Source organism: Betta splendens, chromosome 14, assembly GCF_900634795.4.
Source record: "Betta splendens chromosome 14, fBetSpl5.4, whole genome shotgun sequence".
In the NCBI taxonomy this organism is placed as follows: Eukaryota; Metazoa; Chordata; class Actinopteri; order Anabantiformes; family Osphronemidae; genus Betta; species Betta splendens.
In genome coordinates, this window is record NC_040894.2 from 16,180,162 (window position 1) to 16,252,250 (window position 72,089).

The 72,089-nt window shown below is 43.1% G+C and overlaps 1 protein-coding gene and 1 long non-coding RNA gene across 15 annotated transcripts; one reads left to right on the forward strand and one right to left on the reverse strand.

Moving 5' to 3' along the window:
- The first annotated feature begins 12,664 nt into the window (after positions 1-12,664).
- LOC129605110 (uncharacterized) lies at positions 12,665-14,137 on the forward strand. The gene is made up of 3 exons (XR_008696636.1): positions 12,665-13,679; positions 13,782-13,833; positions 13,999-14,137. It is a non-coding gene; the product is annotated as an uncharacterized LOC129605110 (long non-coding RNA).
- A 2,460-nt stretch (positions 14,138-16,597) lies between these two features.
- Positions 16,598-52,352, reverse strand: LOC114868954 (HMG box transcription factor BBX). 14 transcript variants are annotated; one of them, XM_055514540.1, is made up of 18 exons: positions 52,200-52,325; positions 52,037-52,114; positions 50,800-50,877; positions 49,142-49,276; positions 39,875-40,046; positions 39,526-39,783; positions 37,052-37,253; positions 36,908-36,975; positions 36,712-36,786; positions 36,010-36,090; positions 34,746-34,808; positions 33,690-34,521; positions 33,473-33,611; positions 30,586-30,737; positions 30,326-30,415; positions 29,922-30,119; positions 21,803-21,995; positions 16,598-20,196 (listed from the first exon to the last, which is right to left on the reverse strand). In XM_055514540.1, the coding sequence occupies exons 4-18, from the start codon at positions 49,183-49,185 to the stop codon at positions 20,118-20,120; spliced, it is 2,646 nt and encodes an 881-aa protein (XP_055370515.1). In that variant the 5' UTR covers positions 49,186-49,276; positions 50,800-50,877; positions 52,037-52,114; positions 52,200-52,325; the 3' UTR covers positions 16,598-20,117. The 14 variants fall into 14 exon arrangements, with proteins under 14 accessions (XP_055370515.1, XP_029028472.1, XP_029028473.1 ...); XM_029172639.3 differs by lacking the exon at positions 52,037-52,114 and having other exon boundaries at positions 36,718-36,786; positions 52,200-52,352; XM_029172640.3 differs by lacking the exon at positions 52,037-52,114 and having other exon boundaries at positions 30,341-30,415; positions 52,200-52,352.
- Between the last annotated feature and the right edge of the window lie 19,737 nt (positions 52,353-72,089).

Sequence of the window (72,089 nt, forward strand, 5' to 3'; positions counted from 1 at the left end):
GGTTCGAGTCTGAGTGGAAGCAGTTTTTTTATTTTAATTATTGGAAAAACAGCATCTCATCATCATCATGTGATCACGAGATGACAACGTTGTATTACTTAGTGCATGTATCGCCAAGACCATGAACCGCTGGTCGCGTTATAGTATGAAGTTATGAACGTAAGTAAATTATGGCAAATTATGGCAGTTTAAAACCGAAAATAAGAAGCTGAACGGTGCGCCCTCCCGCGTGCAGCGTTCGATTTGTGGCAGACAAGCTACTGTAACCCTGATTTCTTGCTGTTGGTACGGGCAATTTTCCTTACGTGGTAGTCTTCTTTAATGCACCACACGGCAAGACAGTACGGCACATGTACACTTTTTTCTTTACGCCGCTCTCACCCAACGCGCGTCACCTTTTTCCTGTCCCCCGTCAACAAGGACAGGTAGGAACTAATGTTGATGACAAATAAAATCACAGTAGCTGAAATGTCACGTTTCCCAAACATAAAATAAAATAAATAAAAAGGAATACTAACTAAGGTTACACTACTACAATTTAAAAAAGTGAATAAGGATGATCTAGACCAGAGGTCTGCCACCAGTAACACCCATGTTTTAAATGAAAAAAACAAACACTGGGTGCCGCGGAGGGCGGCAATATTATATTATTTGAGAACATTCAACATTTGTTTTTTAATCCAAAGAAGACATAAAAGTCGGGGCTCAGAGATCTAGCCGATGATAAAACATTGTCAAGGCATCGACAAGGACAGCTAACTCGCTTTTCCCTGCTTCAAACAGCTGTTTTAACTGAGAGCAACCCGTGCGGCATCACCGGTCAATCTGTAAACGTATTAATTTTTTTTTGTAAATAAAAGTAATGTTTGCCCTGTTCAAACCTGCATGGGGAATAAAAAAGATTCTGATTCTGAAAGCGGCTGATCAACTTCACAGGAACTCATTTCATATGGTACAGGTGAAAGGGAGACTAACAACCCAACGCAGCCGAGGCTGTAGCAGCAGAGAAACGCAGATCTTTGTCCTGCGTGTTGATGTGTGTTTCCCCTTCCCCCAGTGTCCCTGCTCTGGGACGTGGAGGGCCCCGCCCACTTTCATTCACCAGACGGACATGAAAGAGGGAATCACGAAATAAACAGCTGGTTAACTTTGTAGGAACATGGCTGTAGCTCTGCAATGACTTTATGTGGTACAGGTGAAAGGAGTAATAACGAAATAAGCTGGTTAACTTCGTAGGAACACCTTGTAGTAGGTACTGGTATATTTAGAAAACCCAGTACTAGTGTTAAGGTGTGTGAACTGGGGAGGAGACGGCAGCGGCGACTAAAGAGCGACTGAATAGAGTTGATGTCTTCCCCGCTGACAGGCGCATTTATCTGATAATGCACATAGCTTGGCTGACAGTTCAGTTGAAAAACACACTGAATCTTTATCAAACCGTCCCTGAATAACATCTATGAACTGCAGTTTCTTCCTTGATTATCCATGATTATTATGAAAGAAGTGCAAATCATCGCCAGTCCAAATTGTGCAATTAATACTGTGTTTACAATAAAGATAATAAATAATAATAATAGTATTTTCATTTTAAAATGCACTGCATATTTTAGACGAATGTCGAAGTGCTACAAATAACTTAGACCAGAAAGCTACGATAAATACATACGTTTATTTTTGCAGAGTAAACGTATGTAGAACAAACTACTTGCTGCATTAATGAGTCTTAGACCTGCAGCTGATCACGCCGCCCGATGCTGCCCAGTCTCCCACGGAGCTTTGTCCCGGAGCTGAAGTATTTCTCACATGCTGATCGAGTAGTAGCAACACATTAGCATGTCTATGCGGCTCTACGGGGGAGGGGAGGCATGAGAAGTTTGCCTTTGCGACTGTGAGCAAAAATGAGACAAACAAAAGCTCGGTCGAACTCAGATCCAAGTCATCTGAGTACGAAACACATCACATATCATTCGATCTCGTGTTTCATTGAGCGGCAGTCTGGAGCTCTCTGCTACGACTGCTGCCCCGCGACCCATCCACGGATGAGCTTCCATTAAAAATTAAAAGCAGAGGTTTTTTTGTTTTACGTTTTTCTCTAAACGAAAAAAACAGCTTAAAATTCAAGTCCGTGTTTTTGTTAAAAATATTTTTGTTCGGTTTATTGGTTTGTAATGCGGTGCTTTTATTCGATAGATGGACGGATGGGAAATCAAGGTTTTGAAACATACACGGGCCGAATAAGTCACATCAGCCACTCATTCAGTTACAATGAGACGCACAGTCAAAACAAATTCTCGCTACATCTAGTGCGCCACTCCCCCGTTCCTCTCGTAGCCCGCATTTGCACATCCATACATTTGTGTATTGGTCACTCTCTGTCTGGACACATGACTCCGAAACACGTCACGTGTTTGTGTAAGAGGTTGATGTCTCCACCAAATTATAAGCAGAGGTAACGAGAGAACGACTTTTTGTTTTCCGTTTGTCTCTAAACAATAAAAACATATTAACTCCAATTCCGTGTCTCTTTGTAAAAAAAAATATTTTTGCCTGTTTTATTGGTTTGAAGGCGGTGCTTTGATTAAAATCCGTTTGCCGCTCATCGAAAGAGAAACGAAAACGGCTGGATGGACGGATGTTCAATGAAAATGTTGAAACGTACACGGGTCGAATAAGTGATCTCAGCCACTCAGTTACAATGACACGCACAGTCAAAACAAGTCAAACTGCAGTTCTGCAGACACAGAGTAAACGCGTAGGAACAAACATGTTGCTGTAATGCGTCGCTGTAGATCTGCTGATTTCTGGCGTCCTGTCAAAATTACGACCGACAACTGCTGTAAAACAAATTCCTGTGATTATTACGGTTATTTACGTAAAATCTACGACAATTGAAAAACATTCATTAACAAGTTGTGGAAGTTTAAAACCTAAATAAGCGGCTGTAGTCGCAGATGGACTGCGCTCTACGTCTTTACTTGCGCATTCAAATTATATTAATTAAACCGCGACGCATAATCATGGTATTATGTGAAGTCAATGTGTTGTATCAGATGTTAGAGCAGTGGGTGTGTACATATTTTTAAGAGACGCCTTCTATTTAAAGACACGAAAAAGCTGAGGAGAATGAAACCAAGAATGTGTTGCTGCTGTGGCGCTGCCTGTTTTAAACCACACAGAACAATTATAACTTTGCAGTGAACAGAAAATAACTAAGCCATCAACAAGTTGTTGCCCTTCATACTCCCCATGTTTTAGCACACAACAGATACTTAATAGTAAAAACTAAATAGTAAAATAGGTCTGGTGTAATATATGTGTGTTACAGGTAGAAATGAACAGTCGGACCTCAGTTACGCTGTAGCGCTTTGGAGGCTTCTAATCAACGCTGCGCCACCTGGTGGTTAAAACGAACTTAGCGTCCTGATTTTTTTCAGCCGACTGCAGGATTGAAAATCTTTAGTCAGCGACGCACTCGCTGCACCGTGGCGACACGTCGGTACTGCAGTAAAACCCTAGTCACTTTGAACCGTTGCTAATGTACGATGAAGCGTTAAAAAGTAGATAGCCATCCAAAAAACGGGCGGAATAAAAAGAATTACTAGAAAAAGCATTTCCATAAGTAAATGCACAGTGAATGCTTCCATGCTGAATGTATTGCAAATGAATTGCTGAAAGTAGCTGATGAAGAAATGTAGAATTGAATATATATGAAAAGGTGGTTGAAACTTAGCTTAATGTACACAAAGGTAGCAGGAAGCATAGATGAATGTATGTGAAAAGATTTAGTAGTTGTTTACACAGAGTTGAATATTTGCAGAAGAAGCTTAAGTAGTTGCATTTCAAGGTGAGAAACTTGAAAGAGACTTGTTGAAATTGAAGAAATGCTGAAAATCAAGGAAGTGTATAAAAGTTTGCTGAACATGATAAAACATAGCTGAATGTATCAAAACAGCTAGACAGAGATTAAAGAGCTGAAAGAATAGTAGAAGAATAGAAACATTTAAAACATCTGAGAGTAGCTGCAGAGTAAGTAGTTGAATTTTAAATTGAAAAAAGGTTGGAGCACTGAAGGATGTGACAGTAGTTGCTAAACAATAAAAAAGGCTTAACCAACCAAAAGCAGAAAAAGTGCTATTTAGACTAAAGAGTTGAATTGGTGCTTTTATTTTGAAAGGATATGGAGGAAGTGTGTGCCTAATTATTAAACTGTAAAATAGTGTCATGAACTAGTCGTAATAAACCATTTGAAAGCAGAATAAAAAAATCGAATTGACTATTTGTAATTAATCAGTTGAAACATTACTTAAACTAGCTGATGAGTTGCAAAAAAAGCAAAAGCAGTTTGATTTAATTTTACAAAGTAACACACGCTGTTACAACAGTCCTTTAAATCACTCCTTAAACGTTTAAATCAGAATCAGAAATCTTTATTGCCAGGTTCTGTAGAGTGCACTTTAAAGAATGAGGAATTTGATTTGGTGTTGGCAAGTGGTGTATAAAAAAGTACAAACAGTACAACATACAACTTGACATGGTGACGGTACAACATACAACATGACATGGTGACAGTACAACATGACAAGGTGACTGAACAACATACAACATGACATGGCGACTGAACACCATGCAACAGGACATGGTGACAGTGCGACATACAACAGGACATGGGAACAGTACAACATACAAAAGGGCATGGTGACAGTGCGACATACAACAGTACAGCATACAACATGACATGATTTGAATAGTGCAATTAAGGATAAGTTAAAATTATGTTATCAAAACCCTACAGTATATACAGTGAAGTGGATGCGCAGGTGGACTGGGATGGTGGGGCCTGTAAGTGGCAGAGATAGTCCTTTGGTGGGGGGGGGGGGTCAACTGGTGGGAGTTGGGGCACTGTTCAACAGGCTGACTGCAGTTGGGAAGAAGCTGTTCTGGTGGCGCGAGGTCCTGGTCCTGATGAACCGGAGCCTTTTGCCAGAGAGGTTCGGCCGAAAGAGTTCATGTCCTGGGTGAGAGGGGTCGGCTACAATCCTGCCTGCCCATCTCCGGGTCCTGGAGATGTGCAGCTCCTGGAGAGACGGGAGGTGGCAGCCGATGACCTTCTCTGCAGAGTGGACGATGCGCTGCAGCTTGGCCTTGTCTCTAGCCGTGGCTGCAGCAAACAAGACTATGATAGAGGATGTGAGGATGGATTCAATGATGGCAGTGTAGAAGTTTACCAACATCTTTACAGGAAGGTGAAACTTCTTCAGCTGCCTCAGGAAGTACATCCTCTGCTGAGCCTTCTTGGTGATGGAGCTGATGTTCTGCTCCCACTTGAGGTCCTGGCTGATGATGGTGCCCAAGATTCGGAAGGACTCCACAGAGGTCACCGGGGTATTACAGAGGATGACAGGGGGAGGGGAGCTGGGTGCTTCCAGAAGTCCACTGTCATCTCCACTGTCTTCAGAGCATTGAGCTCCAGGTTGTTAGCGCTGCACCATGACACCAGACTGGCTATCTCACTTCTGTATCCTCAGGTGGACCCACCATCCGCAGGAGGAACCGTAGGGAACCGATGCATAGTGGATTGGGCAACAGTCGAAGGCGGGAGCCTAGGCTACCCAATCCCTGGATTACCAATCTGGCTATTGGGACATGGAATGTTTCATCACTGTGGAGAAGGAGCCTGAGCTTCTGCAGGGACCTTCTTCCACTCTTGCTCATAGCTCCCCAGATTAGCCGCCATTTGTTGGAGTTTTCCCCGGTGAATGAGAGGGTCGTTCCCCTGTGCCTTCGGGTGGGGGATAGGTCACTTACTGTTGTTTGTGCTTATGGGCCAAACGGTCGTGTGGAGTACCCGGCCTTCTTGGAGTCTCTGGAGGGAGTGTTGGAAAGCTCTCCAACTAGAGATCCCATCGTTCTGCTAAGAGATTTCAATGCCCACGTGGGCAACGACAGTGATACCTGGAGAGGCGTGATTGGGAGGAACGGCCTCCCTGATCTGAACCCGAATGGTGTTATGTTATTGGACTTCTGTGCTAGGCACAGTTTGGCCATAACAAACACCATATCTAACATAAGGGTGTCCACCGGTGCACATGGCACCAGAACACCCTAGGCCGGAGGTCGATGATAGACTTTGTAGTCGTTTCACCTGACCTTCAGCCATATGTTTTGGACACTCAGGTGAAGAGGGGCTGAGCTGTCAACTGATCACTGGTGAGTAGGATCTGCTGGCAGGAAAGGAGGCTGGAACGACTTGGCAGGCCCAAACGTATTGTAAGGGTCTGTTGGAAACGCCTGGCTGAACCCTCTGTCAGACGGACCTTTAACTCACACCTCCGGGAGAGCTTCGGTCAGATTCCGACGGAGGTTGGAGACATAGAGTCCGAGTGGACCATGTTTTCCGCCTCCATTGTCAACGCGGCCATTCGGAGCTGTGGATGCAGGGTCTCTGGTGCCTGTCGTGGTGGTAATCATCAAACCCGGTGGTGGACGCCGGAGGTAAGGGACGCCATCAAGCTGAAGAAAGAGTCCTATGACGTCTGGTTGACCTGTGGGACTCCTGAGGCAGCTGATGGCGACAAGCTAAGCGTGCTGCAGACCATGCCATTGCGGAGGCAAAAAATTGGGCCTGGGAGGAGTTCGGGGAGGCCATGGAGGAGGACTATCGCTCGACCTCAAAGTTAGGCAAACCGTTTGACGCCTCAGGAGGGGGAGGCAGTCCTTTACCAACTGTATTTTCAGTGGAGGTGGGGAGCTGTTGACCTCAACTGGGGATGTTATTGGACGGTGGAAGGAGTACTTTGAGGATCTCCTCAACCCCTTCGACATGCCTTCTGCTGAGGAAGCAGAGGCAGGGGACTCAGAGGTGGACTTGCCCATCACCCAGGCTGACGTCACCGAGGTAGTTTGTAAGCTCCTTGGTGGCAGGGCAGCGGGGGTGGATGAAATCCATCCTGAGTACCTCAAGTCTCTGGATGTTGTGGGGCTGCCTTGGGTGACACGCCTCTGCAACATCACATGGACGAGGGGGACACCGGGGTGTTTGTCCTTCTTCACAAAAAAGGAGACAGGCGCGTGTGTTCCAACTATAGGGGGATCACACTTCTAAGCCTCCCTGGGAAAGGGCCTATAGTCGAACCTTAGATACAGGAGAAAAAATGTGGTTTTCGGGCCTGGTCATAGAACACTGGAACAGCTTTATACCCTAAGCAGGGTGCTTAAGGGGTTTGTGGGAGTTTGCCCAACCAGTCTACATTTGTTTTGTGGATCTGGAGAAGGCATTTGGACGCGTCCCTCGTGACATCCTGTGGGGGGTGCTCCAGGAGTATGGAGTCCAAGGCTCTTTGCTAAGGGCTGTTCGGTCTCTGTACAACCGGAGCAGGAGCTTGGTTTGCATTGCCAGCAGTAAGTCAGACCTGTTCCTGGTGCATGTTGGACTTCGGCAGGGCTGCCCTTTGTCACCGGTTCTGTTCATTATTTTTATGGACAGAATTCTAGGCGCAGCCAGGAGCCAGAGGGGGTCTGGTTTGAGGACCACAGGATAGCATCTCTGCTTTTTGCAGATGATGTTGTCCTGTTGGCTTCATTGGGCCAGGACCTTCAGCGTGCGCTTGTGCGGTTTGCAGCTGAGTGTGAAGCGGCTGAGATGAGAATCAGTCCCTCCAAATCTGAGGCCATGGTTTTCGACCGGAAAAAGGTGGTTTGCTCTCTTCAGGTTGGAGGAGAGTTCTTTCCCCAAGTGGAGGAGTTTAAGTATCTTGGGCTCTTGTTCACGAGTGAGGAAAGGAAGGAGCGTGAGATTGACAGACGGATCGGTGCGGCGGCTGCAGCAATACAGTCGGTGTACCGGTCCACCGTGGTGAAGAGGGAGCTGAGCCAAAAGGCAAAGCACTCACTTTACCGGTCAATCTACATTCCTACCCTCACCTATGGTCATCGGGAACGTCTTGGGGTCCCACCGGAAGAGCTGGAGGAAGTGTCCAGGGAGAAGGAAGTCTGGAACTCTCTGCTTAGACTGCTGCCCCCGCAACCCAGCCCCGGATAAAGCGGATGAAATGCGGTTGGATGGATGGATGAATGGATGGATGGATGGATGGTGATACGTTATGATATACTGTAACTGATTATATGATATAACTATTTTTTTGGGGAAAAAGGTGCTGTTTTTGTATAAACATGTCTTAGACAGGAGTTGAACCCAGGTCTCCCACTCATAGGACATAGCTGAAGAGCTTTCTTCATATGCAGAGAAACTATTAATATTATTATTACAAATTTTAAAACATTGTAGCAGCCCAGGGGGGTTATTCCCGTACCCGAGGCTTATAGGTAAAGTAATCGTTCTTGTTTTTGTAGTGTTAAAGTTAAAGTTAGGATTTAAGTAATGTTATACCTTTGGTGAAATTTATTTAGCATTTTGTTCACGTGTATGTTGCTGTCAAATTGCTTGCTTTATGTGGGATCTGTTAGGTTTAGTTGTGTGAGGTCTTTGTAAAGTGCCTTAAGATAACTTTGTTGTGATTTGGCGCTATATAAATAAATTGAATTGAATTGTAAGTGTATTGTGTTCTTGTTTTTTGTATGCTGCACCCTGAGGGGGGAGAGTGTGCGTGTGAGTGACCCTCAGGGTGCAGTGATATATTAAATGTGTGAAAAATAAATGGGGTTTGCACTTTACTAAGGCAGTGTACAAAAAGAAATAATCTCTTCTTGTTTCTCCATATGCACAAAAATATCAGGGGCTGTGCAGTGTATGAGTCACAGATATTTCTACTTATAGATTAGCATAGAAGTTAGCTGTATAGTTAGTCAATTAGCCTATCTGATCTGTCGCTCCTTAGCCATGAGTGACGTGTCTAGAAGGGCTGTTATGATAGTTACTTTAACAACGACTTAAATGTTGTAACAGTCTCAAAGGTGTTAATTTAAGGCAAATGTGAATTTTTTTAATACAAAATCATATGTCAATTATTGTATCTACTGTATACATAAAAGGACAAAGCTGAAGAGACTTCTCTGATTAAAAGAATAATTTATCTAAACTCTTAATAATATTAAGATCCTTAAAATATTTTTGAACAAAAATTTGATATTTACAACAGATTTTAAGGTTCAATTCAATTGAATTTAATTTTATTTATATGGCGCCAAATCACAACAGGGTTACAGAAGGAGCGGTTTGTTTTCGCTGATTTTAGTCAACTGTCAGTGCCTTTTCCGGCGCTGATCACACACCATCATCACACCTCCATGAGCCGATTGTCAGCAGCCCCCCTCCTTGGTCTGTCTGGGGAAGGTGTTAAAAATGTTAATGAGGCCACCCCCTTTTTTAGCACCAAAGACGCAATTCCAGGGTAAAACCAAAAGATGGAGCTTTAGTATCTGACCTGTAGAGTTAGGGTCAGATACCAAGTATAGGCACAGTTCTGAGAACAGGTAATAGATTTGATAATGTCAGTTCTACACTGTTTGCTAGGGCAGACAGACAAACAGACAGTCAACTAAAAAGTTGAGAAAACTTGAAAAGTTGACTCCATGTCAGAGCTAAATGTTGTACTAACCTTTTTAATCATTGATAAGCATCGGCAGCTCATGAAATTCTTAAATTCTCATTCTATATATTTGGCAATATTCACTTGGATGTAGTGTGTGCCAGTCTGCCTGCTTCATGAGCTGTTTTAAATTTAAAAAAGAGCATTTGAATCTTCTAATTAAGCTTAGATGAACATAACAATAGTAAAAGATAAAAGATAAAAGTTAAAGAGGATAAGCTAAACATAAGACACACCGAGCACCAAACAGAGCAAGAGGGAGAGGAACAGGTGGGAGCCATAGTAGAAAAGTAAGCTAGGTGCTACTCTAGGAGGAAAAACACTAGATAACAGTGAAGATTAGCAGGACATTTAATGAAAAGGAAGGAGGCCTGAGTATTACAAGCTTGTTTTGCAAGCTTATATTCGGTAGCAGTTGCTAACAGATATAAGGCGATAATATTTAGAAAAGAGTGGAGAGTAACGCCGTACACACGTAGCCGCAGCAAACCTCAGTAACCGGAAGTGACGCGATACACTTACTGTCAGTCAGCCAGTCCCCATCCTACCAACCAAGGAACAAGGTGCACCTGTTATTTAAATATTAAAGATTTTAGACGTGCTTTCAACAAGCCTATGGTCATTTAGAAGAGTCTAATGCAAAGGTTTCCACGCTTTCATGCTGAATGTATTGCTGAAAATAGCTGAAACATTTAAAACATATCTGAAAGTAGCTTAAGCACACAAGTATAGATGAATGTATCTGAACAGAACTGGGAGTTGTATAAACAGAGCTGAATATTTTCAGAAAAAGCTGAAGCAGTTGAATTTAAGAAACGCTAAAATGAAGGAAGGAATGTAAAGGTTTGCTGAATTTGATGAAATATAGCTGAATGTATTAAAATTGGTAAATAAAGCTCAAAAGCTGAAATAATACTTAAAAGTTGTGGAAACATTTAAAACAGCTGCAGCTTTAAATTTGGAAAAGTTGGAGCATTGGAGGAAGCATGTGCAGGTTATTGCTAAACAGTAATATAGTCTCATTAACTAATCAAAATTAACAAGTCAAAAGCAGACAAATGTGCTATTTAGTCTAAAGATTTTGCTTGGTGCTTTTATTTTAAAAGGATATGGAGGAATAAAAACGAATTACTAAACTGCGAAATAGTCATATACATGTAATAAAGACATAATAAACCAGTTGAAAGCAGAACTATTGCTATATAAAGCTGAAGATCTGAATTTGTGCTTTTATTTTCTTATTAGTCTTTGGTTAATTGCTTAAGTGTATAACAGTGTGAATGACTAGTCAGAGATGACCTTTTTATAATATAGCTGAAAGTTGCTGATATATTAAATATATAACTCAATTTATTTGAAGAAAATCAATGTAGTTATATTAAGAACTGAATGCATACCAATAGGTATTAAAACCAGATCTCCTACTCCCCAGTGAAGGACTTATACCATTGAGCCACAGGATATGAGTGGTGGATGAGGAAAAAGCTGAAGCAGTTGAACATTTTTCCACGAATGCTAATGATTTTGACTTGTGCTTTAATTCTGAAAAGATTTGGGGGATGTGTGTGCTTAACTAGTAAAGTTAAAACAGTGTCAGTAACTATCCAGTCAAAAGCAGAAAACATGCTAATAAGCAATTGGATTGCTATTACTGTGAAAAGAGTTTGAAGGGGGGAGTGTAGGTTTTTATTATACTGTAAAATATTCTAATTAACTCAATAATGAAACTACCTAATGAGTTAAATGTATAGCTGATCAGATCTGCAAAGAAAAAGTTGCAGAGCTGAATGTGCACAAATAAAACAAAAGCAGTTTGATTTCAATAAAAATTATACAATGTTTCACACATGACTACAGTCCTGTAAATTCTTCTTCTGAATCGAACCCAGATCCCCCACTCCAGAGTTAAGAACTTAAGCCATTGAGCCACAGGATATAATAGTTGAAAAACGACGTAACTGAAGAGCTCCATCAGATGGAAAGAAATGCTTAGTGACTTTAGACATTTATTTTATTAAACGAGGACTTGAATGTTGCAACAGTCTCAAAGGTGAGAATATTTTAATACAGAACCATGCATCAATCATGACCTGTTAGTCAAACTGTTCTGAGCTCAATTACTGATCTACTGTAGCTGCGCCGTTGTCATGGAGACGGTGCTCCAAAGGCCGTTGTAGTGAAATTGATTTCCACCCCTGCTTATTACAGCAAAACCATAATGGTTATATAACTTGAGGTTAAATAACTTCACTTTATTAATCCCAAGGCTTCAATGAGCATTTTATCATTATTTTAACATGTAGCAGCCCAGGGGGGTTGTTCCTGCCCCAAGGCCCTCGTGGAACAGCAATGCATTGGGTGTGTGAAAATAAATGGGGTTTGTACTCCCCTAAGGTAGCACCCAAAACAACTCTTCCTGTTTCTACACATGTACAGAAATATCTGGGGTTGTGCAGTGTATGAGACACAGACGTTCCCACCTATAGATTAGCATAGGAATTAGCGGTATAGTTAGTTATTTAGCCTACCTAACCTGTCGTTCCTCAGCTGTGTGCGACGTGTCTAGAAGGGCCGTTACCATATTTACTTTATTAAACAAAGACTTAAATGTTGCATCAGTCTCAAAGGTGTAAACCTAAGACAAATGTGAACTTTTTAACACAAAATCACATGACAATTACTGTATCTATAAGTAAAATGACAAAGCTGAAAAGCCTTCTCTGATTAAAATTGATTGATCTACACTAATATTAAGTTCCTTTAAAATATTTTTGAACAAAAACCTGATATTCACCACAGATTTTAACGTGCAACTCTGATTTAATTATTAAAGATTTAAAAAGTCTAATGAAAAAGTAAATCTCCAATCATTTCAAGGGTCGCTCCTATTTACATCAGTTTCTGTTATGGTGCATGAGGCAGTGCGCTTTAAATTTGCATATATATAATTTTCTCTTCATCATCAATATACTTAGAGCTGTTGTGGACACTGAGTATTAAGGAGTTAGACTTCTCATTCAAAGTGTTTCTACATTTTATGAATCCCAATGCCTCAATGAGCATTTTATTATTATTAGAACACGTTGTAGCAGCCCAGGGGCCCGTTTCAAGAAGGAGGTTTAACAAACTCTGAGTTTAAACTGAACTCTGAGTTGATTTACGCTGAGTTTGCAAATCTGGAGTTTTTGGTTTCAGAACAGCTGAAAAGAGTTGGTTTAAGCAACTCTGAGTTGTCTGACTCAGAGTTAAGCGCGTGCACCGCAACGATACAAAGCCCTGATCAATGGAGTGAAGATATTACGAGTCACCATGGCAACAGCACAACAAAAGAGGTCCGGAAATGGATATGATACGTCAAGCAAATAGCGACTACGAGTCTTTATTCCGTAGAAAAAGCAACACGGCTGCAGCGGCGAAAGAGAAAGAATTAGCTTGGAAGAAAATAGCCCCTCGAGTCAATGCGTAAGTTTACATTTTAATCATACAGTGTTCAGTGTAACTAAATACTAAATAAATTTAGTATTGTTGTTATATTTCACTCGTAAGGATTTTTAAAGTAATTGTTCACTCATCTAAGAAGTTTCTTCAGTAATTGCATAAATACCGATGTTTGTATGAATTAAAAGTGCAGTGTTATGTCTATGCATTTTTAAAATTCCTGTTGTGGTTGGAGAGCAATTATTACATTATTCTAATTAGGTTTTTAAAAGTCATCCAAAACACATGTAATAATATAAGAATTTAATTTCAATTTTTATGTAGGTGCATAGGCATAAAAAAACGTGGCTAAAAATGAAATGTAAAAACATAATTTAAACAGGTATAAGGCACAATCATGTGTGTAGACTACCTGACTTTACAACATTTGACATATTAAATAACTAAATAGCATGCAGAGTATAGCAGTGCAGCAGCATTTTCAACATGGCTGTAATGTTTTCACAAAGTTAAATCATTTGACTTCTACTCAGCCAACAGAAAGAAGGCAGAGGTTAGAACAACTGGTGGGGGACCTGCACCTCCACCACTGACTCATGCAGAGGAGATGGCCCTCAGCTTGAACACTGGAAAGCAGAGGCTGAAGGAATTCATCAGAACCAGTCACTCCCCAGGATACAAGTGCATTTGTAAAATGTAAGAGGCCTACCTATATATTTGATTTTTTACATACAGTAGGCTACTTTTGGTATATCCATTTCTTAGACTCTTGGTTGGGTTCTTTTTTGGTCTTAACAGATTCTGATGGTAATATGTGAATCTTACTGTCACAACAGAAGCCCAGGATGTTGTAAGTATACCATTAAATAAAGCTTAAATTATGATAAGCAGTATTATAAAGTGTATAAATACAGTTTATACACAGCACATGATTTCTGATGTTTGTGTTGCGTAGCCTAAAGGATCTAACTTGATCTCCAAGTATACTGACATTATGATCTCCCCTCTGCCCCAGAATGTGGAAGAACAGCAGGAGGAGGGTCCGTCACATTCTGCTGCACAGATGCACACAGTTCAGTGATGTTCAGTAAATGCCAGAGTTCAATTCTGTAAGAGTAATGAGGAATGATTTGCATTCATTCAGTTTCTTTTATTGGTGGTGGTGGTGATGGTTGATTAAGACATCACGACAAATCACATCTGACTGTCCATCCACTCTGCAGATTACCGTGATGGAAGGAGTCTCCTCAGGGTCTTGTATTTGTAGGGCAGGGTGTTGCTCCCCTCTAATAATTGCAATAATGTGGAGAACAACACATTCCACAATAATGTCACAGGCCTCTCAGATGTTACCCTGAGGTGACGTAGGCACTGAAGACGTGCTTTCAACAAGCCTATGGTCATTTCACCCGGGCTCTTGTTCTGCAGTGCCACATTAAAGCGCTGCTGGGGGCCTGCTTCAGGTTCTGGGTGAGGGGTCAGTAGTGTGGGCTGGCATGGGTGACCCCATCTCCAGCAGAAAGCCGTCAATCTCTCCAATAAGAAAGTTTACATTACTTTAGTGCTGCATATAAGTGCTCCTGTGAGTGTGAAGTGCATGCATTGAAATAAGTGTATAGGACATACATGTACTTACCACAGTGCAGCCTGTTACTTAGTCTTAGTGTTAGTGTTACTTAGATCTTGGTGGTGTAAACAATGATACATCAGTTACAGTATAGTGATGTAGTCCTTGACCATTACAAAGAGTAGTCAGTGCGCCTGTACATTTATTAGTTTATTTCAGGTCACATCAAGATGTTATTAACGGATCATCAGTTTTCAGATTAGCCTCACTGAAATGAATTAAATTCTACATACCTGCAATCCTGTGAAACTCCTCTTTAATGGCTTTAAGGAGTTTGTGTCGAGGAAAGCGCTTGAGGTCGAACGAAAACTACCGTTTGCAAAAAAAAAAAAACGTAACGCAACACAATCTGTTCGGATGTAAAAGCACGGCCACGATGGGTGACGTGTCTGATGAATGGGTGAATAAGATTATTAAAAAAAACAGTACCGCTAAAATAAATATGCACGGCCATATGACAGAAAAATAACTCGTGCCACCAAAATCCTCTCGCGGCGTAAATTCAATGCCGTGTGAATTAATACAGCGTCCTCATCTACAGGATCCTCTAGAAACGGACATTTTGGTCTCTGCGCGAAGGAAACAGGTGAAATCTATAAATGTACTGAAAGATTAAATGAGGTATTTAAGCACTGTACACTTTAAAAAGGGGCGGAGACCGAAGGAAACTCTGGGTTTCCCAAATAAAACCTGCTCCCAACCAGGTTAGGTTCACAGAGTAAGTTGCCATAGTAACTGACTCTGAGTTTCGATTACCTCGCTTCTTGAAACGGGTTTAAACTTACCCCGCTTTGCGGGTTTAAGTAGCCTCGCTTTCTGAAACCGAAAACTCTGAGTTTTCCTCATCTCGGGGTTAACAAACTCAGAGTTCCCACAAAACCTCCTTCTTGAAACGGGCCCCAGGGGGGGTATTCCCGCCTTGAGGCCCTCAGGGCACAGCGATGCATTGGGTGTGTGAAAATAAATGGGGTTTGTACTCTGCTAAGGGATCACCCAAAAAGAGACAATTGCTTCAAATGTTTCTCCAGATGCACAGAAATATCTGGGGTTGTGCACTGTATGCAACACAGATATTCCCACCTACAGATTAGCATAGGAAGCCAGAAGCCTGGCTCCGTCCCCCTCTCAGCCTGGTCGTTGCTGGAGCAGGTGCAGAGAAAACCAGAAAGTGCTAGTTGTAGTCTGTGGGCACACGGCAATCTGCCAGGGCAGTTTTACATCATCTTCAGCTGTCCTGGAGGATTGATACAAAGGAATAAATGATAGTTTATTACTTAATGCAGCATTTTTTTAAAATTAAAATGAGTAAAATACATCACTTACACTTGAATCCACAAAAAAAAAACTACTACAACATAACCCAGTTAAGAAATTATCCATGTCTGGTGTTGTAAGTCTCCTCCCAACCTCAGAGGGCGGCACTGAGCAGCTGTTTCCTTCCGGGAACATCATTAACTGGGGGACTCTTTAAGTGGCGGATGGAGACTCCTCCAGTTGTCAGTGTGTCATGGTGGACTCTCTGTTTGAATCTGGCTTCCTGTATGACAGTTGGTTTTGTTTAGTTTGGATTGTGAACTGCCCTGTTACTCCTAAATTTGGCTTCGTTTGTAGAGCGATGTAGAGCCTGACTCTAGTTTGCGAAAGCCTGGTTACTCTTAGTTATATTTTTGTCTACTCAGTGCAGCGACCTATTGCGTCCTGAATTTGTTTTGTCGTTACTTCAGTTTAGTGTTATTCCTCTGTTTAGTTTGTTTGGTCCTGCTTCGCAGTGCTCCTCAGTTTAGTTGGTGAACCTTTTGCCTACTCTGTAGTGACCCTCTGTTTTGTGTAGTGATAATAAATATCATTTCGTATCTGCCATCCTCGCCTGTGACCTTTTGTGGGTTCCGTCCTGTCTGGTCTTGGGGGTGTTTGTAACATCTGGTCTCTGGCAGCTGCATTACTGCTCAATGAAACTATGTCAATATAAACAACACAAACATTTGAACAGATGTAATAGATGTTATTTTAATAGTTGTTCAATAAGTAATAGTTGTGTCAGCGGAAAGTGTGAAAGGAATAATAGTTGCATCAGCAAACAGTGTTATGACATAGGAGTTTTGGGTAGGGTAGGGCAGCTGGAAGGGTGGCGGGATCCCTCACTAAGCAGGGCCTCCGGTAAGGCAAGGCTGCATTTAAAACTGAGCTGTAACAATAAAATAAACATATTTATCAACATAATTACTGGTAACATAAATAAGATTAAGCACATGTTGTACAAACTATCAGAAGAAAGAGCCTTGTAAGATCTGGCATAACCTCCTCTTTACAAAAAAACAAGAGAAAGCCATGATCTACATTCTAGTAAAGGATAGATAATCGTTTAGGTTCACGTTCATGTATAAATGGATGCATATTTAGTTGTGTTTTTTTCATTATTTTTTTTTTATTTGACTAAACCCCCAAAAAAGGAATAGTCTCTCTCTCTCTCTTTGTTGGTTGTAAGGTAATGATGCACCTAGAGAAAAGTATACCATACATACATACATACATACATACAGTACAATCAAGACTGAATAAGAAAAATACAGGTATAAAATGATTACATTCAAGACAGTACTTGCACAAAGGATATTGTAGTCTTATAGGAGACTAATACAGGAAATTCAATTTTATAGAAGCATTTTATAGATAGAAAACTAATCGAATAGAGAGATGAGAGTATTATGGCTAGTTTGTAGATGTGCAGATTTGTTTATTGAGTGAATTCTCATATATACTGTATTAATTAAAATGCATAACTTCCAGAGTGGGTAAAAATCATCTATTTTCTTTAAAGGCCATTTTAATTTTGGTTTGGGTCATAAGGTGCAAATATGGTTTAATAAACAGACATTGAATGATGCCATTTTGTTGCACTTCATTCCAACTCTGGGTCCCATAAGATACACAGGATTGTGCTGATATTGTTACCTGAAGTTTTACACACCTAGTGAAAGCAGTGCAACTGTTACGCTAGATTTCCTTTTTCAAAACACGATTTCCATTTGAATAGTCCTTTCCCTTTGGCAAATGACATTAAACTAAATTACAGGGAGGACAATTCCTTTCTCTTTGAAAAGATATTGACGCCTGACCAGTAACTAAATTATGTTCTCTCATATCTTGAAAACTATATTATATAATACACAATGTTTTATATTAAGATTTGCATAAAGCATTTTGTGGTTCCCATTAACGTAAGTGGTAAACATAAGCATTTGCAGTTACATAATTACATCTAAGGACAGATTTTGAGAGGATATATAAATTTGTTGCACATACTGCACTATTTGCAGACATAAGCACGCATTTAACAATTGATTTAGGAAAATAATTATTTTAAGATGCATGAGTTCCCAGAGCCATTCATTTCTTATTAGTCAGTTCTGTTGTAAAAAAAGTACTCCGAGTACATCCCAACACATCTGAAAAATAAGAACACAGACATAGTAAATACAGTCCAAAGATGAAAGACAAGCTCATTGACAATGGATCTATCTCAGTGCTCATCTGCTTAGCAGTTAAGCATAAAGCTATGAGCTGGACCTATATCTGACAGTCTTAATCCACTACACTTGACCTTAAGAAAAAACAATGAAGTTCCTAAACAAGAACTAAACGAGCATCATAAACATACACAAAACAGAAAGTAAAGTCCAAAATCTATCTATATAAAAAATCTAGAAAAGCAAAAAAAAAAAAAAAAAAAAAAAGATTCAGTCTACAACATGGGCACATTAAGTATTGGTCTACACAGAGGCTAGAATTACTGATATATAAGTATTTAATATGGCTGCTAAAAGCTTAATAGCTAAGTTAATGTCCACTAGCGTGTGGCAGCATTTCCAGGGAAGACAATAAATTGGCAGCTCACCTGCAACTTTTCCTCATTACAACTGCTGATCACTTGTAAACTCAAGGTAGGGCCCAAGATAGAAGCATGCAATTGGAATGATTCTGACAACTTCCAACACTGAAAACTGTCTCATGACCTCTGAGTAGACCATTACCTGGCAATAAAATCTCAAAAGACCGATAGGAAGCTAATTTAAATGCCTTGTCCTCATTAACTTAAAAAAGATCTTGGTGTGTTAACCTTGATAAATCAGAAAATTGTATTCTTATACTATTTATCCAGATTTCTCATTTTATGAGACATATCCAGTAACAAACTGGATCTTTTCCACTGGTGCTTGTGGATGGCTTTAGCCTGGTCCTGAGGACATTGAAGGAACAATATGCACACGTAACTATCTAACAACACTTTAACCAGTTGAGACAAGGCATTTTATTACCGTTCCAAAGTAAGAGCACACACACAGGCTTCTACTAGAAAATTAGTGCACTGTTTACTTAATCAAAAAATCCTATTAATGAATCAAGTTGCACACAAGGAATGAACTTCTCTACATGCTACACAAACTGCAGTAAGATCAAGTTTTGACAAAAAAACGAGACGATGACTTTAAAACTGATGGCATTGAGCAAGCCGTTGGTTGAGGGCATTGCAATGGTGTCTTGGAAAGAGTGGGTTAAGGCTAACATTATTTACTTTCACTAATTCTCCTTTAGACAAAAAAATATTTTCAAGATGTTAATCTACTAAAAAACCTGGAAGAAAGACTCTCAGCTATTGTCATCATCTACAGATGCAAAGGTATGCACAGGTGTGCTGTTACACATACAATGTAGCATGGCTATTTATAGCTACCACATTTTGTTTTACAATAGCATCATCTCAACATACATATGAAATACCCAAACAAGGTTTTTTATATAGTTTGAGTACATCAGATTAGTGTACCAGAGAAAAACACTAAGCAAGTAGTTTGGTAATGGAGGTCTTTATATCATAATTATTTACCCTGGTTAAAGACATTTTGGGTTGAAGCTGGAAGGGCCTTGAGCTTTAGAGATAGAGGTATTCTACCAGAGGTGAAGGAAAACGTTTCAGTTGGTGTATACTGTATGCGAGGTAAAAAGGTGATAAAAAAATCTGTGCGTTATTAAAAAAGCAAGAACAAATTTTTTTACTACCTAAAATGCTGAATTTAAATTGCCATACTTGACCTTAAAATGGTCTATATTTGACAAAACAGTGTTGCAATAAATCCATGACAATCATTTCTATAGGGAAACCCATGCACAGGGTACAGCATGATTATTCAACAGGCTCTAACAGCACATCTAGAGCAGCAGGAGGTTAGGAGTTCAGAAAGGCATCCTGCCACAAACAAAAGGAAGGCTTTGAGGGAAAAACTGAGATAGTGAGAAGCAGGGAGAAAAGAGAAAACGTTTTCTTTCTCCCCACTATCAAACTGCATTTAAGCAAATATATCACTAAAGGGAAGGTGGACTATCTCCAGAGCTCCAGAGCTTAATGATCAGGCCCCCTTCAGCACAGGGTTATCACTCGGGAAAGGAGCTCCTGCCAATGTCTGTCTGGTGCTCAGTAGCAGCCTTGTAGCAGCAGCAGTAGAAGAGGTTTACTGATCAGTGCAGGATATGAGGACTGGAGTCTGGGCAAGCGCTTTCTTTTGACTCTCAGTCAAAGCTCCTGGGCTCCTGAAATAAGACAACATTCACAATTTTGCAAACAGGTAGCGTCTTCTGCAAACAAATTGTTTTTAAAGGTACTGAGTGCTATTGTTTGAGACAGGTTAAAACAAGGTGTTTCCTTTTAGGTGAATTAATGATGCTACACCATTAATGTATTATCCTAAAACTCACTGGGGCATCACACATATGTTCTAGGACAGAGAGACAAAGAATGAGTGATTATTCATCTAAATGCATACTGCATGAGGCTCAAAGTAATTATATTCAAGTTTTGCACAATTTCCAGATTTGGGAAAGACAGATATATTTGTTTTTCTACAAATATATTTTAATATACCGTATTCTTCGGACTCTAAGGCACACTTGAAATCGACAGTGCATCTTATGATCTTATGATAATGATGCATTACTTTTGGTTGTGCTTACTGACCTCAAACCAATTTTGTGTGGTACACGACACTCAAACTGTCAAAATGTGTTAGTACAAGTTTGGTAAACTAGGAAGTTGTACTGCTTGATGAATTGTCGGAGCATTATGTCTTCCGTAGACAGGACCCTCGTAGAGTAATACAATACGTAAAGGTTTCCAGCCAGTGTCATCATCAAGGCTAACCCAAAGGGCTGGATGGATGAGGAGAATATGAATGAGTGGCTCAGAGAAGTTAACGTGAAAGGACTGGCTTTTTCCACAAATCTCCATCCCCACTGATCTGCAACTTAATGTGGCCCATTTTACCGATACTGTCAAATCCCAAGTGAAGCAAACTAATTTGGAGCTTGCCATCATTCTGGTGGATTAACCAAAGAACTCCAAATGCTAGATATTGGTTTCAACGAGTCATTCAAGGTTAAATTGCGAGCTGCATCACCAATCACCAAGACAGAGAGGCAATGCTAAGCGAGTTACGCCACTATCTTTCACTGGATTGTGGATGCCTGGGCTAAGGTATCAGTCTCAAATGTCATCCGAGCTTTCACAGAGGCTGGAATCATCACTGAACAGTTAAGTAACAGTATCAAGACTGACTATGATAATGAGGAGAGCGATCCAGGCATGCTTGATGCCAAAATCAACCAACTGGTAAACTCCGACACTGAAGATGATGAATTTGATGGATTTGTGGAAGAGCAATGAACTGAAAAAGCAAGTATATAGCTTTGACAATAACTCTCACCATACAACAAAATACAATGAGTTGAATAAAGTTTGACTTATCTGTTTTGTTTCACTTAACTTGCCTTATAATCCAGTGCACCTTATGTATGAAACTAGACTCATTCATTTGTATTGCGCCTTATATTCCGGTGCGACTTATGGTCCGAAAATACGGTAATTATCTTTGTGAAGCTGCTGAAACAGTCAGGATAGTGAAAACTATACAAATCTATTTTAGAATAATAAATACTTAAAAAATTCTAGTGTAACAACATTTAATTTAGGTAATTTAATCAAAAGAGAAGTGACAGTCCCTTACTTGGCTCAGTCTAGACACACACTTAACCCCTCTGAGTTATACTTCACCATAACCATTGATTTAAATAACATCATATCTTGTATTCATAATTATATTTATTGAGATGAATAGTGACAGCTGATAGGTCATTGGTCTACCTGTGACTGTTTTCCATGGCAGCTACTTCAGCAAGAGCTGCCAGGCTAAAGAAAGCAGGTAGCTCTTGGGATATAGTGCTCCTTGCTGCCCCCTCTGATGTAGCATTATTGAAGCACCCTTTTTCATTGCATAAATTCAATTGGGATAATGGCTTCTTATCCTGTTCCTGGTTCAGGTCCCTAGTTTTGTCCTCTGAAAAACAAAGCGAAATGCAACATCATTACAAGTGTTGTAGTCAGAGCAAGCAGGCCCATAACTAAATGTGCTGACACAAAAATGTTTGTAAATACTGTGTTTTATAAATACATAATGAATGTACGATGGTCAGGAATTACTTAACTTGTAGTACTACTACTACTACTACTACTACTACTATTACGTGTAGGTCCATTAATAGTTCAGTTTTTTTAAGCTCTAGCAAGTGAGCTGTAGTTATTTAATATAGAAGGAAAGAAAATACGAAACAAAAACATCACTGAATAAGTCTTTTTTTCCCACACAAAACATATATTTGTATAAGTAGTACACAAAGTCAACACTCATTTAAATTTAAGTACGTTAGCCCAACAATACTAGTGTAGAGTCGGGGCCAAAAGTTTTGAGAATGACAAAAATATTAGTTTTCACAAAGTTTGCTGCTAATCTGCTTTTAGATGTTTGTTTCAGTTGTTTCTGTGATGTACTGAAATATAATTACACTTCATATGTTTCAAAGGCTTTTATCAACAATTACATGACATTTATGCAAAGAGTCAGTATTTGCAGTGTTGGCCCTTCTTTTTCAGGACCTCTGCAATTCGACTGGGCTTGCTCTCAATCAACATCTGCCAAATTCTGACTGATACTGTAGCAACCCATTCTTTGATAATCACTTCTTGGAGTTTTTGTTCATCCACCCGCCTCTTGAGGATTGACCACAAGTTCTCAATGGGATTAAGATCTGGGGAGTTTCAGTTATCACTTTTGCCTTATGGCACGGAGCTCCATCGTGCTGAAAAATGCATTGTTCTTCACCGAACTGTTGAGTTGTTGGAAGAAGTTGCTGTTGGAGGATGTTTTGGTACCATTCTTTATTCACGGCTGTGTTTTGGGCAAAATTGTGAGTGAGCCCACTCCCTTGGATAAGAAGCTACTCCACACATGAATGGTCTCAGGACGCTTTACTGTTGGCATGACACAGGACTGATGGTAGCGCTCACCTTTTCTTCTCCGGGCAAGCCTCTTTTCAGATGCCCCAAACAATCAAAAATAGGCTTCATCGGAGAATATGACTTTGCCCCAGTTCTCAGTGATCCATTCACCATACTTTTCGCAGAAGATCAATCTATCCCTGATGTTTTGAGAGAAGTGGCTTCTTTGCTGCCCTTCTTAACACCAGGCCATCTTCCAACAGTCTTCGCCTCACTCTGCATGCAGATGCGCTCACACCTGCTTGCTGCCATTCCTGAGCAATCTCTGCACTGGTGGCACCCCGATTCCGCTGCTGAATCCTCTTCAGGAGACGATCCTGGTGCTTGCTGGATTTTCTTGGACGCCCTGAAGCCTTCCTAACAAGAAGTGAACCTCTTGCCTTGAAGTTCTTGATGATCCTATAAATTGTTGATTTAGGTACAATCTTAATTGTTCTTAGTTGCGTTTCTTTGCAAATCACCATGGTTAACAATGGGAGGACAATGATTTCAAGCATCACCCTCCTTTTAACATGTCAAGTCTGCCATTCTAACCTAATCAGCCTGACATAAGGATCTCCAGTCTTGTGCTTAACATTCTCACCTGAGTTAACATAATGATTACTGAAATTATCTCAGCAGGTCTTTTAATGGCTTTAATGAAAGTCAGTGGAAATTTGTTTTCGGAATAAAGTTAATTTTCATGGCAAAGAAGGACTATGCAAATTTATTTGATCACTCTTCATAACATTATGGAGTGTATGCAAATTGCTATTATAAAAACTTAAAGCAACTTTATGCATTAAGGCATGTAGACATGGTCCGAGCATCTCTGAATGCACAACATATCGAACAGTAAGGCAGATGTGCTACAGCAGCAGAAGACCACACCAGGTGCCACTCCTGTCACCTAAGAACGGGAAACTGAGGCTGCAATTCATACAGGCTCACTGAGATTGGACAATAGAAGATTTGAAAAATGCCGCCTAGTCTGATGAGTCTCAATTTCTGCTGCAACATTCGGATGGTAGGGTCAGACTTTGGCGTCAACAACATGAAAGCATGGATCCACCCTGCCTTGTGTCAACAGATCAGGCTGGTGGTGGTGATGTACAGAGGCAGCCGGTAAAAGTGTCTACCCCCACCGTGTTTGGGTTTCAAATCTGCCGCGTCAGTGCCGGGTTTGTACTGCGGGAGGAGTGTGTTACGTCCTTCTGGCCTGTAGGTGGCGATTGACTCCCACTTTTGGTCCTAAAACATCGTAGTTGCTTACGTCATATAGCCTCTTGTAGAACACCTAATGATCAGGTCTTGGGTGGCCTAGTGGTTAACGTGCATGGCCACAGCGTTTTTTTATTGTCCGGGGTTCGAGTCTGAGTGGAAGCAGTTTTTTTATTTTAATTATTGGAAAAACAGCGTCTCATCATCATCATGTGATCACGAGATGACAACGTTGTATTACTTAGTGCATGTATCGCCAAGACCATGAACCGCTGGTCGCGTTATAGTATGAAGTTATGAACGTAAGTAAATTATGGCAAATTATGGCAGTTTAAAACCGAAAATAAGAAGCTGAACGGTGCGCCCTCCCGCGTGCAGCGTTCGATTTATGGCAGACAAGCTACTGTAACCCTGATTTCTCGCTGTTGGTACGGGCAATTTTCTTTACGTGGAATGCTTCTTTAATGCACCACACGGCAAGACAGTACGGCACATGTACACTTTTTTCTTTACGCCGCTCTTATCCAACGCACGTCATCTTTTTCCTGTCCCCCGTCAACAAGGACAGGTAGGAACTAATGTTGATGACAAATAAAATCACAGTAGCTGAAATGTCACGTTTCCCAAACATAAAATAATAAAAAAAAGGAATACTAACTAAGGTTACACTACTACAATTTAAAAAAGTGAATAAGGATGATCTAGACCAGAGGTCGGCCACCGGTAACACCCACGTTTTAAATAAAAAAAAAAAACACTGGGAGCCGCGGAGGGCGGCAATATTATATTATTTGAGAACATTCAACATTTGTTTTTTAATCCAAAGAAGACATAAAAGTCGGGGCTCAGAGATCTAACCGATGATAAAACATTGTCAAGGCATCGACAAGGACAGCTAACTCGCTTTTCCCTGCTTCAAACAGCTGCTGTGACTGAGAGCAACCCGTGCGGCATCACCGGGCAATCTGTAAACGTATTAATTTTTTTTGTAAATAAAAATAATGTTTGCCCTGTTCAAACCTGCATGGGGAATAAAAAAAGATTCTGATTCTGAAAGCGGCTGAACAACTTCGTAGGAACACATTTCATATGGTACAGGTGAAAGGGAGACTAACAACACAACGCAGCCGAGGCTGTGGCAGCAGAGAAACGCAGATCTTTGTCCTGCGTGTTGATGAGCGTTTCCCCTTCCCCCAGTGTCACCGCTCTGGGACGTGGATGGCCACACCCACTTTCATTCACCAGACGGACATGAAAGAGGGAATAACGAAATAAACAGCTGGTTAACTTCGTAGGAACATGGCTGTAGCTCTGCAATGACTAAATGTGGTACAGGTGAAAGGAGTAATAACGAAATAAACAGCTGGTTAACTTCGTAGGAACACCTTGTAGTAGGAACTGGTATATTTAGAAAACCCAGTAGTCCTAGTGTTAAGCTGTGTGAACTGGGGAGGAGACGGCAGCAGCGACTGAAGAGCGACTGAATAGAATTGATGTCTTCCCCGCTGACAGGCGCATTCATTTGATAATGCACGTACCTTGGCTGACAGTTCAGTTGAAAACCACACTGAATCTTTATTAAACCGTCCCTGAATAACATCTATGAACTGCAGTTTCTTCCTTGATTATCCATGATTATTATGAAAGAAGCGCAAATCTTCGTCAGTCCAAATTGTGCAATTAATACTGTTTACAATAAAGGTAATAAATAATAATAATAGTATTTTCATTTTAAAATGCACTGCATATTTTAGACGAATGTCGAAGTGCTACAAATAACTTAGATCAAAAAGCTACGATAAATACATGTGTTTATTTTTGCAGAGTAAACGTATGTAGAACAAACTACTTGCTGCATTAATGAGTCCTAGACCTGCAGCTGATCGCGCTGCCCGATGCTCCCAGTCTCTCACAGAGCTTTGTCCCGGAGCTGAGGTATTTCTCACCTGCTGATCGAGTAGTAGCAACACATTAGCATGTCTATGCGGCTCTACGAAGGAGGGGGGAGGGGTGTGTAGATTTCCTTTGCGACTGTGAGCAAACATGAGACAAGCAAAAGCTTGGTCGAACTCAGATCCAAGTCATCTGAGTACGAAACACATCACATATCATTCGATCTCGTGTTTCATTGGAGCGGCAGTCTGGAGCTCTCTGCTACGACTGCTGCCCCGCGACCCATCCACGGATGAGCTTCGATTAAAAATTAAAAGCAGATGTTTTTTGTTTTTCGTTTTTCTCTAAACGAAAAAACAGCTTTAAATTCAAGTCCGTGTGTTTTTGTTAAAAATATTTTTGTTCGGTTTATTGGTTTGTAATGCGGTGCTTTTATTCAGGATAGATGGACGGATGTGAAATCAAAGTTTTGAAACATACACGGGCGAATAAGTCACATCAGCCACTCATTCAGTTACAATGACACGCACAGTCAAAACAAATTCTCGCTACATTTAGTGTGCCACTCCCCCGTTCCTCTCGTAGCTTGCATTTGCACATCCATACATTTGTGTATTGGTCACTCTCTGTCTGGACACATGACTCCGAAACACGTCACGTGTTTGTGTAAGAGATTGATGTCTCCACCAAATTATAAGCAGAGGTAACGAGAGAACGACTTTTTGTGTTTTCCGTTTGCCTCTAAACAATAAAAACATATTACCTCCAATTCCGTGTCTTTTTGTAAAAAACAAATAGTTTTGCCTGTTTTATTGGTTTGTAAGGCGGTGCTTTGAATAAAATCAGTTTGCAGCTCAACGAAAGAGAAACAAAAACGCAGGTGAAAGTGGCTGGATGGACGGATGGGAAATGAAAATGTTGAAACGTACACGGGTCGAATAAGTGATCTCAGCCTCAGTTACAATGACACGCACAGTCAAAACAAGTCAAACTGCAGTTCTGCAGACACAGAGTAGACACGTAGGAACAAACATGTTGCTGTAATGCGTCGCTGTAGATCTGCTGATTTCTGGCGTCCTGTCAAAATTACGATCGACAACTGCTGTAAAACAAATTCCTATGATTATTACGGTTATTTACGTAAAATCTACGACTATTGGAAAACATTCATTAACAAGTCGTGGAAGTTTAAAACCTAAATAAGCGGCTGTAGTCGCAGATGGACTGCGCTATACGTCTTTACTTGCGCATTCAAATTATATTAATTAAACTGCGACGCATAATCATGGTATTATGTGAAGTCAATGTGTTGTATCGGATGTTAGAGCGGTGGGTGTGTACATATTTTTAAGAGATGCCTTCTATTTAAAGACACGAATAAGCTGAGGAGAATAAAAACAAGAATGTGTTGCTGCTGTGGCGCTGCCTGTTTTAAACCACACAGAACAATTATAACTTCGCAGTGAACAGAAAACAGCTAAGCCATCAACAAGTTGGTGCCCTTCACACTCCCCATGTTTTAGCACACAACAGATACTTAATAGTAAAAACTTAATAGTAAAATAGGTCTGGTGTAATATATGTGTGTTACAGGTAGAAATGAACAGTCGGACCTCAGTTACGCTGTAGTGCTTTGGAGGCTTCTAATCAATGCTGCGCCACCTGGTGGTTAAAACAAGACTAGCGTCCTGATTTTTTCCAGCCGGCTGCAGGATTAAAAATCTTTAGTCAGCGACGCACTCGCTGCACCGTGGCGACGCGGCGGTACTGCAGTAAAAACCCTAGTCACTTTGAACCGCTGCCACTGTAATGGTGTAGGGGATATTTTCTTGGCACACTTTGGGCCCATTAGTACCAATTGGGCATTGTGTCAACACCACAGCCTACTTGAGTATTGTTGCTAACCATGTCCGTCCCTTTATGAACACAGTGTACCAATCTTCTGATGGCGGCTTCCAGCAGGATAATGCCATAATGCGCAAATCATCCGAGACTGGTTTCTTGAACATGACAATGAGTTCACTGTACTCAAATGGCCTCTGCATTTACCAGATATCAATATAATAGAGCACCTTTGGAATGTGGTGGAAAGGGGGAATCGCATCATGGATGTTAAGCAGACAAATCTGCAGAAACTGCATCATGCTATGATGTCAATATGGACCAAAATTCCAGTACCTTGTTGAATCTATGCCATAAAGGATTAAGGCAGTTTTGAAGGCAAATGGGGGTTCAACTTGGTACTAGTAAGGTGTACCTAATAAAGCCTCCCGTGATTGTATAATTTCTGTGTACTGTATAGTCTGTAACTGGGGAAATGTACTGAGGAGTCTGGGTCATGATGCATGTGGGTATAACAACTGAAGGGCATAACTTGGTGGATAATACATAGCTGAATAAAATCACAAACGCAACCTCAAGGCACACCACCAAAGAAAAATGTCACAAATGTATATATTTTTTATCTTACATTGTCAGACTAAGAGCTGTGTCTGTTTAGTAACGAAACACATCAGATGAATTACTTTATCTTTTTTTTCAGGATATTTAATTATCACTATTACCCTTGTCTCAAAATAAAGGCACACTTCAGTCAATTGATTGCTAAAATCACTGATTTATTAAAATATACTTCTAACAATGATTTTAAAGCATCAGCAATGTCAGAGAGTTCTTTTTCCTATCAGCATATCTTCGGGGCTTTGTATAGTTTTAGTGTTAGGATCAACTTCGCTTCCATTTATTTGTTGACTTCATTGACACCGCCCGATTTAATGGATCATGGACTACGTCACCAACAGACCAGAGTACTTCCGCCTGCAGAACTGTGTCTGACACGGTGGTCTGTAGCACAGGTGCTCCACAGTGGTCAGTCCTGTCTCTCTTCCTCTTCACCCTGTATACCTCCGTCTTTAGGTTTAACTCAGAGTCCTGCCTCCAGTAGTTCTTGGATAACTCTGCAGTTGTAGGATGTATACAGGGTGGTCACGTTACAGAGTACCAGGGAGTGGTGGAGAGTTTTACTGACTTATGTGGACTAAACCATCTACAACTCAACATCAGTAAAACAAAGAACCTCGTGATGGACTTCTGAGTCCTGTTACCCTCCTCACTAAAAAAGGGGAGGAGGACCGGAAATGACATAAGCTTCTCTTAAAGGTTTATATGACGATTAATCATCTTTTATTTAAATTGGAACAAAAACTGTAATTTTCTATAATGTTAATACCCTTCAATAATCGATAGAAAAGCCTTTGCTGGCTATTACAGCATCCACATGCTTTCTAACTCTTTCAGGTTAGAGGGTCTTAAATAAAAGATAATAATTTTTTTCACATGAAAATCATATTTGTATTTTTTCAGAGAAGCATGTGTCATTTCTGGTCAACAAATTGATTGGTTGAATAAAAGTAACTTAGTAACAAGAATTTGCCAGGGGTAAGTATATTTTTGGGCTTCGATTATAACCACCTGGTAAAATTAACGGAAGAGCAAATATTGGTCATCAAGTTCTTAGTGGAACAGAGAGCAGTTTATAGTTACCAAATCACCATTTTTTAAATTTTTTAATGAACTATTTTTATTCAACTATTTTTCATCTTTCTTGAAATTCTGTATATATACACTACGTTGTTTCTATGCAGTCTATTTTGTATTGTGTTGGTCGTTTTATTTATTTCTGTGATGTCTGTCAGTATTCAGCTATACTTAGTATCACTTTTCAACATTTAAATGTTTCAGCAATTCTTGAGAAATGGGTTCAGTATTACAGCATTGACAGTGCATTTTTTTCAGTAAGTGTTTTATCTACGGTAGTTAAATATCATTTACTTACCCACAGCTGGAGATACACCGCCATCTGCTGTGCGTACCAAGTGTGTAATCTTGGTTTTCCTAGCCTTTCTTTTCTGGCTACCAACTAGCATTTCCATACTAGCGGTGCCCTGGACATCTGGGCACATTATGGCAATGGGGGCCAATGATTTGGCCTTAGAGGGTGAATCCAGCAATGTGAAATCACTCTGTACCAATGCTGAAGAAAAAACATTCATCCAGTCAGCAAAGACAGTGCTACAAAGTACTGTACCCTTTGTGAAAGTTAATTTTACAGTTTAATTTTCACTTCAAAACAGTACAGCACTGAAACTGCTGTACCATACTATTGCATTGGGAACATTTTTGTCTTTTTGTCAAGTACTCTATTATTTCTGCATAAATAAGATTCTACAGTAGGTTCACCTGTGTCCACTGCACCTGGTTTCTCCTTTTTGTGTTTGTGCTTCCTAACAATCTTGTGGAATGACATCTTTTTCTGAGAGGGAGATAGTCCTGATTCAGAACAAAACAAAGGTAAACAAGAGCATATAAATGTTATGGCATATGAATGTTTTAATTCTGACTCTAAACACATGTAGATTGGGCCATGTATGAAATGCGCAGTCAAAAAAACATCATTATGTTTATTCTGTGGAAAAACATTGATGGTGTTATTATGATACCTTTTGCAACTTTACAGGTTTCTTCTTGGACAGTGGAACTGTTGAGCGTCTTTTTCTTTGTCACGGCAGTTCCCTTCTTATCAAATGTCATTGGGCTATACTGTGGAAGGCTGTTAAATTTCTTTTCAAACTCTTCTTCCAGTTTTCCAAGGCTGAAAATTCAGAATTTAAACTTTACAACTGAGCATATATATATGTAATAGAAAAACTATTAATATTACACTATTGCTTCCCAAGTTACTACATAAACACTAAAATGAATAGACAGCTTGTTCAATTATGTGGCTGGTGTATAAGCAATAACATCTAATTCATGCTTAAAGGAATACTTCACCAATTTTCAATGGGGTTGACCAAAAACATGTTGAGTAGTATTTAAGAAAAAAGGGACACTCATATTCCTCCATAAATTCCATGCAGAGAAATTATCATTTATTCCTCTGCATAAAGTCGCCAGGGTAGCTGCCTTGGCGACTTTTCATGTGTTCACGGACTACAACTAGTGCTTCCTGGTTTTCTCTTTCCAAGAAACAGTCCAGCTGAGAGAGGCGCGGAGCCACCATTTTTTTATCCTTGCATACATCAACAGCACTAATATTCAATGGCCGAAGGTCCTGCTCTGGATTATTTAGAAGACAGTGAGTTTTTTAGTGTGCTAGCACAGTCTGATAATCAGGGTTACTTGTATGCGCCAGAGTACAGTGCAAACGAGTTACAGACGAAGTGGAAGAAGCTGTCCCAGCCGAAAGGCACCTGCAATGAGCTGATAGCATGGAGATCTGACACTGGGGGAAAAGGACAGTGGGGCAGTGTGTAGTAGACAGCTTGTGGTCTGCACTGCTGATGGAAACAACTAAATACCCCTGTGCTGAATTTCACTGCTGCTGGCTGCTTTGCGAATTCTACTGCTGACAACGGATTATCAGTTTTGGGGCTACATGTGGACAGAGGGGCATTGGAAACTAGCTTCAGGATACCAAGAGGAAACTTAAAGATACAGCCAGGACAAAACAGTCAAATGAGCACTGAGCAAATAATATATTCAACCTTTTTTGTTAAGGTTGTGCTGTGACATTTGAGTAAAGTTATGAGCTGATGCAAGTTGTGTTTTGGACTGTCAGGAGTATCATTAGCTGGTAGGCAGTATCAGCTTTACCGCTGCCAGTTTCTCTTGGATGAAGTTGTGGAGTCTTCTACGATCTACGATAATCAGTTTTTCGCTACATGTAAAAAAAGCAGCACTCAAAACTAGCTTCAGGATGCCGAGAAGAAACCAGAAAAAAGAGCAGGGACAGAATGGAGGGAGCACGGAGTAAGTACTATATTCAACCTTTTTTTGTTTTAACTTGCTGTGAAACCTAATTAAAGTTACAAGCTGATGCCTTGTGTGCTTTGGACTGTCGAGTTCAGAGTTAGATATGTTGCTAAAGTTAGCTTGGCTGGCAGCGACTCTAATACTAAAAAAAAAATTAATTTTATTCTTTTGTAGGCAATATCGGCCAGCCGTGTATCAGAGAGACTCTTGGACAACTTTGTTTTTGCAGCCACTAACAACAGAGAAAAGACAAGGATTGCTTTGATTCAAAATAAAAAGCTCCTCAACGACATAGAAATTATGTCTTTATTGAAATACACTTTTAAAATATAACCTTTTGTTTAAAATGTAACGCAATGTCCCAACATTTGTCTGTAAACCGGAGGAGTAACGCCCTGCAGTCGGTGATTCATGTAGATCCAATCACTGCAGCTTAGGAGATTTGTCAGGGTGCAGTGCATTCAGTATATTGTAGGAAATTACAATTTTCAGCCACAACATATAATGCTGCCGCCAATAATATTGCTTTTCCCTGTTTTCTATGGACATAGACCATCAATGTTAAATGTTTTTGCACATTTTGCCTAATGAAATGTCCAATTTTTATAACACAACTTGCTTTTCAGATGTGAAGTATCCCTTTAAGGAGGCTTTTACTGTGGGGCTAAATCAGGGCCTTAAGTTCTGAAAATGAAAAAACGATTTGAAACTGAAAGCTTGGGTTGAAACTAAAATAATTCAAATATAAACTATTATTATTAGATTAAGATTGTATTTTTTCAAGTTACAAATCTCTTTTCAGGTTCAGACCTTTGGCACTTCTTGGTGGGAATGGGGGTGGGGTGGTGAACTAACATGGAGGACCTATCAACATAGTTGCCTGTACTGTGGGACCTAAGACAATTATGATTGCAAAATTTTAAACAACCACTAAACTTGTTTGCTTCAAACAAAATGGGCATCAAAGACAAGGAAATACTACTAGTATTTTTAAAACTCACATCACTAAAATGGTAATAATACATAGTGGTTTATGGTAATATTGTTTTGAACGTGGTACGTTTGAGTTTTTATAGTAATGTGAGTTTAAAAGATGCACAAAAAGGAACCATTTCGTTAAAAGCAAACCTTTTAGGTAGTTTAACATTTTGCAATATTTCTGCCAGTTCCCGCAATCCCTTAAAGCAACATGTCCATAAAATGTTTTGATAAGGTCCTCCATTTTAGTTATAGCCTCAAAAGCCAAGAAAGTCAAATGTCTGATACCCCCAAAAAATCTGAAATTGTAACTTGAAAAAAAAAATTGAAACTCAAAAACATAAAATCTGAAATTGAAAATAATACACTTTATATTTGAATTGAAAAAATGTTTATACATTTTATTATTTTTATTATTATTTTATTATTTTAAGTATTTCAATTTTTACTTTGAAATTGTTTTATTTCATTTTCGAAACTTAAAAAATTGGCCTGATACTACATAGTCTACCATTATCAATGCAGGGAAGTAATGAAGGATGTCTTTTTATATGCAACACACCATGGTAAAAAATACAAATTAGGTTTGTTTACCCCTGTAGAGATTCATCTTTGGACTTGGACTTTTTCAGTTTCTTGAAATTATTAGGTCCCATTTGAGGAAGTGTCCAGCTGTCATCGCTCCAGTTGGCATCATGCACATGATCAGAAGCACGGAGAGCCCCTCTTTTACCTGGAAATGTAAAAAGATCACGATCAACTTCATACGATATTTAGAATATACCATGATCATTTCTATTAAAATGAATACCTCTGTCAATATTGGCTCTCAGTGAAGTTAGCATTCCCTCAGAAACAAGTGTTTTATACAAGGCTCCTTTACAGGTTCTTTCTGATTTCCTGAAGCCACGGTTTTCTTCATTGGATTCAAAGTTCACTTCACTCTGCCTCTCTTCTTCCTTCTCTTCCTCTTTGGGCTTAGCAGAAGAGTGAGTGCAGTGGAAGTGATGAGGTTTAGCCATGCTGCCCTGGAGGTCTCCACTTGCTTCATCTGTTTCGGTTGTGGGGCTAACAGTAGTCACATCTTCCTTCATTTCCACTACAGGGGAAGTGTCCTGTCTGCTGTCGCTATCCATTGTCTTTTTTTGTCTGATAAATGAGATTGCTTTTGACTTACTCTTCTCTTTGGGTAAACTAAAATGTCCTTCAATGGGATTGCTCTGGATGGTTTTCTTGACCTTTTCACTGGAGTCACTGAAGGCTCCTTTGGCCACTGCCACAATTGTACTGAAAACACTGTCTATATGTGATTCTGCATCATTACACTTTTTAATAATCTTCTTTGTGGAGCATAGAAGATCACTATTATCACTTATCTTTGCTGCCTCTTTCTTCTTGCTCTTCTTTTTGACACAAGTATTTTGGCTACCAAGTTGTGAGAGAATGGCGTCAGTGGAGGTAGAAGTGACTGAGGATGGTAAAGGGGCTGAAGTGTGAAGGGTGGAAGCACAGTATTCCGTGTCTGATTTTTCCTCCTTAACCTCTTCCACAACTACAGTTTGCTGCAGAGAAACTGTAGATAAGCTGTCCTCTTGAGGAAGTATAACCGTGTCATTTTTTCCAGCTTCAGATGCCAAGCACATCTGATGAAACACAAAAAAAACAATATTTTATTTCATGACCAATTCGTGATCCTTAAAATACACCCCTTTTATTCTTTATAGTTTAGTTTGAAAACCATTTGTAGATTAATACAGTATGTGAATATTTCAGAATACTAACTTTTCATTGTCATAGGTTTCATAGTAATATACAGCCGCATTGTGTTAATAAAATGCACGCTGTATGAACACATCAAACACGTTACCTCAGCCAATTGGAATAAAGTCGACTGTCTGCATGGTTTCCCTTCATATGTGGCAGACTGTGACTGCAGACATACAGGAACATTTTTAGTTAGCTGCTGTGGTTTTTACATAGACATATTGCTTACACAGGGCATTTTACTGAAAATACTAATATTGTTTAAAAATAGTCACCATGAAAAAAACATACCTTATTTGGAAATTTTTAATACAGGTTCATAGTCTGTATTAGTCTGACTTGCTTACCTCCGCACAGCATAGCAGTCCATGCACAGAATACAACACACACTCACCAAGTACTTTATTGTGTATGTATGTACAATAAAAAGCAGTCAACTAAAGTAGCTAAAGAGGAGACCAAAACATAGATTGACCTCTAGTACAGTGTTCCCTAGCCACGTTGAGATATCACCAGATGTTCCCTGGAAAATTATCCAACTTCACCTGATTGCCTATCTAAGTAAGGAGGATGTAATGAAAGGCCGAACAATTACATACTCTTACACTTAAGGGCAGTATCGTTCTAATTACAAAAGTACATAGTCATGCTGGGAATCAGACAATGCTACAGGTATTAGTGATGGATAAATATATGAATAGAAAAAGTATTCAACATGACTTGTTTAGTTACTAAAAAGATGCAGGTTTTACACAAATAAATTGAGATTTTTGTGGCCTGGTAGCTCAGTTGGTAGAGCACAGCTTGGGAAGCAGTGTGTCACCGTATCGAAATCATTTCTAGCAACAGGTGTGACAGACACTTCACACTAGCTCCCCGGGCACCAGTCATGTGGCAGCTCACTGCTCCCCCAAGTGGCTGGGTCAAACTGCAGAGAAAGTTTCCCCACTTTGGGACTAAAAAAAATAAATTTTTCTTCGTTTTTGTGACATTTTTGTTTGGTGGTGTACCTTATTTAATCTCATTGCTCACAGAGGTTTGAACTTACACGCTGTTTAAACATATATAATAACTGATTGTAGAAGACTTTCTTCACTGGTACAGCATAGATTTAATTACGTCCTGTGCTGTCAATTATTGCAGGACCTTACCTTGAATATCAGGTTCATCAAAACAGAATGAAAGCCCTATCAACTTATCAGCAACATCTGTCTTTTTCTTGCTGTTTTGTATATCAACAAATGCTACTAGATTGGCTCTGCATACTAACAATATCATCATCATAACCATAAACATTGTAGAAACTCAAGAGTCATGATAATAGATTTTTATGAATTGACAAAAAAAAACAAAAAAACAAAACATACCTCCGGCAGTAGGGAAAGGCCAGACTTAACCCTGCTTTCAGTAATGTCAGGCACTCGGTTCGGTATTGTTCCAGACAACATCTGTAGATTCAATTAGGGATAGCACAAGAAACTAAGTTCTGCTATAAAGTGCTATAAATACCAGTGAGTGTTAAAAGTGGATCAGACTATTACCATTTAAGTGATCAGTACAGCATGCTAAGTGTATTATTAGAGTTTAATTGAATGCATTAATTATGGTACTGCAGTGTTAAAAATATATAGTCTTAAATCCGGCTGGTTAGGTTTATTATATATTACATGTTTCTTATATGTTCTTATGTTTTGTATTATAAATCTGAATCTGCAAGCTCAAGTAAATATTAAATATTAAAACTGATTAATTGATTAATAAAAAAGTAAATTGAGACTAGATACTTTTTGTTTAAATGTGTGTCATGGCTCAAAAAGGTTAGTAAACACTGCAATACTTCAGAGATGCCCTGGAGTACAAAGTATAAAGTAAGAGAAACTGGAAATAATGGAGTGCATTGTTAAAAATATATATAATATTTCATCTGAAGATATTGGGCATGTATGGAAATTTACTATACTATATACTATGTTGTCTGTAAATGTTACAGCAGGATTTTTCATTTTTTTAAACTAACTTCAAGAGCCCATAAATTGCTCTGTGATCGTAAAATATAATTTAAAACACACCTTTACCTTATCCCCTGGAAAGGAGTTTCCTTCGCTGGTTGTGTCAAGTAAACTAGGTTTAGTGCTGGATAGAATCTAGAAGAGTAAGCAATATTGGAATTATTTTAAAGTCATACTGTAAAAGTATGGCATTTTTCCATGCTACAGTTCAAATACACACCATAAATTACAATGATGTATCCATGTGGTGACCTACCTCCTTGTTTGTGAGGGCATGTTCCCCAGCCAACAGCAGCAAACTAAGGCCTCCCATTTTAGTAGGATCTAACAATATAAAACAGCAGTTGTAATAGCTGATCTACTGTAAACTTTGTTATTTTTTTGGAATGATCATACATACCTGCCATGGCAAAGTGCAGCTGTGGCATGCTATCAGTTTTGGGCACTTTTTTGGCAGTGGAGTCCTTGGATGAGTTGGAAGAGAAGGGCCAAACCTTTTTGCGAGGGTTGCTAACTGGCTGACAGGAAGAGCTTTTCACTGGTTTGCTGGTGGTGGGACACCACTTGTACCCTGGATTTGCCTTCATAAAGGCATCCTTATACTGAAAGAAAACCAAGATACTTTGGTTAAAATTAGTATTGGTAAATGCAGATTAATACAGTATATATATAGTATACACTGCATATTGACTTTCTACAATACTGTAATACTTCAACAAATAAAAATGTTGGGGTTAATTTTAATGACTAAATTATAACATTATTTAAAATAAAGAATTGATTTATTAACTAATAAAAAATATGCTTTAAAGACAAGGTCAACGTTGAAGCTCTGTAACTGCACATTTTGATGTTAGCAAGCAAAAAGACTCTCTCTTCATCTCTAATACAGGTTTTCTTCACTGGTGAAATATTATATTCTAACTAAACAATGAAACATATTATATTAAAGTGTATATTTCGGAGTTTAGAAGAAAGTGTTAGGAGTGTGTAGAAACTACCTCTTGTGTGCGACTATACCAAAATAGAAACATACCCTTGTAGTAATATAAGACTATTTACAGTCAGGTCCATAAATATTGGGACAGCGACACAATCCCCCAATTTTTGGCTCTATACACGACCAAAATAGATATGAAATCAAACGAACAAGATGTGTTTCAACTGCAGACTGTCAGCTTTAATTTCAGGTGTATCAGGTGAATGGTGTAAAAATTACAACAGTTTGAATATGTGCCCCCCAACTCGTTAAGGGACCAAAATTAATGGGCCAATTAGCTTCTCAGCTGTTCCATGGCCCGATGTGTCACGGAGCGGCAGATAAAGGGCCCACATGCACAGCACAGAGACCACAGTTAAACAGTTTAATCCAGTATTTGGTATCACAGACGGTCCGGGTCATACGCAGTAAATCGCGGGGCTTCGGTACAGGTGGGGCAGGCTGGCTCAGATCCAAAAACCGGCAGAGTTTCGGTAACGAGAGGACACAGATTACAGTACCGTATAGGAGCAGGCTGTCTTGTAGTCGGGCGGTCAGGTTCGGCGTTCTGGAAATCCTCAGGCAATCCTCCTAACCCTCAGTACGGGTTAGGAGCAGGTGAGAGTCAGGAGTCAGAAAACAAAACGGGATCAAAAACATGCAGGCAGGATAACTAGGTGCTGGAAAGTGAAGACTAGAATACGTACAACGATCTGGCGGGGAACTAAGGAACCAGGTGGTGGTTAAATACAAGAAGTGATTACTGATACGGAGCAGGTGCGACTAATGAGGACCGGAAGTAAAGCTGGGACCGAAAACCGAAACCGGGGGACTACCAAAATAAAGACAGGAAGTGGAAACTGGAACCCAAAACATGATGATATGACTGAAAAACAAAGTGCCTTCAAAATAAAACTGATAACAGAGCCAGAACCTGACACGATGTGTGTTATTCCCTCACTATTCCAATTACAATGAGCTGATAAAGGGTCCAGAGTTCATTTGAAGTATGCTGTATGAATTTGGAATCTGTTGCTGTCAACTCTCAAGAGGAGATCCAAAGAGCTGTCACTATCAGTGAAGCAAGCCATCATTAGGCTGAACAAAAAAAAGAAAACCATCAGAGAGATAGCAAAAATATTAGGCGTGGCCAAACCGACTGTTTGGAACATTCTTAAAAAATGGGAACGCACTGGTGAGCTCAGCGACACTAAACGACCTGGAAGACCACGGAAAACAACTGTGGTGGATGACCGAAGAATTCTGTCCCTGGTGAAGAAAAGACCCTTCACAACAGTTGGTCAGATCAAGAACACTCTCCAGGAGGTAGCTGTATGTGTGTCAAAGTCAATGCATACTGCAAAAGAAACCAAAGACTTTCTTAAGGGAAAGAAGTGGAATGTTATGCAATGGCCAAGTCAATCACCTGACCTGAATCCGATTGAGCATGCGTTTCACTCGCTGAAGACAAAACTGAAGGGAAAATGCCCTAAGAGCAAGCAGGAACAGAAGACAGTTGCATTGGAGGCCTAGGAGGGCATCACCAGGGATGAAACCCAGCGTCTGGTGATGTTAACGCGTTCCAGACTTCAGGCTGTAATTGACTGCAAAGGATTTGCAACCAAGTATTAAAGAAACGAAAGTTATGATTTTTATTCTTTCCCATTACTTTTGGTCCCTTAAAAAGTGGGAGGCACATATGCAAACTGTTGTTTGTTTCATTTCAAATCCATTGTGATGGTGTATAGAACTAAAAATGTTGGAATTGTGACGCTGTCCTAATATTTATGGACTTGACTGTAATAAATAAGAACCCAGGTCTAACTCTACTTAAAGAAATAATGTGTGGGATATGAACAAAAAAAACTTTATTATTAATCACAGAGCACTCTCACCTCCTTAGCCATGTCAGTGTATTTCTGCTTTTCTTTGGGCTCTAGCACTGCCCACCAGTCAGCAAGAATCTTGGTGGCGCCACGGTTGTCCAAGCGAGGGTGTTCCTGCCGCACCAGAGAACGATGGCGTTTGCAAAACAGAAGGAACGCATTCATTGGCCGGCGTGCTCGTTGCTCATTTGAGTCGTCCTCCACTTCTTTTGTTGTGCTTTCACAATGCATCTGAGACCTCTGGTCCTGACCATATACTATTGGTTGCTAAGAAAATGCATAATGCATATCAGATGATTTGACATATGTGTCAATGATAAATCTAATAAATTATCTACATGTCATCAGGAACACTCACCTTCTCCAGTTCATCTTCATCTTCCTCTTCCTCCTCCTCAGAGAAATCTAGAGCCTTTTTGGAGAGAAGTGGATGCCACTGCAGGCATTTGCGTTTAGGACGTTTGCCAGTGACCTCCCCTGCAACAGGTGGCTCCTTAACCCTTCCTCCACCCTTCATGGTACTACTGTACCTAACAAAAACAGATTGGACACCACATAATATCTCAGAATTAAATGTCACATTGATGGTAAGTAATAAGTATAAATTAGGGCAGGTTACGTTAAAGCAACACTTAACGCAGACAATGCGGCTGACGCAGTTTACTTTTATTATTAATATTTGGAATGTTCAATGCTCCTCACAGGAGGAGCGGGGCGTTGATCAGTTCTGGCCTTAGATATGCTTCTCATCAATCACAGCCTTTGGGGGTGGGACCTAAGACCACTGCAGCGCTCAATGAACTGGAACCGAATAGAGCTGGCGGGGGCACATAAATTGAGAAAGGTAAAAGTGTTTTATGCGGACATTATCAATTTAAATCTCCTTCAAATAGTGGAGTTTGTGGAAACAAGTCATTTGTAGCCACGGATAAGCTGAATCTGTTACAAATAAGGGACGAACGAGACTCGAAAAGCTCACCATGAGCGGGGACCAGGCCACAAAGGCCTACAAACTGCACGAGGAAGGAGGCCCCAAACGTAACGCCCCGAATCACTGTAGTACTTTGAGTCTGAAGTATCGTCTAAATGCAATACACACTGATGGGGGACCTCACATGCACTTACTGTTATTAACAGAATGATTATTAAAGTAACCTTGTCTCTTTCTTTCCGGTAGTTGTGCTTCTCCCTCTATCTCTCTCTCCCCTACTCTGTCTTCCTACAGGTAACATCAGACTCAGACAGACTATCTCACCCCAATCTGTCGCGGCAGATGGCCGCTCACATTTAGCCTGGTTCTGTTGGAGGTTTCTTCCTCATTAGAGAGGGAGTTTTCTCTCTCCAGTTTTTTTGTCAAATTGTAATAATTATAATTAAAGGCTTGCTGTATGTGGGATTTTTTGGGTTTAGTTGTGATCTTAACTTGTAGTGCCTTGAAATAACCATGTTGATTTGTCGCTATAAAAATAACAGAATTTGAATGTAATATGTCCTTTTTAATTCTACTGTTTATGTATCTCCGTGTTGTTTGTGGCTGCTCTGGCAATCAAATCTATCTGCTGCAGGATAAATAAAGTTCATCATATATTATTGTAAGAGGAGATTTGTTTTATCCAACATTAAGGTTGGTAAGTGAAGTACGTTTATCTGACTACTATTTGAGGCCATTAAAGTACCACCAGCACTCTTGCTACAGGCTGGATCGGAAAGTAAATACATGTCTTCATGCTCTTTTCTTTACCCACGTTCCTACAATTACTGTAATACACCTTGGAACCTACAACTACTCAGAGTTGAGTATTACACTGGTGGCAGCAGTGGTATTGAACCATATCTTCAACTACAGTTGAGGTTTTCATTGCAGATTAAAAATGCCAGCAAGCTATTTTCCGCCCTAGACAATGGATTGTGTTGCTCTCCAACACTTGTCTCACATATTGCCTGCTCTACTCAACTTCCTGTATCTTCTGCTACTCCTGGTGTATACTGTGTCACTGCAGATTACCTCAGGAACATGCAAAAGACACTTCAGATGCTTTCTGGCAAGGTCGACTTTTGGATACTACATTTGGACCTAAGTCAACAAGGGAGAGACACACATAATGGCTCGTCTGATTACAAAGACTATTACAGAAGCTATACTTCTACTCAAGCGGGATGAAGCCACACCCAGTATGACTCTTCATATAGAAACCCTTATAGAGACACTTCTTATGATCAATGCTCATCTTGAGACAGCTACTACAGAACACTAAGAAATGACAGAATGTTATGACAGACATGAGTCTCACACTCGTTCTGGATCACCTGAACGGGTGTAGCAATCCACGTCTGGACTGAGGTAACCTGACCTACATGTGAACTTAACTCCCTCATTGAAGAGCCTCTACATCCCTTCCAGTCCCCAGAGATAAAGGGACCCTGAATCCTTCTCCACCACAGGAGACTGGTTTCTATCACAACAGGCACCAATTGGCGCCAACATCTCAAATGTTCATATCAAAGAACCATGAGTCCACTTTGTTGATCTACCTGTAACTCTCACAGGATTCCACCTCTGCTTATCATTCCAAAAGGACAGGCTGTCACATTTATCACTGAGAAGCTGTCTCTCCCAGAACTGGGACCACACCAGCCATAAAATGTGGAATGTGCTCATCAAGAGAACAAGAGACTTTATTTGGACACAAGTTCTGGTTCAGATGCACCAGAACTTTCAACTTCCGTGAAACAGATGCCATTGTATTCTGTGGACAAAATGTTTTCATTTGATATTAGATTGGTTTCTGTGTGATGTTCAATGCCTGATCTACAGATTTGCCAGGAAATTCCTAAAGTTACAAAGGGACTCCAACTTATCACCATGCTTTCCTTTGTGTGAAGACACTAAGTTGAAATACAGATACTCACCTTCTTTACTGTACTTCTTTTAATCTGTGCAACATACACATAGACTATGTCCACCAGCTACAATTAGGTATCCTCATTATTGTATTACATTTTAAGTGTTACAATTGTTTAATTAGTAATATCCAGATTAGGTCATTTATAATTTGATTTTGCTGGCATTTATTATTCGTGTATGTTTAGTGTTTACTTGGTGTTACATACATTTAACGAAAAAAAAACGAAAAAATTCTTTTTGGGTTTTTGTCCTGCTACCAGTCACCAGGGAGTTATTTGCTTATATCTATAGGAGAAAAATCCAGGCGAGAGCTTAACAAAAAATTATTATGAAATTATTTTAGGATTGTGTTTCTTTTGTTTTTCTCCTGTATAACTAACAAATTATGTTTCTTTCTTTGCAAATGGGAGGAGTTTCTTTTCCAATGACACCAAGCTCAAAATTTTAGCCCTATACCATTGAGGAACTACAACTATTTTAATTGGAATATGCCAAATCTGATCCATCCATCCATCCATCCATTCATCCATTTTCAACCGCTTTATCCGTGGCCGGGTTGCGGGGGCAGCAGTCTGAGCAGGGAGTTCCAGACTTCCTTCTCGCTGGACACTTCCTCCAGCTCTTCCTGTGGGACCCCAAGGCGTTCCCAGGCGAGCCGAGAGACATAGTCTCTCCAGCGCGTCCTGGGTCTCTCTCGGGGGCCTCCTACCGGTGGCACATGCCGGGTACACCTCCCCAGGGAGGCGTCCAGGAGGCATCCAAATCCAGATACCTGAGCTACCTCAACTGGCTCCTCTCGATGTGGAGGAGCAGCGACTCTACTCAGAGCTCCTCCCGGGTGACAGCGCTCCTCACCTTCTCTCTAAGGGAGCGCCCAGCCACCCTGCGGAGGAAGCTCATTTCAGCTGCTTGTATCTATGACCTTGCCCTTTCGGTCATGACCCAAAGCTCATGACCATAGGTGAGGGTAGGAACGTAGATTGACCAGTAAATTGAGAGCTTTGCCTTTTGGCTCAGCTCCCTCTTCACCATGATGGACCGATACACCGACCGCATTACTGCAGCCGCCGCACCGATCTGTCTGTCAATCTCACGCTCCTTTCTTCCCTCACTTGTGAACAAGACCCCAAGATATTTGAACACCTCCACTCGACGCAGGAACTCTCCTTTAACCTGGAGAGAGCAAATCACCTATTTCCGGTCGAGAACCATGGCCCCAGATTTGGAGGAACGGATTCTCATTCCAGCTGCTTCACACTCAGCTGCAAACCGCACCAGCGCACGCTGGAGGTCCTGGCCTGATGAAGCCAACAGGACAACATCATCTGCAAAAAGCAGAGATGCTGTCCTGTGGTCCCCAAACCAGAACCCCTCCAGGCCCCTGGCTGCGCCTAGAAATTCTGTCCATAAAAATAATGAACAGAACCGGTGACAAAGGGCAGCCCTGCCGAAGTCCAACATGCACAGGGAACAGTTCTGACTTACTGCTTGCAATGCGAACCAAGCCCCTGCTCCGGTTGTACAGAGACCGAACAGCCCTTAGAAAAGAGCCTTGTACTCCATACTCCTGAAGCACCCCCCACAGGATGTCACAAAAAGACGCGGTTGAATGCCTTCTCCAGATCCACAAAATACATGTAGACTGGTTGGCAAACTCCCACAAACCCTCAAGCGCCCTGCTGAGGGTATAAAGCTGGTCCAGCGTTCCACGACCAGGCCGAAAACTACATAGTTCCTCCTGTATCCGAGGTTCGACTATCGGCCACATTCTCCTCTTCAGTACCCTGGCATAGACTTTCCCGGGGAGGCTGAGAAGTGTGATCCCCCTATAGTTGGAACACACTCTCCTGTCCCTTTTTTGTGAAGAGGAACAACCACCCCGGTTGTCCAGTCCAGAGGAACTGTCCCCCTCGTCCACGCGATGTTGCAGAGGCGTGTCACCCAAGACAGCCCAGCAACATCCAGAGACTTGAGGTACTCAGAACGGCGTTCATCCACCCCCGCTGCCCTGCCACCGAGGAGCTTACAAACTACCTCGGTGACCTCGGCCTGGGTTATGGGGGAGTCTACCTCTGAGTCCCCTGCTTCTGCTTCCTTAGCAGAAGGCATGTCAAAGGGGTTGAGGAGATCCTCAAAGTACTCCTTCCACCATCCAATAACATCCCCAGTTGCAGGTGCAGCTCTCCACCTCCACTGAAAACACAGTTGGTAAAAGGACTGCTTCCCCCTCCTAAGGCGCCGATCGGTTAGCCAGAATCTCTTTGAGGCCGAGCGATAGTCCTCCTCCATGGCCTCCCGGAACTCCTCAACCAGACCTGATAGGACTCCTTCAGCTTGATGGCGTCCCTTACCTCCGGCCTCCACCACCGGGTTCGGGGATTACCTCCACGACAGGCACCGGAGACCACAGCTCCGAACGGCCACGTTGACAGTGGAGGCGGACACCATTGTTCACTCAGACTCTATGTCTCCAACCTCCCTTGGAATCTGGCCGAAGCTCTCCCGGAGGTGTGAGTTAAAGTTCTGTCTGACAGAGGGTTTAGCCAGCAGATTCTACTCACCATCAGGTGGTGATAAGTTGACAGCTCAGCCCCTCTTCACCCGAGTGTCCAAAACATATGGCCGAAGGTCAGGTGAAACGACTACAAAGTCTATCATCGATCTCCGGCCTAGGGTGTCCTGGTGCCATGTGCACCGATGGACACCCTTATGTTAGATATGGTGTTTGTTATGGCCAAACTGTGCCTAGCACAGAAGTCCAATAACATAACATCATTCGGGTTCAGATCAGGGAGGCCGTTCCTCCCAATCACGCCTCTCCAGGTATCACTGTCGTTACCTACGTGGGCATTGAAATCTCCGAGAAAAACGATGGGGTCCCCAGTTGGAGCGCTTTACAACACTCCCTCCAGAAACCCCAAGAAGTACTCCACACTACCGTTTGGCCCGTAAGCACAAATGACAGTGAGTGACCTATCCCCCACCCGAAGGTGTAGGGAAGCAACCCTCTCGTCCACCGGGGAAAACTCCAACACATTGCGGCTAAGCTGGGTAGCTATGAGCAAGCCCACACCAGCCCGCCGCCTCTCACCGCAGGCAACTCCAGAGTAGAAGAGGGTCCAGCCCCTCTCAAGGAGTTGGTTTCCAGAACCCAGGCTGTGTGTGGAGGTGAGCCCGACTATTTCTAGCCGGTACCGCTCAACCTCCTGCACAAGCCAGGCACCTTCCCCCCCAGTGACGTGACATTCCATGTCCCAATAGCCAGATTGGTTATCCAGGCATTGGGTCGCCTAGGCTCTCGCCTTCGACTGCTGCCCAATCCACTTTGCAATGGCCCCCTACGGTTCCTCCTGCGGATGGTGAGTCCACCTGAGGACGGTCCCACGTGTCTCCTTCACAGCCCGGCCACCTGGGCCTGGCTCCAGGGTGGGGCCCCGGCTGCGCCATACCGGGCGACGTCTCGGTCATTGTTCATCTGCGTTTCAATCGGATCTTAATTAAAATTAAAATTAATTACTAGGGTTTAGTTTAAATAGGATTAATAGTTGAATAGCTGAAGACCTTGAACGGTGTCTGTAGGCTAAAGTATGCTGAAGTAGTTAAAGCTGAAAGAAGACAAAGCTGAAGAGTATTTGAAAATTGTTTCCTATTCATTTCAATGGAGAAATTTTCATGGAAAAAGCTTAATAACTTAAAAATATGAATGATATGAGTTGTATATAAGCACACCAGTCCTTAAAAAGCTGAATATTTTGATATTTGAATGGTTTCTGTAGCTGAAAGTATGCAGGAAGAAAAATAAATAATAATAAAAATACCTAGATAAAGTATTTCCATAGGAAAATGCACAGTGAATGCTGCCATGCTGAATGTATTCCTGGAGAATTGCTGAAAGTAGCTCAAACGCTTAAGACAGCTACAAATAGCTGGAGCATGTAAAGCACAGATGAATAGATTTGAAGAGAATGAGTTGTTTAAACACAGCTGAATGTTTGCAGAAGAACCTGAAGCAGTTGAATTTCAAATTGAGGAAAGTTCAAAATGATTTGCTGAAATTGAAAGAACTGCTGGAAATACAGAAATACACAATATACCTAAATGTAACAAAAACAGCTAAATCTCAAATAAAGAGATAAAAGAATAGCCTAAAGTTATGGAAACATTTAATACACCTGAAAGTAGCTGCAGAGGAAAAGGCTGGAGCTATGGAGGAAGTGTGTGCAAGTTAAGCTAAACAGTAAAAGAGTCTTAACTTGTCATAATAAACCAGTTAAAAGCAGAAATACTGCTATTTTTAGCTAAGAATTTGGATTGGTGTTTTTTTTATTAAAAAAAAGGATAAGGACAAAACTAGCAGGTAATATTACTAAACTATAAAGTAGTCTCATTAAATAGTCATATTTAAGCAGTCAAACATTTATTTTGAAAGTATTTGTAAAAGGTGTGTGGACAATTGATAAACGGTGAAACATTTTTATGTTTCTGAATGGGTAATGACTGCTAATTAATAACACTGACTACAAAAGCTGATATATTAAATTGGTGCTTTTATTTTAAAAAGTATGTGGAAGAAGCATTTGTAAGTAATTGTTGAATTGTAAAATAGCCTCATTAACTACTCATAATAAATCAGCTGAAAGCAGAAATACTGCTATTTTTAGCTAAAGAAATGGATTGGTGTTTTTTATGTTGAAAGGGTCTTAAGTAAGCCTGTGCAGGTAATTGCTAAACACTAACGTAGTCTTATTAACTAGCCATAATAAACTAGTTGAAAGCAGAAATATTGTTATTTTTAGATCTGAATTGGTGCTTTTATTTTGAAAGGATTTGGGGGAGATGTGCTTAATAGCTAAATTATTCTCATTAACTAGTCACAATTACCCATTCAAAAGCAAAAATAGTGCTGTTAAACCTAAACATTTAGATTGCTGCTTTTAGTTTGAAAGGATTTAGAGGAAATGTGTGAAACAGAGTTACACCCCTGCTAAACAGGCTTGTTACAGCAAAACCATAATAGCTGGCATTCATAAAGTGAAGTTATTTTTTAAAAAAATGGTTTTAATGAGCAACTGGTATTAGTTTTATATTTGAAGACAAAAAATAGTCGTGATTTTTCAAAATGTACCTCTGCGTTTCTTTGAAAAAGTCTCTAAGCCAAATGCATCAGAGTGAACGGGAGGATTCTTGAACTCTCTGCGCTTTGAGACAGCTACAGACTAAAGTATAGGTCTGAGGGCTTAACCAGACATATCGTTAGAAAGAAGACAAGTATGGCTACAAACGAGTGAAAAAATTAAATCTGTAGCTAAAAAACTGTGTTCTGTCTCAAAAAAAACTTCCCTTCACACTCTAGCTGTGACATCACACACACTCTAGTTCACGCAATACACACTAATTGAAAAGTTTATAATTTTCTTCTGTATTGCACACAGTTGCGTTTCGTCCCGTTGCACACACACACAGATGTGCGCGCACACACCCACCAGCAGACAGAGTCTGCGCATCAAAGAATATGTATCAGGCTGAAAAGCAAACAAAAATATGGGCATTTTTTAAATGCTTCCAGGCGGGTGAAGATGACAACACTTGTTCTGCTGCAAGGTGAAGCCGGTGTAGCTTTCCTACTCCGAGAGAAAAGAGCCCACGTGCTGCATGGTTTTAATGCAGCTTGGCTGTTTTTTGCCAACTTCTTTTTTTTTATTTTTTAAAATAAATCTGATGTTCCAGTGTAAATCAGTGTATACTAACACTGTTAAGTTATTGTACAGTAATTGTTCAGACAATATATTCTTATACTATAAAGAAACATTTGTACAGATGAATCATCTCCATCCATAATACTATCGAAAGGTACTTAAGTTTTATGTTCTGGAAACCTAAAGCTGAAAAGGAAATTATAGAGATAGTGAAAAAATGTTGTAACTTTTACTAATAGTAATGATATCACAATGACAACTGTTAATTGGGTAATTAAGGGATATGCAAAGAATGAAAATGGCAATGGTTATTTCATTAACATTCTGAGATGATTCTCTTTTTTTGTATGTGTGGGATTATGTGTGTTGGTATTTCAACTGCTTCTCTATGTCCTGTTCTCAGACTTGTGCCTATACTTGGTGTTTGACCCTAACTCTACAGGTCAGATACTAAAGCTCCACCTTTTGGTTTTACCCTGGAATTGCGTCTTTGGTGCTAAAATGGGGGTGGCCTCATTAACACCTCCCCCCACAGACCAAGGAGGGGGGCTGCTGACAGTCTGCTGATGAGGGTGTGATAAGTGTGTGATCAGCGTCAGAAAGGGGACTGACAGTCGACGGAAATCAGCGAAAACGAACCGCTCCATCTGTATACTTCAGTAAATACGTTTATAGATTTTTTAAATGTAGAATGGGAGGCAGAGACTTCTAGCTACCCATCCCCTCTCATGTGAAACCAGCTCCCAGTTCAGCTTTGATAAGCAGACACCCTATCTACTTTAAACAGTATAATTCAAACATTGTTTGATACAAGTTATAGTTAGAGATGATTTAGGTCAATCTGAACCATCTCTTAGTTAAGCTGTTATAGCTTTCTTACATTAAGCCCTTTATTTTTTTCACCTTATTGTACTACTTGTGATTATTTTCTCCCATAGCTCTCTCTTTCTGTCTCTACTCATCTACAGGTATCTTCAGATTCAAAACTGTAAGTCCACAATGTGCTGTTGCTGGCCAAAACAACCTGACTTTGTTCTGCTGCTGCCTGTTGCTGCTCTTTTGTCTCATGCTCTTTTCTCTCCTCTCTATCTCTTCACTCCATCCAGTCAAAGCAGATGGCTGCCCACACTGAGCCTGGTTCTGCTGGAGGTTGCCTTCTCTATAAAAAGGGAGGAGTTTTTCATTCCAACGGCTGCTGTAAAATTTTATTTAAAAATATTTATTTAATATTTAAATGATTTATTTATTGGTCAATTAAAATGTTGCTCAATTTATACTTTTTGCTACAGTTGTGTAAGGTCTTACACATTACTTTGTAAAGTGCCCTGTTGATGTTATATTGATGTGTGTATAAATATTTTATTGAAATTGAATTGAAACCACTGTTGCAACTTTTTAGCATTTTACTAATAAACTTAAAAATTGCAATAAACGCACAGCCATTAAACTACAACGATATAAACAACAATCATGAGAAAACCTATGTCCATGATAAAATACATTACCTGTTTAACCCCACCTTTAACCAGGTAATATTTAACGGTAACTAAGCGAAAGAGAAACTAAGAGAAAGATCTTGTTGGTGCCCCACACATAATTCTGAAAATACTTGACAGAGAAATCCAAATACTCAAACCTAGATGTCAAGGGAGCACACAGGAATGACACATTTTAATCAAATAAATACTGAAGAATATATTTATGAAAAGAAACATCCAGGTGGCTTCTAAAGACCAAAACTAACCAAACTTCCATCTGAAAAACCTTCCAAATAAACTATGCTGTACTTTTTGCTGTACTTGATTGATTTTTCATCAAAATGTGTGCCATGAACATAACTATGCCCCTAGTGAGGGCATAATTAGGGTGTGAGGTTTAGCTCTTTAGATTGGTTTTTGTATACATTCTATTAGAAGCTGTCTTTAGCACTTTCCACATATGAAAACTCTTCACTGAACTCTTTGCAAATTTGATGTTTATCTACAACTGCTCATTGCTTATGTATTTCCCTTTTACTTTGTGTTAACATATACGTGAATGAATCATACAAGAAAACTGCCATTACTTCTCTATTTATGGAAGTGTGCACACCTGCTAAATAGTAATAATTAGCAAGAATGGACACAACTGACCTTCTTGAATTTCATAGAAGGAAAATGTGACAATGTTACTGTCAATGTTTTTCTCCGTTTTGGATATATAAGATTATTTCTTATTATGTTTTAACACAAATAATACATACATAACAAAGGAAACAGTAACATTTGCAAAAGATTGTACATGCATAATGCAGTCTTTGCTACTGAACTGACCCCATGCTGCAAGACCTCTTGCAGCCAAATACTCTAAATCTGTTAATACATTTTTTATAAAAGCATTTAATATAATGAAAATTAAATGCTCAGAAATCGTAGTGATACCACACTATGATAAAATGTGCAAATACAGTAATTGTGCTGTAATTAACTAATTCTCATTTTACCAGTATAATCACAATTATTCAGCAAAGCATAAACAAATCTTTAGGTTGTGGTTTCTCTAATAAGACAGATAAAAAAATACCACTGTTCTAAGTAATGGCAAAACATTTTGAAATGAATGAATAAATGACATATTGTAAACTTAGTCCAGACTGGATGTTAGCATTTGTAGTTATGAAAGTGGGAACGAGGGAATACTTACTGAAGTTATAACTAAGGAAATGCTGTATGAGTGATAAAGATGAATCTGCCACAGCCTTTATCATGCAATGACGATGACCTATAAAACACAGGACACTGCTTTCAGTCATGCGTTATTCTTTCATACCCCACTGTACAACATGAGTTTGGCTGCAATAAAGTATGTGCAAAACAACTTTAGCAAAACATTTAGTGAGTGACACTGCAGAGCACAAGACTTCATCAGCTTCAAAGTACGGTGGGACATTTTGTCTCATTTGATCACTGTTCACTTCAGTCTCGCAGTCGATCCGCCCTTGTGGACTAAACCAAAACATGTAGGCCAAAACCCTGTGACTACTGAATGCATTTCATACAACATCTCACAGCTTCAATTAAGAGATAGATATAAATCCGATGAGTATTATACTAAGCCGAAGGTTAATTGAGATCTCGGGTAAAACTGCTGATGCCCGATCGGAGAGCCTGTGATGACAGTGAAGTCCTGAGCTACTGTCTCGAGATTAATAAGAGCACATTTTTTCAGGCGTAATAAACGACCCGGCTGCCTGCCTAGCGTGTTCCTACCTCTAAGGACACACTGATGTCGGCGCGAAATGTCGATATCAGCTCTGACAACACAGACAAGTCGAATGAGAGTCCATCTTGCTTTGCTTTGGAGAGGGATATCTAAGTATCGTTACAGTTAAGTAGTGGGGATATATCACTCCTGTCAAACTCTCCGATTGCAGTGTCGTCGAAATGTCACACAGTCCGACAAAATCAAACATCCACTGATTAATTCAAATAGGCATTTTGACAGGCACGCGCGTCTGAGGCTAGTGTCCTGTTTAGCAGTAGCTCAATTTCCTAGCACTGTTACTAGGAATAAAAAGTAGCTAGTTAGCTTGCTAGCTCAACAGCCTCCTGCTAACTGGACGTGTCGCGGTTCTAAAACCGAGTCGTTACCAAACAGCTCCTTAAACAGCTACAGATAAAACTCATTAACTAAACTGTAGCGTAAATAGCTGTTTGTGCTGTAGCAGCTTTTCGTTTATGACAACGCAGGTTTATGGCTATGCAATTTAAGCAGATGGGGGGGGGGCGGGGGGTTATACCACTTCACTGAGAAACAGTTGGTCTGGCATTTATTTTACACGGTGATTTCGAACAGCTGTTTAAGCGACACAATCGCCGCAACGACACTGTGAAGTCTACAGTTATTTGTATTAGTTAAACGCCGATGAGAAACAAACTACCTCAAAGGGAAGTCAGCAGGCGGACATCATGCCCAGAGGAGCGATAATAACAGTTTTTCTGAGAGACTGAGTGAGAGGCTAAAAAAATAGACCAGGTTTTAACAGAAAATCAATAAAGGCACAAGTTCTCTGTCATGAACATCGTTTTGATGCCTGAACTTACCTCTAATATCCTGCTCAAGTACTGGAGGGGCCCTCTCATCGTTGGTGCCGTCCACCTTTTTAACTTATTGACACATCATAACAGTTCAGCACTAGCTGTACCAAACACAGCTGCGTCAAGCTCCCTACAAGCGGTACACGAATCCGGAAACAAAGACTTGTCGCACACTAAACAATTTTACGAATCAAGTAAGGTGGATATAAATATTTTACTATTCACAAAAACTGTATGCCCCGAACTAGCAATGTAGTTCATCGAAACAGTTTATTTCAGCTAAAAACAGACACTGAGGAAATAGTTATTAGAATAGTTATAGCATACAATAAAAATACGTTTGTCTCCAAAATAAAATGACTTATGAGCACCTAAGTCCGTACATGCAAGTTAATAATTAGGCTATTATTATTTATCGTGTTGTTTGTTTGCTTTAATTAGGTCTTAAGCGTTGCTAGTTACATTAGGAAATGGAAAACCCATTTGCATTTATCATAAAATAGAGTCAACACTTTTATTTCAATACCTTGAGGCGGAAGTACCCATGGCTATTCCGTGTACTTTGACAGTGGTACACAACACGCAGCACTTCAGACGCTCTCTAACCAGATCCGACTGTCACCGAAAACATAACTGCTACATGTAAAAGGGGAGATAACGACTTACTGAAGACTGGTTACAATCTATCTCAGCTGAGTTAGTACTTGTATTCATAAGCTACAAAAAACAGTTTAGGAAAACAGTTTAGGAAATTTATCAGAGTAGTTCTGCAGGAGCGTAGCAGAAATAAATGCATAAATCTTCCTTAATAGCTTTAAACCTAATATTATCAATAGGTCTGCAGCGTGTTTTATTTTACACATGGACAATATCCACCCCGTCATATGAGGCCGTATGTTAGTGAACAGACCTCCCGATTGACAGTTTGGGTTCACCAATGACAAGCATCGTTACATTTTAGCGTTTTGAGAGTAATTCAGTGTCATCAACTTTTATTTTCTTATTCCTTGGGGTAAATTTAACCCTAAATCATACAGAGTAGCGGTAATGTGATAGTATGGAGAGACTTGTTTAATAAATACACTAAAGACAAAATCCATTGTATTTGCCCTAATAAAATTAATACTTTTGTCTGAGTAGGCTTTTGGTCATTAGATTGTACCAGATAAAAGAGAACAGACAAATACCCTAAAATAAAGAACTAATTGATACAATCAGATGCATTCTATTAACATCCACAAATAATGCACAAGTAAACTCATTGCAAAATCGACACAGACTGTATGTCACAGGGCAGCAAAGTGAAGGACCCAAACGCACAGCACACACAGGTCTCAGTTTGTGGAGATTTAATGAATGAACAGACAGGGATCAGGCAAAACGGTGGTCAAAATCCAGCAGAGGTCAGCAAACACGGCAAAATCCAAAACACCAGAAGCTAGGGAGCAGTCTAGGCAAGGTCAGAAAAAAAAAAGATTCACTACACTGGTAAGACATACTACCAATGAACACTGGAGAGATGACACAGGTACATGATCAAACAATCTGTCAGCAAACGTGAGGAGAACAAAGGCTTAAATACCGGGTTGATTACAGCTAAACTGCAGTTGATGAATCAGTCGACCAGATAAGTAAAACCAGAACTAAGGCAGACAGGATAACAAAACAGGAAGTACCAAAATAAAACAGGAAATGGCAGTGACAATAACTTAGGAGTCCAGAGTTGTGACAGAACCCTCCTCTCTAGGGCGATGTAATGGAAAAATTTTGCCTTTGTGCTGTTTCTTATCCAACACACTCGTCATGTGCTGGTTAGGTGCAATACTGAACATTCTTACACAAACAAATAATCTCTTGCGCCCTGTCGTACATCAAGTCTAAACATCTGATGTTCCATTTGACTGACTAATAATTTATGATATATGTTTGTCTTTTACACCCGGACTCTGGCTCCTTCCTATCTGACTCCCCACCAGACCCAAGGCTGTTAAAGCCAATGCATCTTGTCTTGGAAGCTCTGTGTTTCTTCCTTTGGATAACAAGACATGACGATGCAGAAGTCAGAAAGCAAACATTCTCACTCACAGCGAGATAAGGTGGCACAAACAATTCCATTGCTGCAGAGAGACATTCCACCAGAGCCAGAGAAAGGGGTTAAAAGGCAGAAGCAACTTTAGGATCGTGGGCTCTTTGCATCACACCTTCGTGGTGTGTGCACTGATCTCCCCAGCTGGTTTTTGGTTTGTTGATGTGCACGATCAACATCCATGCTTTTTATTTGCTTTCCCCATTATTTTTATTTTCTTTATTATTTCAATAAATCGCACAAAAGGACAGCTCTCTCATCTGCTTCTTTATGGAAAATTTCCAACACCGAAATTGGCGTCTACGAACAGGATCTGCTGCAGGTCGTCTGGACGGTGTGACGAGGGATGATAGTCCTGAGGACTAGGGTCGCTCAGCCTCCAAACCTCTATAGCTGTTCCGAGTGGGAGGACTGCTTACCCGTCTGGATCGCCTGTGACGAGATCCAACGAACTCAAAATCCAACCTCTACTCAGCTCGGTGAGAGAGATTTTGTTTTGTTGCGACTTGTTGAAGAAAAAAAAAAACGGGTTTGAAATTGGTTTCAGGTATTCGGGTTTACTTGGCTCTGATCATTTGGTTTAGGGAAAGTAAGGTAAATAACAATTAATTCTAAAACATCCCCTACTAGACTAAAACATACAACAACAAAAGAAAACATAATTAGGACTAGAGATGATAATATTTCTAAAACGACTATTTGGCTGAAAACATCCAAATATAATAATTAGGAACAAACAAAAAATTATAATTTTAAAATTTAATATTCGGGTAAAATTAATTAGGCACTTCCAAGAACTCTGTCGCTGATCTGAGCGGTTCCCTTTCTACGGAGACGTCCGTGGAAGAGAAATTTCGAAAAAAGGTTCCGGCCGGAACACAAAAAAGTCTAAGGCAGGAAACCGCCGGGACTCTGAAAGATGGGTTCGGGGCGATCTAAGTCTCCACCACCAGACTGCAGCATTACAAAAGTACAAAGTAAATATGGTTATTAGTGCGTTTCATGTTTTCATGAGTGGGAAACTGGTTACTGGTTAAAAGGAGAATCACTTGTGTAAAAGACATATGCATCTTAAAAGAAAAATTAGATACAAAAGATGAGATTTGAAAAAGCAAAACTATTAAAACTAAACCCCTAAAAGAAACAAAAGAGAGATGAGAGTAACAGAAAGAAAGGAGATAACAACTCTGGGGAAGAATTGTTTGCACTCTGCCACACACACACACACACACATATCATGCCAAGAGCAAATGCTCCCACTGTTTCTGCTTTCTATTCTAATGCAGAACTGAGCGTGATGAGGGTAAATCCGGATCTGGACTCCTTTCCCACCATCAGCAGAAGAACCGAAGGAGAAGAAGCGCCAACCAACAACCAGAACAGGGTGGAAGCTCTGACACCACAGCAGCTGGAGGACACAGACCACAGCATGGACGCCTCAGCGACTCCCACAACGTCTGCAGCCATCACGTTCTGGGCTCATCAGATGAACCAGCTACTACAAGCGTGTGTGTCTGACACAGACACCTGCTTATGACAATCAGCAAAGGAAAACAAGGACAGAGAAACAGCAGAGTGAGCGCCATCTGAGAAGATGATGATTTACAGTCTGATGGGTTTTATATTATTATACTATTTTAACTTGCAACAAATTCAGTAATTAAATCCTCCATGTTTCTAAAAAGATTTGTGCACACTATAGGTTTGTCTGGCCAGACTGTAAAAAAAACAAAAAAAAACAAAACAAAAACAAAACCAGACTATAGGAAGACTGAAACTGACTGAAATCGACTGAAACAGACTATTAATGACTATTAGAGAGGAGTAATAATAATTACTGTACGTACCAGACTATTAAAAAAAAACTTATTCTTTCACTGTCTTGTGCAACATCTGACAGCAAGACACCTTAAGATTTATTTTTGCTTTCAAACTTGTGCCCAGTTAAATTCTTAAGAAGAGATCTCATGTGTAGTTTAGGTATTTGATTGATTTCCACTCCAGACGGAGTGCAGGTTACATCTACAGACATTCTAAATAATCCCTCTTTTGTTGGTGTTAACTTCAGCTCAGCTGTTCTCTTATCATTGGCTGCTGAGGGGGGGCTGTAACTGAGGCCCTCACACAGGCTGCATCACAGCTTGTTTCCCCATGTGATACGACCTCCAGAGACGCATCTGACCTGTCCTGTACAGCACATGTGTCTTCTGGTCCTGATGATGAGTTTGAAGAGTTATGATTTCACACACACACACACACACACACACACACACACACACACACACACACACACACACACACACACACACACACACACACACACACACACACACACACACACACACAAACTGTCCTCAACTTCCCTCTTTTGGGATGAACACAGGTCTGCGCTTGCGATTTCTTTTACTAACGAAGAAAAAGATTTTTGATTATTATTCTACAGTTCCACACGTCCCTCTGTGAAAACATGATGAAGACAGATGCAGGACGTGGGTCCTTTCGTGAACAGATGTCAACGGGGTGGAGACTGGTGAACGACTTCCAACCCCATGTGACGTATTTACCTATTTTGCATACTTTATATATACATATTTTTTTTTATTCTGCCCATTGTGTGCAGCAAACAGTGAACTTGGTGCCTCCACATTCTAATGACACACATTACATGCTTTTGTTTTTATTTTTATTTTTCAGAGGACGCTCTGACCCAACACTCAGCCTTACAGGAAGCCCTGCTTCCCTGTGGCTCACACACATATGATGTAGGTTTGATCAGAGGATGTGAACCAGTGGCCATCACACCTAAATCTGACCACAGACCATGTAAACAACAACACCCTCTTAAAGGAAGCCATAAATGGCGTTACTGCAGACACCACTAAGCTACTGAAACATTGGATGCTGCAGGCCACAAATCGAGCCTGTCTAAATTTTTATTCAGACAAAGGTTATTTTTCTGGGTCATTGTAATTACAGCTGATGGCAAATCCATCTCACCCAACAGAGTTGAAGCAATTTGAAACCTGCCTAAACCGTGCACGTATAAACAGCTTATTTTTTCTAGGTTTTTGTTCTTATTGTAGGAACTTCATTCTTAACTTTACTGTCTTTGAGGCTCCACTCAGGGTTCTGATGCAGACGTCTTCATCGTCTACTTCTTGTCTCACGTGGACGTCTGAGGCTGAACAACGTTCACTGACCTCATGCTTGCTCTTCAGTTGGCTCCTACCTTGGGTCTTCCTGATCTGACCCTACGCGACCTTACACTTAAACAGTGAATGAGAAATCAGGTTGTACGACTTCTGTTCCTTTGTCCTCATACTGTCTTTGATTCTTTAGGAACAAAAAACATCTCATCTTTCTACAGCCCAATGGCTTAGATACAACACCACCTTGCTCAACATGCTGAACGTTACTATCAAGAGTCCGTCTTGAAGTCTGGCTCTTTGCTAAGACACTACTCTGCTCAGGCTGCAGAGTTGATCGTATTGACTGAAGCTGGTAAACTAGCAGAAGGAGAGTCTGTTACCATCTACACAGACTCCACAGACGCTTGTCACACGTTGGTTCTCTGTGGAAGCATAGGAAGCTTTTGAAGTCTGATTGCAAACCTATCTCACATCATGATTAGGTTCTGCTTTGCTGGACGCTGTCCTGCTGCCTACAGCTAATGCTGTTTGTAACTGTCCGACTCACACCATCAGTGACGACTTTGTTTCTGCCGACATGCAGCTGCAGACGCTGCTGCGAAGGTCGCTGCCCAACAACCCCTCCCTCTCCTGATCCTTGTTCCCTCTCCAACTCTCTCTACCCTTTCCTTCCTCTCTCTCCCTGTGCTTTAAACATTTTCTACCTCACAGGAACGCAGACTCTGGCAGACGAATGGTTCCACCTGTAGCCATGGAGTCTGGTTTGGGCCTGATGACAAGCCGTGCCGCCCAAACACTTTTTCCCCAAAATTCAGATTTCCCAACAGGTGAAAACAGGCGACAGGACCATTATACACCATCCAACCAGGGGACTGGGTGATCGTTAAGGAGTTCAGGAGGAAGCATTGGGACTCGAAACGGTGGCGAGGCCCCTTCCAGGTCCTTCTGACGACCCACACGGCTGTAAAAATCGCAGAGAGAGCGACTTGGATCCCACTCCATCCACTCCAGGAAGGTCCCGGATCCAACAGACGACCCTCCATCTACATCTCACGGAGAAAACCACCACCAACGGAAAGAACTGTGAACGACGACCCTCACTGTGCTCACACGCGCACTGAGGCGAGGCTGCGCTGACCGTTCAGCTAAAGGTGTGAGCCAAACGCCGCCTGAAGCTGCGCCGATGAATCACACTATCAGACCATACATCTACAAACACGCTCCTGAGAAAACACACACACGAGCAGCCTTGAGTTGCCGACGCTGGACGACGTGTAGACTCTTCACATCACGGGAGTGACAGTGACTCAGACGACATTGGGAGGAAACCTGGCGGTGATAACAAATCCCAAGTGTCTCTGTGATCAGCTGATCACAACATGAAGAACCCCAACGGACAATCAATACATCAACACACAGGTTGGAAACAATCTAACGCTACTGTTCAACAGGAAGAAGCAGATTGTTACAAGACATCAATTGTAACCATGTAGTGTTAGAGCACTTTATTCACTTTATGTTACTTGGATTATTGCCTTGATCATATGATGTTTCTATGTAACTTTACACACTACTTTTGAATCCTTCATCGACAAATGATAGAGGTTATGTCACGGAACGGCAGAGAGAGGACCCAAATACGCAGTGCGAGGTAGGTGGTAAAAATCAAAGTTTAATCCATAAATCATGGTACAAGGCGGTCCAGGTCATTCACAGAAAATCTCAGTATTGCAGGTACAAGGGAGCAGGCGGGATCAGGTCCAGGAGCAGGCAATGGTTAGTTAGCAGAATCAACAAGATTACAGTACTGGCAGGGAGTAGGCAGGAGTCGGTGGTCAGGAATACGAAGCAGGATCAACACCAGGTAAGCAAGACAAGGAAATTGCTGGAACGACGGAGATGATGAAGACAGACGTGGAGACGGGGCCGGGACCAGAGACGAAGACAGACGTGGAGACGGGGCCGGAATCAGAGACAAAGACAGACGTGGAGACGTGGCCGGTGCTGAGCCACCAGGAACCGATGCAGATGCGGCCGGCACTGAGCCACCAGGAACCGATGCAGATGCGACAGGCGCCGAGGCACCAGGAGCTGAAACGAGCGTGGCAGGCACCGATGGATCTCCGCAGGAACCTCCGGCACCCCCCGGAACGGCTCCTGCGCACAAATGAACAAAAACGAAAGTCTCTGCAGGACCACCAGGAACTGCAGCAGGAACGACAACAGGCGCGACCTCCTCCTGGGGGTCGGCGGGAACTAGGACAGGCGCGACCTCCTCCTGGAGGTCGGCGGGGACTGCGGCAGAAACTCCAGCGGGCGCAACCTCCTCCTGGAGGTCGGCGGGGACTGCGGCAGGCACGACCTCCTCCTGGAGATTGTCGGAAACCGCAGCGGGAACCGCAGCGGGAACCGCGACAGGTGTGACCTCCTCCTGGAGGTCGGCGGGACTCGCAGCAGGGGCTGCAGCGGGGACGGCCCCTCCGAGGTTGACAGGAACTCGAGTGGCGTCCGCCGTGGAGCTGAAAGGAAAAGAAACTAGAACGGCGTCGGCCGTGGAGCCGACAGGAACTGGAACAGCGTCCTCACAGGGCCCGACAGGAACAGGAACTAGAACGGCATCCTCACAGGGGCCGAGAGGAATTAGAACAGCCTCCTCACAGGAGCCGACAGGAACAGGAACTAGAACGGCATCCTCACAGGAGCCGACAGGAACAGGAACAAGAACGGCTTCCTCACAGGAGCCGACAGGAACAGGAACTAGAACGACCTCTACAGGGTCGACGGGAACTGGAACGACCTCTACAGGGCCGACGGGAACTGGAACGACCTCTACCGGGCCGACGGGAACTGGAACGACCTCTATCGGGCCGACGGGAACTGGAACGACCTCTACCGGGCCGACGGGGACTGGAACGGCGTCCTTACCGGAGCCGACAGGAACAGGAACTGGAACGACCTAGAACGGCGTCCTCACTGGAGCCGGCAGTGCTGCCCTCGGACTTCTCACTGGAGCCGGCAGTGCTGCTCTCGGACCCCTCACTGGAGCCAGCTGGGACTGAGACGGCGTCCTCTCTGGAGCCGGCATGGCTGCTTGCAGCTGCCGAGCTCGACGGAGTAGACGTCGGGCCTGATCGACGTGTGCATAGCACCCGTTCGACAGGTGGTGTCCTCTGACTGGGACAAGACCTGCGCGTGACTGGACTGGACTGGAACCTGAACGTGACTTGACTGGACTGGAACCTGAACCTGAACGTGACTTGACTGGACTGGAACCTGAACATGACTCGACTGGACTGGGACCTGGACGTGACTCGACTGGACTGGAACCTGAACGTGACTCGACTGGACTGGAACCTGAACATGACTCGACTGGACTGGGACCTGGACGTGACTCGACTGGACTTAAACCTGACTCGACTGGACTGGAACCTGAACGTGACTGAACTGGGGCTGGAACCTGAGCAGAACACGACTGAACTGGGGCTGCATCCTCGAATAATCGCTCCCTTATGCCCTGGTCTGCAACCGAATCAGCAGTACCCAACAGGTGGGCGAAGAGGAACGCAACCGGAGGAGAGCAGTGGAGGTGGACCCATCGGGCGACGCTGTCTGGGATACCTGCTATCAGAGGGACATAGTCGGTCGGGGAACCAAGGGAATCCTCTGCCGGGGAAGAGAGCTGCTCGGTCACCAGGACCGAGGTCTCGGGACCTGGGGTTCTGGAACCGCGCCTTCGCCGACATCGTCCGGAGCACCTGCGACTGTCCGTCGTTTGAGGCGCTGGGAGCGGCGCGGACAGGCTCTCTGTAACTGGGTCCGTGTGGTTAACCAAGACTGCGGCGTCTGGAGCTTGGACTGGAGCCGTCGGAGTGGCGGCAGGAACGGAGACGTGAACCGCCGGGGCGGAGACAAGAAAGGGAACTTGAACCGACGGACCAGTCCGTCTATTAAATAAATTACCAGACTGAGTTTGGCCCGGCTATGCATTTGGGTCATGCATCACGATCACGTTCCGCCGGTTCGTGACAGTACGATCTGACCAAACCTGGACCCAGCCAGCTCCCCGTTTTGCGGGCCTAATTTTGTTTTCGTCCAGAATTTTTTGTTTCCCTTCGTGGTTAGGAGGATCCTAGTCTCGGTGGCCAGATCTGCCCGAGGACTTCCGGAGGTGCTACGAATGGCTCCTGGATAGAGCCATGGGAGCACCCACCGTCGAGGCTCGGCTGGCGGCTGTTGACGAACTGGAGGACGTGATAATGGAGGACGAATGGTGGCTCGACTACCCCGGGCTGGAGGAGTGGTGGTACAGTTTGAGCGACATCAGCCAGGAGCTGGAGCGCGCGCAGGGCGCCGCACCCACCAACACACCGGCTTCCCGGCGAACGCCAGCCTCTGCACTTCCTCCATCAACCAAGCCAGCAACAGGACGGGCGGCGTCTCCTGATCAAAGTCGGTCTCTAGTTCCCGGTTGGTCTCGTAACCCGGTTCAGAAGTCTGTTCCTGCTTTGCTGCGATCCCCTGTTATGAACTCGGCTCCGGCGCTCCAGCAGCCGCCAGAGAAGGCACTGGCTCCATCTGCTGGGGAACAGCCGTCATTGGACTCTGGTGCCGTAACCCCTCTACTCACCGGAGGGGTTACGGCACCAGGAACCACAGTGTGCCCCGGCCGCGGAACCACAGTGTGCTCCGGCCACAGAACCACAGTCGGTCACAGTGCCGCAGCCCGTCCCAGTCACAGAACTGCAGCCCGGCTGCCCCACTCCGGCAGTCCTGTCCAGTAGCACCATGGAGTGGCTTCAGCTCCACTGCTAGGCCCCAATCCTGTTCCTCCTAAAGGAGCTCCTTGACACCACTACCTCGGCAACCGCCCCCCAGACCCGGACGGATGCCCGTGAAGAGGCGGTGGCACCTCTTCGGAGAATCCCTGTACTCAGGGAGGCGTTGGACAATATAACAACGCAGTCTGCTCCAGCACCGCAACCGGCTCCTGCTCCCAGGGCCCAGCTCCGTATGAACTCTGCTGCACCGGTCACCCAGCCCCGTCTGAACCCTGCTGCACTGGTCGCCCAGCCCCGTCTCATCCAAGCCCCTGTGCTCCAGCCTGCGTCAGCCCCTGTGCTTCAGCCCACAGACACCACAGGCTCTTCACCTGCCTTGACCTCTGTTGCTGCCCGGTCAAGCCCAGCTCAGCCCCAGTCAAGCCCGGCTTCTGCTCCGTTGAGCTTTGTTGCCCCCCAGGCATACCAGGTCTCGACCCCTTTTCCTGTTGGCTCCAGAGAGGTCGTCATTCCTGCCCTTGTTGGCTCCAGAGAGGACGCCATTCCTGCCACTGTTGGCCCCAGAGCGGACGCCATTCCTGTCCCCTTTGGCCCTGAAAAGGTCGTTCCAGCCCCCGTCGGCCCTGAAGAGGTCGTTAGAGTCCCTGCCGGCCCTGAAGAGGTCGTTCTAGTTCCCGTTCCTGTCGGCTCCACGGAGGACGCCGTTCCTGTTCCTGCCGACCCCCAGAAGGGGGTCGCGCCTGCCGCAGTTCCAGCTGCGGTTCCACTTGACCTCCAGGAGGAGGTCGCGCCTGCTGCGGTGCCCCGCGACCTCCAGGAGGGGGTCGTTCCTGTTGCAGCTTCCGCTGCAGTCCCTGTCAGCCTCCAGGATGAGGTCGTCCCAGCTGCAGTTTCTGCTGCAGTTCCTGTCGGCCTTCAGGAGGGGTTCGTTCCTGCTGCAGTTCCTGGTGGTCCTGCAGAGACTTTTGTTTTTGTCTCTTTGTGCACAGGAGCCATTCCGGGAGGTGCAGGAGGTGATTCTTGCGAAGCATCGGCTACTGGGGATCCGGCACCGGCCACATGCGCCTCTACATCTGGTGGCCTGGCACGGATCACGTCCGCAGAGGCAGCTCCCGGTGGTCCGACCACGACCATCTTAACTCTTGGCGTCTCAGCTCCGGGTGGTCCGGTCCCGGCCACGCTCGTCTCAGCTCCTGGTGGTCCGGTCCCGGCCACGCTCGTCTCAGCTCCTGGTGGCCCGGCACCTGCCGCATCTGCATCGGTTCCTGGTGGCCCGTCTGCCGCATCTGCATCGGTTCCTGGTGGTCCAGTGTCGGCCGCATCTGCATCGGTTCCTGGTGGTCCGGTGTCGACCACGTTGGCAGTGGTTCCTGGTGGTCCGGTGTAAACCACGTTCATCTCAGTTTCTGGTGGCCCGACGTCTGCCGTGTCTGCATCGGTTCCTGGTGGTTCGGCGTCTGCCGCGTCTGCATCGGTTCCTGGTGGTTCGGCGTCTGCCGCGTCTGCATCGATTCCTGGTGGTTCGGCATCTGCCGCGTCTGCATCGGTTCCTGGTGGTTCGGCGTCTGCCGCGTCTGCATCGGTTCCTGGTGGTTTGGCGTCCGCCGCGTCTGCATCGGTTCCTGGTGGGCCGGCATCGGCCACGTCTGCAATGGTTCCTGGTGGGCCGGCTCCGTCCACGTCTCCACGTCTGTCCCCGTCTCTGGTCCCGGCTTCGTCTCCACGTCAGGCTTCGGCTCTGGTCCCGGCTTCGTCTCCACGTCAGGCTTCGGCTCTGGTCCTGGCTTCGTCTCTGGCCCCGGCTCTGGCTCCATGTTTGTCTTCGTCTCTGGTCCCTGCTCTGGCTCCACATCTGTCTTTGTCGCTGGTTCCACGTCGGTCCTCGTCTCGTCTGCCGGACTGGTGGCCTCGCCCCTGGCATGGCCTGCTGCGGGGGTGGCGCTGCCTCTTGCGTCGTCGGCCACCTCGGCAGTCCTGCCTCTGGAGGGGCCCTCTGCGCCCTGTCCTGCGGTGGCGCGGTTTCTGCCGTCGCCACCCGCCTCAACCCCTCAGCCTCCTGGAGCGTCGACCGCCTGGAGGAAGCCGTCGTTCCCTGTGGGGTTCTGGCGGAAGCTGGCCTCGGCGCCGGCCTCCCAGAGCCCATTTTTCGTCCCTGGGTACCTTGTGTGCTGTTCCCGTCCAGCGGCGGTTGAGTCTCCCCGTCACCACCTTCCATGAGAGGGGGTTTTAGGCCAGTGGGGTCTCCTTGGTTAATTGATTTCTTGGACTTTGTGCACCTTTTTGCGATGGACTCACCTAGTGGACTTGGTTTTACATTGTGCAGCCTCGGCTTTGTTTCTGCCCACCTCCTATCCTCCCTCCGCCCACCCTGGTTGGGTGCTACAAGTTGTGGTGTGTCTGTTCCGCCTCCGGTCCTCCCTCTGCTCGCCCTGTTCGTGTTTTCTGTTGTGGCTTTGGGCGTCCGGGGATCCGCCCTAGAGAGGGGGGTTAAAGCTTATAGTTAGAGATGGTTCAGGTCACTGGCAATTATTGTTAGTCACAGGAACCATCTCTTAGTTAAGCTGCAATAGACATAGACTGCTGGGGGACTTAATTTATACACTGAGCTCCTCTGTTTCCTTCTACCTCCTCTGTCCCATAACCTCCCATCATTGTCCCATGTTTAACTAACCTTGTCTCTTTCTGTCCAGTAGTTGTGCTTCTCCCCCCCCACTCTTTCTCCCTCTCTGTCCTCACCCACAGGTATCATTGGACTCAAAGTTTGGTGTCTGTGATGGGCAGCTGCGGATCCAACCATCCTGCCTGTATCCAGTCTCTGGTCCAACCATCCTGCCTGTGCTGTGTTGTTGCTTGTTGTTGCTTGTTTTTGTTGCTGTGCTTTTCTCTCTCTCTATCCTCTCACCCCAACCGGTCAAGGCAGATGGCCGCCCACATCCAGTCTGGTTCTGCCGGACGTTTCTTCCTCGTTAGAGAGGGAGTTTTTCCTCTCCACTGTTGCTGTCAAATTAAATGCTTGCTGTATGTGGGATTTGTTGGGTTTAGTTGTAGTCGTAAACCTTACTTTGTAAAGTGCCTTGAGATAACTTTGTTGTGATTTGGTGCTATATAAATAAAATTGAAATTGAATTGAATTGAATTGAATTGAGTTATGCGATTGGCTACTCTTTAAGTTAGACATAAGCAACAGTGCTTTAGATATCGACTTAAGTCAGGTGGCACAATACTCTCTGCTCTGACAATTGAAGCAAAACACTGGGCATCAATATTATTACAGGTGGATGTGTAGTTTGTAGATGGTATGGCTGCAGGAGGGAGGACAGCAGTGTTGCCAGACTTAGCATACACATAGACATAGACATGTCATCCGATAATTATCGTATTTATACGATAGTTTTGAGGTCTGTACGATCTACAATTTTGTAGAGCCAATATATGATAGTTTTTTTGACACTGCTGTTCATCATGTTTTCATTTTGTTTTGATTGACAAGCATCACCAGAAACTGTTTTCACGTGTTGCTAATTGGCTCTTCCCCTCTGTCAGTCACTATGAAGCTGACGAGGAGGCTGTTGAAGTCTACACATTTTGGCTGATGCAAGATGTGTCTCATTGGTAGTGTCACATTTAATTCATCCATCCATCCATCCATCCATTTCCTTAACCGCTTACTCCCTAGTGCGGGGTCACGGGGTGCTGGAGCCTATCCCAGCTGGCTACGGGCGAGAGGCAGGTACACCCTGAACAGGTCGCCAGTCCATCGCAGTGCAACACATAGACAGACAACCATTCACTCACACACTCACACCTACGGGCAATGGAGAGAAGCCAATCAACCTAATGCACGTCTTTGGACTGTGGGAGGAAGCCGGAGGACCCGGAGAGAACCCACGCAAACACGGGGAGAACGTGCAAACTCCACACAGAAAGGCACCAGGCCTGCTGCCAGGAATCGAACCCAGAACCTTTTAATTTTATTCAATTTATTTGATTTATGTAATTTGCAAAGTGACTAGTGGTTGCTAATGCTAATGCTAAATGGCCTGTGCAGCTTGAATATTCACAACACGACTTGTTCTTAGAAAACACTACTTTAGCTTACATTATACAAATAAATAATAGTTTGAGAGCATAGCTGAAATTATATAAATACATATTACACTCTTTTTGTCTTACTTGTGCTGCTGCTAACAATTTTATTTATTTATATATATAATGTGCATTAATATTCAGAGCAATCCATATCTTCATGCGTGGGTTGTAGATGAAGGCAGTTTCCTGATGGATAAAACACTCACTCTATGTTGGATTGAGACCACCTGTGGAATAACTCCTTTACCATTTGAGTAGAAATGTGTTTTTGTGTGCGCAATACTCATTAAGAATCTTTTTAAACAATTGAATTCTTAATTTATATTTACACATGCTTTTTTCTTGAGGGCCGGTTTACCTTTCATAGCTTACCATATTAGAAAGAGAAAAACATGTAATTTCAATACTATGATTTCCTGAATAAAAGTGTTTTCCCCCTCATAAAAACAGTTCAGTAAAATGTGTAATAGTTAAAGCTAACTTCATTGTCATCCAAAGAATGCACCACTACTCCAAAGCTGGAACTGTCACAGTCTGGATTTTTTGTCACGCATTTCCTGTTTTATTTTGGTAATACTTCCGGTTTCTGTTCAATCATGTTTCTGTCTTGATGTTTCTGGTCACGTGATCCCACAGGTACTTTCAATCCGGTCATTAGATCAGTATATTACCACCAGACCCTTTGTTCTCTGCTAGATCGTCGACTTTGTTCCGTTCCAACGTTTTGAATTCCTGCCTGTTAGTTGCTGTTCAATTCAATTCAATTTTATTTATATAGCGCCAAATCACAACAAAGTTATTTCAAGGCACTTTACAAAGTAAGGTTTAAAACCTCACACAACTAAACCCAACAAATCCCACATACAGCAAGCATTTAATTTGACAGCAACAGTGGAGAGGAAAAACTCCCTCTCTAACGAGGAAGAAACCTCCAGCAGAACCAGACTGGATGTGGGCGGCCATCTGCCTCGACCGGTTGGGGTGAGAGGATAGAGAGATAGAAAAGCACAGCAACGGCAACAAGCAACAACAAGCAACAACAGAGCACAGGCAGGATGGTAGGACCAGGGACTGGATGCAGGCAGGATGGTTGGATCCGCAGCTGCCCATCACAGACACCAAACTTTGAGTCCAATGATACCTGTGGGTGAGGACAGAGAGGGAGAAAGAGTGGGGGTGGGGGGGGGAGAGAGGAGAGAAGCACAACTACTGGACAGAAAGAGACAAGGTTAGTTAAACATGGGACAATGATGGGAGGTTATGGGACAGAGGAGGTAGAAGGAAACAGAGGAGCTCAGTGTATAAATTAAGTCCCCCAGCAGTCTATGTCTATTGCAGCTTAACTAAGAGATGGTTCCTGTGACTAACAATAATTGCCAGTGACCTGAACCATCTCTAACTATAAGCTTTATCAAAAAGGGAGGTTTTAAGCCTAATCTTAAAGGTGGAGAGTGTGTCAGCTTCTCGAACCTGAAGAGGGAGCTGGTTCCAGAGGAGAGGAGCTTGGTAGCTAAAAGCTCTGCCCCCTGTTCTACATTTAAACACTCTAGGAACCGCAAGTAGCCCAGCGCTCTGAGAACGAAGTGTTCTGCTGGGAGCATAAGGAACTATAAGGTCTTTAAGATAAGAAGGAGCTTTATCATTGAGTACTTTGTATGTGAGTAGGAGAATTTTAAATTCTATCCTACATTTTACAGGCAGCCAGTGCAGAGAAGCTAATGTAGGAGAAATGTGATCTCTCTTTCTAAGTCCTGTCAGAACTCTGGCTGCAGCATTTTGAATGAGCTGTAGGTTTTTTAAGGAGCTGTTAGGACATCCTATGAGTAAGGAGTTACAGTAGTCCAGCCTAGAGGTAACAAATGCATGGATCAGTTTCTCTGCATCGCTCTGAGAGAGGATGCTTCTGATTTTAACTATATTTCTAAGGTGGAAGTAGGCGGTTCTGGAGATTTGTTTAATGTATGATGTAAAAGAGAGATCCTGGTCAAACATGACACCAAGGTTCCTCACAGTAGAATCTGAAGCTAATGTTATGCCATCCAGGGTGGCTATCTGACTCAATAGTGTCTCTCTCAGATTTTTAGGCCCAACAATAAGAATCTCGGTTTTATCTGAGTTTAGTTGAAGGAAGTTTTGGGACATCCAGGATTTGATGTCTTTTAAACAACCCTGAATTTTGACTAGTTGATCTGTTTCATTTGGTTCCAAGGACATGTATAGCTGAGTATCATCTGCGTAAAAATGAAAATTAATAGAATGCTTTCTAATAATCTCACCTACAGGAGACATGTATAAGCTAAACAGAATTGGACCCAGCACAGAACCCTGTGGAACTCCATAGCTAATCCTTGTGCGTGTGGAGAATTTATCATTAACATGAACAAACTGGAATCTGTTCAACAAATAGGATTTAAACCATCCCAATGCTGTTCCATTAATCCCGATTCTATGTTCTAGTGTCTGTAATAGAATGTGATGATCAATTGTATCAAATGCAGCACTAAGATCTAACAGGACAAGGACAGAAACTAGACCATTGTCCGAAGCTAATAGAAGATCATTAGTGACTCTAACCAGAGCTGTTTCTGTGCTATGATGTTTTCTAAATCCTGACTGAAAATCTTCATACAGGTTATTCCCACTAAGGTGGTCAGATAATTGTTTAGCCACGATTTTTTCCAGAATCTTGGAAATAAAGGGTAAATTTGAAATGGGCCTATAGTTGGCTAGTTGTCCAGGGTCAAGGGTTGGTTTTTTCAATAGAGGTTTGACCACAGCCACCTTAAAAGCCTGTGGTACATAGCCTAGTTGTAAAGTGTCATGATCCGTGTCTTTGTTTCTAGTTGTTCCCTGTTTTCACGTCATGTCCTGCTTGTCTTATTTCACGCCATGTCCCGCGTAATACTACTTCCTGTTTTATTTTGATAGGCTCCTGGTTTCTGTTCCTGCTTTAGTTTGACTTCCGGGTTTTGTCTTGTCTCAGCTGTTCCTGCTCCACCTGATCGTTACCCTCACCTGCACTGTATCAGTTAATCACTCACCCGTGTATTTAGTCACCTCCTGTTCCCGTAGTCAGTTGCCAGATTGTCGTATTCGAGTCCCATGAGTGTATGCGTGTTTCTTGTGAATCCCTGAGTTGAGAATGAGTTGAGCGCCCCTAGTTTCCTGTGTTCCCTGAGTGTTCGTGTTTTGTTCCTGTTCGCATCGTGTATCCTGTCCGACCCTGGATTATCTACTTACCGTGAGTTTTTGCCTGTTCCCTGCCTGTACTTTTACCGAGCCTTTTTGTGTATGACCTGGACCGTCTGACCGTGCCTTTGGATAATAAACCTTTTGTTGATTATACTCTCGCCTCCGTGCTGTGCATGTGGGTCCGCCGCCTGCCCGAGTCCCTGACAGAACAATCTGGCCACACTTGGACCCAGCCAGCACTTAGCCTCCGGTCAGGTCAGTGACTGTTTTTCCTTTGTTTTTTACGGCAAATATAACTCTCCCGCGGAAGTATGGTTTCGGTTTCCTCCTCTCCGCCTCGTCGGATCGTCGTGCCTGCACCAACCTGCCCAGCTCCATGGTTATTTCCCTGGGAGGATTTCCTGCTCTCACGCGGTCCTCAGTCTCCAGTTCAGCCGCGCGCTGCTCAGTCTCCAGTTCAGCCGCGCGCTGCTCAGTCTCCAGTTCAGCCGCGCGCTGCTCAGTCTCCAGTTCAGCCGCGCGCTGCTCAGTCTCCAGTTCAGCCGCGCGCTGCTCAGTCTCCAGTTCAGCCGCGCGCTGCTCAGTCTCCAGTTCAGCCGCGCGCTGCTCAGTCCCCAGCTCAGCCGCGCGCTGCTCAGTCTCCAGTTCAGCCGCGCGCTGCTCAGTCTCCAGTTCAGCCGCGCGCTGCTCAGTCTCCAGTTCAGTCGTGTTTTCCCCAGTCTCCAGCCCAAGCTCCAGACGCCGCGGTCCCATTTCACCATGCGGGTCCCGGTACAGAGGTCCGGTCCACACCGCTCCCAGCGCCCCAAACGACGGACAGTCGCAGCTGCTCCGGACGGCGCCGGCGGCGGCGCGGTTCCAGGATTCCGGGTCCCGCGGTCTCGGTCATGGGGACCGAGCAGTCTCCTTCTCCGACAGAGGAGCCCCTTGATTCTCTGACTGACTGTGTCTCTCTGATAGCAGGCATCCCAGACAGCGTCGCCCGACGGGTCCACCTCCTCTGCTCTCCTCCGGTTGCGTTTCTCTTCGCCCACCTCATGAACACCGCCGATTCGGCAGCAGACCAGGGCACGAGAGAACAACTGTTCACGGAAGCAGCCGCTCTCGTCCTGAGGGAGCCTGTCCTGCGTGAGGCCCTGCAACTCCCGGGCCTGCAGCCAGCGGCCGCTTCATGTCCCACCTCTCAGTCAGTTCAGCCTCGCCATGCTCATGCCCTGGTGCAGCCCTGTCGCCTCCAGGCCCCAGCCCAGTCGAACCTAGTCCAGACCCCAGATCAGCCGTGTGTTGCCCAGACCCCAGATCAGCCGTGTGTTGCCCAGACCCCAGTTCAGTCGTGTGTTGCCCAGACCCCAGTTCCGTCCTTGTCCCCGTCAGAGGGCACCGTCCGTCTGACGACTGTTAGCCCCACCCAATCAGGCCCGGCGTCTCCCCCGTCGAGCTCGGCAGCTGTAAGCTGTCATGCCAGCTCCGGAGGGGACGCCGTTCCAGTCCCGGTCGGCCATGTTGCGGCCGTTCCAGTCCCGGTCGGCCATGTTGCGGCCGTTCCAGCTCCTGTCGATCCGTTAAAGGTCGTTCCTGTCCCCGTCGGCTCCAGTAAGGACGCCGTTCCAGTCCCTGTCGGCCATGTTGCGGCCGTTCTAGTTCCTGTCGGCCATGTTGAGGTCGTTCCAGTTCCTGTCGGCCATGTTGAGGTCGTTCCAGTTCCTGTCGGCCATGTTGAGGTCGTTCCAGTTCCTGTCGGCCATGTTGAGGTCGTTCCAGTTCCTGTCGGCCATGTTGAGGTCGTTCCAGTTCCTGTCGGCCATGTTGAGGTCGTTCCAGTTCCTGTCGGCCATGTTGAGGTCGTTCCAGTCCCTGTCGGCCATGTTGAGGTCGTTCCAGTTCCTGTTCCTGTCGGCCAAGTTGAGGTCGTTCCAGTTCCTGTTCCTGTCGGCCATGTTGAGGTCGTTCCAGTTCCTGTCCCTGTCGACCAAATTGAGGTCGTTCCAGTTCCTGTCCCTGTCGGCCATGTTGAGGTCGTTCCAGTTCCTGTCCCTGTCGGCCATGTTGAGGTCGTTCCAGTTCCTGTTCCTGTCGGCCAAGTTGAGGTCGTTCCAGTTCCTGTTCCTGTCGACCAAATTGAGGTCGTTCCAGTTCCTGTCCCTGTCGACCAAGTTGAGGGCGTTCCAGTTCCTGTCCCTGTCGACCAAGTTGAGGGCGTTCCCGTAGGCCAAGTTGAGGGCGTTCCCGTAGGCCAAGTTGAGGGCGTTCCCGTAGGCCAAGTTGAGGGCGTTCCCGTAGGCCAAGTTGAGGGCGTTCCCGTAGGCCAAGTTGAGGGCGTTCCCGTAGGCCAAGTAGAGGTCACCCCTGTCTCTGACCCCGTTCCTGTCGACCCTGTAGCGGTCGTTCCAGTCCCCGTTCCTGTCGGCCCTGTAGCGGTCGTTCCAGCCCCCGTCACCCTTGGAGCCGCTGCGCCCGCCGGCCTCCAGGAGGAGGCAGCACCTGCGGCAGTTCCTGCGCACCTCCAGGAGGGGGTCGCGCCAGTTGCAGTTCCTGCGCACCTCCAGGAGGGGGTCGCGCCAGTCGCAGTTCCTGCGCACCTCCAGGAGGAGGTCGCGCCAGT

Coding starts and splice junctions, on each gene's coding strand:
- LOC114868954 (XM_029172636.3), bottom strand. CDS start 49,185: ATGAGACAAAAGAGCAGCAACAGGCAGCAGCAGAACAAAGTCAG. Junction 37,254..39,525: donor ACACTGACATGGCTAAGGAG/GTGAGAGTGCTC, acceptor GTTTTCTTTCAG/TATAAGGATGCCTTTATGAA. Junction 21,996..29,921: donor CGGTGTATCTCCAGCTGTGG/GTAAGTAAATGA, acceptor TTTGTTTTTCAG/AGGACAAAACTAGGGACCTG.